The sequence below is a fragment of the Corythoichthys intestinalis genome, chromosome 5 (assembly GCF_030265065.1).
Source record: "Corythoichthys intestinalis isolate RoL2023-P3 chromosome 5, ASM3026506v1, whole genome shotgun sequence".
In the NCBI taxonomy this organism is placed as follows: Eukaryota; Metazoa; Chordata; class Actinopteri; order Syngnathiformes; family Syngnathidae; genus Corythoichthys; species Corythoichthys intestinalis.
Window position 1 is genome coordinate 31898753 of NC_080399.1, and position 72089 is coordinate 31970841.

Genomic DNA, 72089 nt, shown 5'->3' on the forward strand with positions numbered 1-72089 from the left:
AATGGGCTATTCATCAGCTGATCAAAAGTTTAAGACCACATCCTTAAAAACCCCAAATCTGTGCAAAAATTTGGATTCCATGTCATTTTCTGTCAAGTAATCACACTGTCAAGACCTCATGACCGGAAAAGTAAGAAAAAAAAAAAAAAACTCACTACCTTCGAATGTGGCAGGATTGCTGAGCTGCATAGACAAGGCCTCTCACAGCGTGCCATCGCTGCTGAGGTTGGATGCAGTAAGACAGTCATTTTGCATTTCTTAAAAGATCCTGAGGTTAATGGAACTAAAAAATCAAGTGGTAGACCCAAAAAAATCTCACCAGCACTGAGGATCTGAAGGGCTGTCCGTCAAGACACGGGATGATCCTCATCCCAAATTAAGGCCATTACTGGTGCTGCTGCAGCCCAATAACCATTAGACGGCATCTGCAAAGGAACAGCTTCAAAAACAAAAAACGTCTTCAAAGGCCACGTCTCCTTCAACGCCACAAATTGCCCGTTTGGCCTTAGCAAGGGAGCACCAAACATTGGACGTTCAAAGTTGGAAGAAAGTCTTATTATCTGATGAGAAAAAAATTAACCTTGATGGCCCTAATGGCTTCCAACGCTACTGGCATGACAGGGAGATGCCACCTGAGATTTTTTCAATATGGCACAGTGGAGGGGGCGTCATCATGATCTGGGGTGCTTTCTCCTTCAATTGAACAATGGAGCTCCAGGTTGTGCAGGAGCGTCAAACTGCAACTGGCTACGTGGAGGTGTTGCAGCAGGCATCACTCATGACTGAGGGCCCTCGTCTGTGTGGTGATAACTGGGTTTTTTCAGCAGGACAATGCTGCAATTCACAATGCCCGTCTAACAAAGGATTTTTTTCAGGAGAATAACATCGCTCTTTTGGATCATCCTGCATGTTCCCCTGATCTAAATCCAATTGTGAACATTTTGGGATGGATTGCAAGGGAATTTTACAAAAATGGACATCAGTTCCAGACAGTGGATGCCCTTCGTGAAACCATCTTCACCACTTGGAGCAACATTGCTAAAGCCTTTTGGAAACACTCGCATCAAGCATGCCAACACGAATTTTTGAGGTGATCAACAATAATGGTGGAGCTACTCATTACCGAGTCTGTGTTTGAGACTTTCATTTCTGTTTTAGGGGTTTTTTTTAAGCTATGGTCATAAACTTTTGATCAGCTGATGAACAGCCTATTTTAGTTAAATTGTTCTTTTCAATGAATTGCCTACTCAAAACATTTGGTCACTTGTTCCCATTTCTTATTTTTGCATTTTGAAACTCTAGAACCTTCTTAAAATACAACAGTGCAAAATGCAAATTCTTGCATTTTTTTAAACTGGTTTTAAGATTTTGATCAGGAGTGTATTAGAGTCATTATTTTTTGCAAGCTATGCCAAGAGTAGCTCTATCAAGTTCACCAATGAGGTGTCGCAACAATAATCACATGACTCCATTATACCAATCAGACGCAAGCTCAATGATTACGCCACTGATGCCAGCCTGTTCAATCACGTGGTGTCTCTAAAGCACCGAAAACAATGAATCATTTAACATAGAGCGCTGCCTTCAACATGAATTGAAAGCACAGATTTACAACTCTTTTCCAGTTTTTTTTTTTTTTTGTGCCGCTTGACCACCGAAAACCGGACATATGATCCCTTTAATTTCATAATACTAACTATGAAGGAACTATTCACGATTCAAACTAGGAACTATTTTCTCCACTTGAGGGCACTCATGCTCTTTGGAGGAATACAGGGTGTTTCAAAACGTTTGACCCCATTTCGTAGGCCAATCATTTTGACAATTTTCGTTGGAATGACCTCATATTTTCACAGCTTGTGTAGAAAACGTTTCAAGTTTTTGTGTGTAACGTTTGGCATTTCTATCTTTTCAGGTTAAGAAATGCCGTTCACTTCAAAAGAAAAGGCATTTTGCATGTTAGAGTATGCTCGGACGCAGTCACCAAAGACAGAGCAGCGTGCCTTCTTCACCAATTTTGCAAAGAAAGCACCAACTACAAAACAAATTAGGACTTGGCACCAAAAATTTGAAGAAATTTCAGCGAGTTTGGCTCGAGCTTGAATACCGACTCGACGTGTGCAGAGTCACAGGCGGCGCTCATATTGAACATTTATGAAAATCTATCATAGAACCAACAAATATTTGTACTTTTCTTTGTAAATTTAACCAATAAAACTTATGAACTTTATAGTTTCATTAAGATCCATCAAGTAGTTTCCGAGATATGGGCATTTAGAATGGGGTCAACCATTTTGGACACCCTGTACTTCATTTCTGTCATTTATTTTTCTCTCGGCGGAATTCAATGATTTTTTTTTTTTTTTAATTGTATTTCTTTGGCTTACTGTGGTTATGTAATGAGTTATTATACAGGATCATTATAACAACAATTCATATAGATAACTTTGTTCAGAGAAAAAAAAAATACAATTGTTTAAGAAAAAAAAAAATCATACAAAAATGTAAGCAGTTGCACACAATTTTGCTCATTAGTTGAGTATTCTTTTCACCAAATACTTTTTATACTTGTACTTAAGTACATTTTTTTGGATGACTACTTTTACTTGAGTAATATTATTTTGAAGTAACGCTACTTTTACTTGAGTAAAATTTTTGGCTACTCTACCCACCTTTGCCCACGTCCCCAATGAGCACAAGCGGGAGGATGTGGAAAAATAAGAGTTAATTTCACCAGCGACAAAAAAGGCGAATAAGAACCTGAAATCCTTAAACATTATATTTTTATTTTCTTGTTTTTCATTTTGAAAAATATATGAATAAACAACTAATAACTTTGTTCCTGCTTTTCATTTGAAAAAGTAATGGTAAAAGACATTAATGTTCCCTATTGATCACATCATTATATTTTGTGTTACTAACATATTTTAGTTAGTTCCTTTATTTACATTAATCTGTCTGATGACGTAACTGTGTTTATAGCCGTATGCCCAGCCCAGGACCCGTAATGACAAGTCTTGATACTTCCATCAAAACACAAATGTAAACTATGAACACATTGCTTCGTTGACTTTAAAAAAAAGGTGACTCGTTAACTATTAGTCGCGTATGCTTCCTTTCAGCCTGTAATCTCAAGAGCAGCTGCTTGTCACTGCGCGCGTGTATTTGTGAGTGATGCACGTGCATTGTGACTCCGTGGGAAAGTGGCACGTGACGGAGGTCCTGCCACATGCTTTACAAGTGCTGTTTGTTTGGGGGGGGGGGGCATTTTAAGTCTCAGTTTTGGTTTCGTAAAAATCACAATAATATTATGTCTCAAAATATATTTCATTCCACGAAAAACATTTCATCAGAAAATAACATGTTCACGCATTGGCTGCCAATTACGGCGATAGACGTCCAATCCACTTCGACTTGGAGAGTTGTCATGGTCAATTGCAGCAAATTACTTAAATTAAAACAATATCCGTGTTTTTCTTAACACGTGGTGTTATTTTATGTCGGGGTTTTTTTGGCGTTAGTTTAACCCTTTATATATCAGGGACTCATTTAAGTCATGGATACCTTTGACGGCGCCAGACGTCAAATCCATGTTAACTGCATGCTGGAGGCTGATCAGTGCCTTCCCGCCCAGTCAAAATGGGATGGGCATCTAGCAGCGTAAATGGCATGAGGATGAACATTCACAGCCAGTCCTCCAATTTTAATTTAATGGACATGTATGATTGTCAGTGGAAGGCAATGAATTAAATACTGTTTTATATATATGTATATTGATTTTAGAATATAATTGGGGGCCATAACTGAATGTGTTTGTATTTTCATATTGTTATTCCAATAATTGTGTAATTATTATGGTTTTAATTTTTACTCTATTGGTTCAGGGAGAAAAAATAGTTACAATGAATAGATAAATTGGTTGAGATAGTGACTCCACATATTTAATCATCACATTTTGGGTCATGTGCTGTACATAGACCATGGTCTTAACACTGTAAAAAAAAAAAAAAAAAAAAAAAAAACGTAGAATTTACTCAATAAAATTAAGGAAACAATTTACACTCAGTCTGATAGTGTAAATAGTACCTAATTTACTTGCAAAATTGGGAATAATCACTATCAAACTGAGTGTAAATTGTTTCCTCAATTTTATTAAGTAAATTCTATACGTTGTGGTTTTTTTTAGATTGAAGTAACAATTTACACTGTTTGATAGTGTAAATTTTACCCCTTTTTTAAAGTAAATTGGGTAAAATTAACACTATCAAACTGAGTGTAAATTGTTACCTCAAATTAGGACCCATTTTTTAAAGTAAATTGGGTAAAATTGACACTATCAAACAGTGTAAATTTTTACTTCAGTTTTATTGAGTGAATTCTATACGTTGTTTTCTATGGTTATGTTTTGTTTTGTTTTTGTTTTTTAATTGCCAAATATCACTTGCCCTATACAGGCTTAATTGCGTCCAACAAACCAACATCGTGTATTATTTTTCAGTCAGGTGTGTTTGTGTGGGGGGCGTGTGTGTCAGTTTAACACACTTCTGCTGTAACCTAAACCGGCTCACACATGGTGGGAGGGGAGTATAGTAAGCGGAGTGGAGCGAGTGAGAGAGAGGCAGTCCCATCACTAAAGTAAACACCCCAGCAGCATACGACACACTCCTTCTTTTCTCTCTCCTCCACGCGCGTGCGAGAGCTAGGGGCGCCGCACCAGCATTGAAGGTGAGTTTTCATAGGACCTTCTTTAATTGTTGATTGCAAATTTACTTACTGTATTAAGGTGTGTTAATTTATTTCAAGCATTCTTTCTACATGTCACTGTCTAATGTCACCTCAGCTGCCATTCGTCCCCAAAATGGAACCCATTCCAGCGGGCCGCGACTCCAGTTCCTCGCCGGGCTCCAAGCAAGAACTTTCCTACTCCACCTCCAACAACCTGAAGCCCAACCAAGTTGGCGAGACGGTGCTGTACGGAATACCCATCGTCTCCCTGGTGATCGACTGCCAGGAGAGGCTGTGCCTAGCGCAGATCTCCAACACTTTGTTGAAGAATTACAGTTATAACGAGATCCACAACCGACGCGTGGCGCTGGGCATCACCTGCGTGCAGTGCACCCCGGTCCAGCTGGAGATCCTTCGCAGGGCCGGCGCTATGCCCATCTCATCCCGGAGGTGCGGCATGATCACCAAACGCGAGGCCGAGAGACTGTGCAAGTCCTTTCTAGGGGCTCACTCGCCTCCCAAACTTCCAGAAAATTTCGCTTTCGATGTGTGTCACGAGTGCGCGTGGGGCAGCCGAGGCAGCTTCATTCCAGCCAGGTACAACAGCTCCAGGGCCAAGTGCATAAAGTGCTCCTACTGCAACATGTATTTCTCGCCAAATAAATTCATATTCCATTCGCACCGCACGCCGGAGTCCAAATACACGCAGCCGGACGCGGCTAATTTCAACTCGTGGAGGCGACACCTTAAACTAACCGATAAAAGTAGCCAGACGGACATTTTACACGCGTGGGAGGACGTGAAGGCCATGTTCAACGGTGGCAGTCGCAAGAGGACGCTGCCGAGCTGCGGGTCCGAGTCGGGCTCTCCTCTCAAGTCTCACGGTCCACCGAGTCTCCATCGAGAGTCCCCCGAAATCCCCGCTAAGATCCTCAGCTGTGAGGACAACCGCGTGAGCGTGGGCCCACGCAGCTACCCGGTCATCCCGGTTCCGAGTAAAGGCTTCGGGATGCTGCAGAAAATCCCGCCGCCGCTCTTCCCGCACCCGTACGGCTTTCCGGCGTTCGGCCTGTGCCCGAAAAAAGACGAGGGCATCATGGGCGAGCAGAGCAAAGCGGGTCTCCCGGGGGTGCTGTGGCCAGGCAAGGACAGCGCCTACCCGTCCTTCCCGGTGTTCTGGCCCGCGGCGGGTGCCCTCCCCATGCCTCCTTACTCCCAAGCCCCCCACAAAGCTCCACCCGAGCTGCTACCCCTCCACAGACACGCCGACGTGGACGTTTCCGAGTCCACCGACACGTCCAAAGACAGTCTGGCCGACAACGACCGCTGCTCCAGCACCCAGTCCACGCGGAACGAGGACGACAAGTCCGGGGATGAGGGGAGGCCGCTGGAGGGGGCCACTATGGCCCCGCGGAAGGCCAGCTACGTGTCTGCCTTCCGGCCCGTGGTTAAAGACGCAGACTGCATCGCCAAGTTGTACGGCAGCAGAGGAGCCTACACTCGAACCGGCTACTTGTCGCCGGACTTTTTAAGCGAGAGCTCCAGCTACCGTTCCGTGTCTCCGTGCGTGGACAGCGAGGGCGAAGCGGACGTTGACGTGGAAACCAGTAAAACACCAGAAGACGAGGAACCCTGCAGGCCCCTGTCCTTGATGTGTCCCCGAAGCCCTCCGGGGCTCACTCACAGCGCTTCCCCTAGCGACTCGGACTCTAAGGGAGCACCAGCACAGGAAATGGATCCGCTCGAGTCCCAGAAAGACAACCCACGCGTGGGCCCGCAGTCCTGTGACAGAGATATCCAGAACAAACACTTGACAGATGCGCACGTTGTTGCACCGTTTTGCCAAGTGAGTGACTCAGTTTAAAAAAAAAAAAAAAAAAAAAAAAGTATTTATATATTTTGTGTGTGTCATCACTCATATGAACGCTCTTATTTTCAACTCTTTTAATGACAGTATTTGCATTTCTTTAAACTCAGGTTTTCATGCAGGAAAGAAGCGAGTTGCAACAAGGGCGCAGTCCATATCATTTCAGACCTGCAAGCTACCCACCTGCAGGCCTGACAACTCATGGTTGGACATCACTCTCGTCAATATATATTGAACACATTAAATGTATAGGTCCCAACTATTTAATGCGTGCTTTTCCACCAAGATGAAAGTGCAAGCAAAGAGGAGCCGTCTTCCACAGTGGAGGAAGTGGAAAGCAAATCTTTACTAGAACAAAGCAGCGACGAAAACCAGCGAGAGCAGGATGAAGGTATGCGTGAGAGAATTTTGAAATAATTTCATTTTATGCATTCAGATACCCCTTTTCTCTCGCCAATAATTTTAATTATATATTTATTGTTGTTAATTCAGATGACGACTCGGCAACAGCTGTGAACCCACAAAGAGGCATACGGAATATGGCAAAAGGTATAGAGTCATTTTAATTATGTAGTGATAATTGTTTAATATTTTAACAGTTACTATAATTCGTATTGCTTTATTTCTGATGTTGAATATATTTAATTTCGTCTACTCTGCTCTGTTTATGTTAAGTCAAAAGGAAAAGATCTGTTGTGTTTCAAAAAGATAAGCAATTTGCAACTATTAAATGGTTTGTATTCTGATTTATGATTTGACACAAAATTATGTAACTATGTATTTGTTGTTTTTTGTCGCGTTCTATTGTCGCACTGTGTACCTTGTGACGTGAGTATCAACTAATTTAAATCTGGCATTTACGCATGTGTGTTTTAGAGGAACTCCAGAAGCAACTGTTGGAGCAGGTTGAGCTGAGAAAAAAACTGGAGCGTGAATTTCAACATTTAAAAGGTGAGACCCCAAAATATCTGGCCAATGCAGGGCATTATAAGTTTGATTTCTGTTTCATTCTTTTTTCTCCCCCAACTATTAAGAGTTCTTGCTGCCTTATATCTCTGCAATAACGCATGGTAATATTTACTTCTCTAATATTTGGAATGAGAGTCAAACATATATGATTCAGTGCCTTTTGGTTTACATTTTATAACATGATGTTATATAGTAATTCACACAGCTCATTCAATTGCGCCCAAAAATATGGACAGTGTACGTCTTACAACCAGGATATCCGTGCTTATATTTCTATGACTTCTTTTCACCCTCCAAGAGTGGATATTTTGAATGAGGAATGGGTGTAAAAGGCAGTAGCCGTTGGTTCAAAAGGGTGCACAATTGTATCCCTAGACCCTCGCTAACCTGCATTGACTGAAGGAGTCGCTTGGCGTTGTTCAAATGGATATGGATGATATTACCAGTGTGTCTTTGTAGCTTTTAAACGACTCACCTTTGTGCAGCAGCAGGAATTGATACACGAACGCAACATTCAAACATGTATTATACACTTGTCCTGTTTGACCTCCACATTTCTTTACATCCATCACATCACATAAAATGTTCACCCAAAACACTTGTACTTTCCAATTATTTATTTATTTTTACAATCTTGACAAGAGCCAGTCTAATCACCAACGGCTACAGTTTTTTCCCCCACCACTGATCAAAATACATTCTGGTAGGTTTCACTATTTAATTAGAATTGTTTCATTTGAGTGGTTTTATTTATTAACTTAAATTTAAAAAAAAAATAAAAATAAAAAAGCTTTGGTACTACATTGAGTATTTAAACATTCATGTCATTGCCTTCTATTGGTTAATTTCTTAAATGAACTTACATCTCACTCAAGTGGATGTTAACAGTTCAGCCTGTTTGATCTCTTTAGCTAACCAAAACAGCAGTACCAAATGAAATAATAATTTTTTTTTTTTTTCTAAGTGCAGAAATGTGTAAATATCCCTGCCATGTCCAAAAACAACTTTTTTTTTTGTTTTGTTTTGATCATTTATGAAGACTCAGTTGATGGCATCTTGGTGGATCATTCGTATCGTATGGCGGAAAACTTTCAGGTGACTTGAAATCTGAGCTCCGAGATCCCAATTTGGCCAAATTTCAAAATTGTCCGATATGCATGTGTGATACATCATTGGAAATGTTATAATCTCAATTTTCTGGGAGAAGAAAAATTTTGAACAGGAGGGCATTTTTTAAATAAAAAATGTTTTTTTTTTTTTAAACAGCAAAACCCTATCTGGAGGTGAGAGCACGCGAGAGCAGAATTACAGACTCCATAACTTTAACGAGATATTATCGCGTACTTACCTTGTTTCGACCCAAAAACTCCATGTAGCATGTATCACTGAGTGTCAAGACACAGATGTGAATGGCCAGAGCTGGATTTTTGGGGGATTTTATGGGTGAAACATGGTAATATAACAAGGGTCGCGATGCAGAAATCGCAGACATACAGGAGTGGTCAAGAATTTCTTTTTCATATATTTACCCTTTTTACACGTTTTTTTTTTCTTTTCTTTTCTTTGTTTGGATCAATTATTTATCATCTAACATATTGGGGGAAATGCGACAGTAACGAAAAAATACAATTAAACGATAGTTATAAGGTAGATATCCGTGTCTTTTTTACAGACGCCTATTTTTTCATTGTGACATAATTTGTTTAAAAGTTTAAAAAATGCGAGCGAATAATTTTTTAAACTTGTTTTTTTTTTTAAAACTAAATATTAGACATCGATTAATGACTCTAAGCTAAAATTGACAGACATCTCAAATAATAAATACGATTACTTACCTTCTTTTTATGGCTAGGTTGAACCAAAAGCGGTTGCGCGACGTCTGTAAACGGGGGTTTCCGGGGTAAACGGGACAAATTACAAATAGTTCGGAGGCTTAATTCGCCATGAATCTGCTGTTGCAGCATATAGACATATTGTTCTACCAAACACAGCAGTTCTTTTGGCTTGAAATACAGCAGTTTATTTTACATAGGGGAGCAAGAGCAGAAACTGCTTTTTCAGTCTTGTCTGTGTTTTCCGCCATATTTCATTTTGGTGTTGTGTTGCTTCCTCTTCAAACGGCGCCCTCTTTTGGCTCAAAAACAATGTGCATTTTCCGCCCCAATTCTGCGTCTTTAGATAACTTCCAGGATCAAATGAAAAGAGAATTGTCATACAGAGAAGAGATGGTCCAGCAGCTGCATATCGTCAGAGGTGAGAAAAATAAAATAATCCAGTCGAGGGGTGTCCTTACTTGCGTTAAGATAGTTATCGATTTAATTTTATATTTAGACACAGATACACTGCTGTACGGATACGGTTGATTGTTGTCTGTCGTTCCTCTTAGAAGCTCACGACGCCTTGCACCATTTCTCCTGCAAGATGTTAACGCCTCGCCACTGCACGGGGTCGTGCACCTTCAAGTCTCCTCTGCTGCCACCGTGACGAACCACTCAAGGTGGAACCTTCCACTCCACGCAGTGAGGAAAAGACTCATTTGTTGTTGTGGTATTTATTTTATGAAAAGATGTACGTACTGTCCAGCATTTATGTGACACTCTGTTTAAACAGAATCCATCGATGAAATTTATTATTTGTGGCAACGTGCAATGACAATGTATTTATCATGAGTTGTTCTAATAATTGTTATGTCTTTGGCTTATTCTTACTTTCCGTCTGGTGTCTTTTTTTTTTTTTTAAGCGTACAAGGTCGTGTTTTTGATTCTCTGCAGGCCAGTCAGCGACTTGATTTTGGACATCATGCACTTTAAATGAGTGAAACCATGGCAACATAATTATTTGTTGCAGACGACGTGATTTTTCGGAGCATAGCCTATACCGTATAGGCTCATATCACTTTTTCTTGGAAAGCACATATTCTATTAAACTACTGTTTGCTCATGTCGTATTTGTTTACATCCCCGTGAATAAATCATTTTATTAAAAGATCTGTGGCTGGTCAAATTATTGGTATTTTTCCTACATTCACTATCGAATATAGATTACTTAGAATTAAACATGTCACAAAATCTGATGAGGTTTACGAAGTCGACTGTTTAATAACCCGACAAGAGTCGTTCGATATAAATTTCGACAAGAGTCGTTCGATATAAATTTCGAGGCGTTGCATAACGCAGTTTAGCCACCAGGCTGGCCATATCAATTTTTGTGATTCACTGTGTTTTTCCATAGATATGCAGGTGTATAATTCTGATTAATAACAAAACGAAAAATACGCATTAGGAGTTGGATGTTCGAGCCCGGAACGTCTTAGTTTGTGCACTTATGTATAGGCTTTTAATTATTCACTGTTCATGTAGGCCATGCACTGAATCGCAACCGCTCGCATTACAAAGAAGTAATGCATAAAATGCACGGTAAATTACATTTTTTATTATGCAAATTGCATGCAAATTGATCTGTTTTAATGTTATTATAATTGTTATATATTATATATTATTATAATAATAATTATTATTAGTCTTTAAATGACCTAGAAACACTCATTTGTCGCCTGCTTTTTAAAGTTAGATTTTTTTTTTAAACAATGAATTAATATGTTTTATATTTGCATATTTCCGGTTTATTTTCTGCAGACAGAAAGATCATTCCACACGTCACTAGATCCTCGCCTGTCATGCCATCATTCAGATCAGAAGGCCAATAACTATAATTTATGGTTCTGTAAGTGTAATGATATTTCAAATATGACTGGGAGGGGTAAAATCTCAACACTGCCTTAGTGTTAAAACTTTTATAATTTTGTTTGTTTTTTGGTTACATTTTGTTGATCCTCTAAAAATATTATTAGCATAAAACGTGATTTGACTCGAACTACTACTTTTAGTTGTTACGCAAATGAGCTAAATTAGTGTAGTAATAAAAGAATGACATGGAGAAAACAAAGTAATCGACAATTTTTTAAAGACAATTCTTCAAGTACTATGAATGAGTACAATAAAAGTGCGACCCAGATGAACAATCCTCGTATGTGTCGTCACTATTTTTTATACACAATGCAGAGCTGACCCCTACAGACTCGAACATCTGCTTTTACTGTTCAAACTAATAAACTAGCAATCCGAATGGAGTGAATCGCGTACCCCCTCTGTCGTTTGTTGTGTGGAAGCACACATTGAACGTTTGAGCCGCTAGTCCCCCGAGGTCGGCTGCTGCGCATGCGCACATAATGTCACAAGATGGCGGAGAGTACGGAACTAAAGGTAAAGCGAGCCCTTCCATTAGGTTGACAAATAGGCGGTTAGCACTGTCACATTTGAATTTCAAATAACCGAAACACCATCTCTCGACAACCAAGTGCCGAACAGTACTTTTCTCAATCCTCATACGTCCACAAGAAGGACACGGACACCATACAAACTGTTAGCTCTCTGGCTAGCCTGCTAGCATTAGCTTTGTTATTGTTGCTGAAGCTCCGTTCGTCAGTATGAGTTTGTGGTGTTTACTTGCAGATTGCAAGCAGATCCTGACTCGGACTGTAAACCCGAGACGACAGTAGCACCCATGCTTTCAGAACATCCCCGCACTAGCCGGCCCTCACTGACATTTCCGGAAGATAAGCATTCAGACCGTTAGATCTTATAGAAACGGGCTCTGTCTATTCCCTGGAAAGAAATGGCACTTTCGCGCTTTGAAACCTTGTTACTGTAGTTTAGCTGACTTGTGTGTTAATGAGCATCGTCTCCAGACGATTTAGTAGCATAACCCACTGCCCCCCTCAAAAAATCTCGCCCTGTTTGGTGATCGATTTATGTTTAATTTGATGTATCGACACCCGCTACGTTTACAGATGTGTTGTAACAGCACAGTGGACATTAATGTGGCAAATATTATCGTCCTCCCCATTTAACGTGAACTATGGGAAACATTCGTTTTGGCAAGATCATCAAAATGCAGTCCAGATTTCACATTTAATCTATAGTGTGATGTAAAATTGAAAAAGTAATCTGCTGAATTTGCAATAGCAAGGATATCACATTTACCGAAATCAACGGCTTTTCAAATGAAAACTTGTTAATGTCATTTTAAAGTTTTATATAGGACCTTTATTTATTGGCAGCTTCCCATTGATTCCCCCCCAGCCCCTTAGTTACTGTTGCTCATCCGTCAAGCTTCGAGACTAGACATGTGCCGATTACCGGTTTCAAGGTATACCGTGATATGAAAACGTCAAGGTTTCAAAACTGCAAATATTTTCCGTCATACCGTCCCTACTTAGCTATTTTTATGTTACAAAAATGCAGGGAGCAATCCCTCGCTTGCAGTTGCAAGGCTCAACCCTCCCCCACGGGTTGATGCTCTGTGTCAGTGAGTCAGTTGTGCTACACGATGGCTGGCGGAGGTGAAACTCCTGAACGTTTTCGTTCATCGAAGGAAACGAAATCGCTTGTATAGCAATACTTGCGCTACAGAAAAGTTACAGACGGCCGCGGCTTAGAGGAGAAGGGCCAACTGACATGTAAAACATGTTTGCGGAGGGTGGCTGAATATTATATCTCAAAATAACACATTTTAATGTTGTAACTGCGGTACCGTGAAACCGTGATATTTTGGCGTAAGGTTATCATACCGTCAGAATCTCATACCGGCACATGCCTATTCGAGACCCGGACGGCACAAGCCATGGCAGGGAGACGTAGGCTGGAGTGAGTGAGTGATTTTTTTTTTTCAGTGCAATAACCTACATATCAAGGCAAAACGGTTTACAATATGCTGTAGAAAAGGGGAAACTACAACTATCGAGGCAAAAGCATACAGGTTCAACACTTGTACAGCAAGCGCAGGATTGAGATACTATGGTGTAGGGCAGTGCTTCTCAATTATTTTCTGTTACGCCCCCCCAAGGAAGACGTAAATGTTTCGCGCCCCCCCAAACTCTCTGCCACCACTGTAAATAGTAGTATCATTTGTCTATAAAATTACTATTATAAATACGCATCTGCCTAACATTGTGTCCTTTTTTTTCCCTAATAACGAAAAAAAGTAACAGATCAACTTATAATAAAGTAGAACTTTATTAACATTGTTTTGTTTGTAACAGAAGACGCATCAATTTGCCTGAATTAAAAAAAAAAAAAAAAAGTCCCATCCAAACTAAAAAATACACTCAAGTTACATTTTTGACCATTTGATAAAGAAAAATAAAATGTAATAAAATCAGCAAATAATAACAAATTAAAATTGATTAGAAACATTCACTCATGAGGACAATATGCCAAAAAATTTGATCGGAAAAACAAAACTGAATAAAAGAAAAAGAAAAAAAAAAGTGTCCTTGGACAGAAGGACAGTTTTTATTTTTGTACCTCCTTTGCAATGGTGTGGAGTTATCTTGCAATGAGCATGCTAACAATGCTAATTGGTTTACTGATATTACACTGACAAAACAGGACGATTGTTGGAAATATTCGGGCGTTTTCGCTGAAAAACAGTCAAGCTTATCAATGAGATTGGGGTCTAATGTCTTTAAGTGGCGTCTTAATTGTTTTGGCGTCTGGCTGTCCGCTATAATTATTTTTAGACACAGTAAACAGTGGTCTTTCCTCATTACCCACTGTATTAAAAGTCAAAGCTAAAAGTCAAACGGCACGAAAAAAGGGCATTCCCGGCGGCCGAGGTAGAACCGTAGGTGAGGGCGGTCGTCGTGACGATCCCAAGCCAAAAATGGCACTTCTCGGGCGGCGACGTGAGAACCGGCCGGACAAGACAGTGGGTCGCTGCGTGAGTCCGGTCGGAAAACGGCTTTCGAGAACGGCGGCGGCGCACTGCTCTTAGTCTTCATATCTGTTTTCTGTGCGTTCTGAGTGCTCTTCCTTAGTTCAAAAATACTGCGCGCACTCTGAAAATGAGAGCGCCACTGCCACCCACTGAGTGGATGTGCAAGTACACTTTATTCCAGTACCAGTAGTTAAAAAAAAAAAAAAAAAAAAAAACATGTTCCCCGAGGTCACATGCGCCCCCCCCTGGCATCGCTGCGCGCCCCCCCAGAAGTACTGGTGTAGGGTGTCTGTTCACAAAATGCTAGATGAAAAATGAAAAAAAAAAATTAGTTCAAGGCTCTTATTAGAATGCTACATTCATTTCAAAAGAGGAATTATCGCGTAATTTTACTTTAATGTTAAACCACTCACAACTGAGCCCAAAGCAGCTGCTAACAAAGATATGATGTTAAAATAATTAATTCACCAAACTTTGATGTTATTGTGGTGACATCTTAGTCATAAATGTTATTCCATAACAGTAAATACAACTTTTATATCCAGTTTTATGAATGTTCTTGCCTCTATTAATGCAAGTTAGGCAACACAGCTAGCAAGTTAGACCTCTGGCGTTAGCTTAATTTTACCTTAAAGCACATGTTTGTGTATTTTGGAAACATTTAGCTGGGGGTGAGGCCGTCCACACTGTTTGATCCATTCGAGGCACCACTCTAGTTGTGCTTTTGGATTTGTGAAGGGAAATACCGCACTTCCCCAGACAAACTCCTGGGGTACCTCATGTCTGATATATACCCTCCATAGACTTACAGTGGGGCAAATAAGTATTTAGTTTACCACTAATTGTGCAAGTTCTCCCAATTGAAAATATTAGCGAGGCCTGTAATTGTCAACATGGGTAAACCTCAACTATTAGACAGAATGTGGAAATAAAACCCAGAAAATCGCATTTTTTGATTTTTAAAGAATTTATTTGCAAATCATGGTGGAAAATAAGTATTTGGTCAATACCAAAAGTTCATCTCAATACTTTGTTATGTACTCTTTGTTGGCAATAACGGAGGCCAAACGTTTTCTGTAACTCTTCACAAGCTTTTCACACACTGTTGCTGGTATTTTGGCCCATTCCTCCATGCGGAGCTCCTCTAGAGCAGTGATGTTTTGGGGCTGTCGTTGGGCAACACGGACTTTCAACTCCCTCCTCACCCCGTGGCGTCAAAATGATAACAAGAACGGGGAGCAAAAATCCCAGAACCACACGGGGGGACCTAGTGAATGACCTACAGAGAGCTGGGACCACAGTAACAAAGGCTACTATCAGTAACACAATGCGCCGCCAGGGACTCAAATCCTGCACTGCCAGGCGTGTCCCCCTGCTGAAGAAAGTACACGTCCAGGCCCGTCTGCGGTTCGCTACAGAGCATTTGGATGATCCAGAAGAGGACTGGGAGAATGTGTTATGGTCAGAAGAAACCAAAACAGAACTTTTTGGTAGAAACACCGGTTCTCTTGTTTGGAGGAAAAAGAATACTGAATTGCAATATACCCACTGTGAAGCATGGGGGTTGAAACATCATGCTTTGGGGCTGCTTTTCTGCAAAGGGACCAGGACGACTGATCTGTGTAAAGGAAAGAATAAATGGGGCCATGTATCGAGATAGTTTGAGTGAAAATCTCCTTCCATCAGCAAGGGCATTGAAGATGAGACGTGGCTGGGTCTTTCAGCATGACAATGATCCCAAACACACAGCCAGGGCAAGAAAGGAGTGGTTTCGTAAGAAGCATTTCAAGGTCCTGGAGTGGCCTAGCCAGTCTCCAGGTCTCAAAACCATAGAAAATCTGCGGAGGGAGTTGAAAGTCCGTGTTGCCCAACGACAGCCCCAAAACATCACTGCTCTAGAGGAGATCCGCATGGAGGAATGGGCCAAAATACCAGCAACAGTGTGTGAAAAGCTTGTGAAGAGTTACAGAAAACGTTTGGCCTCCGTTATTGCCAACAAAGGGTACATAACAAAGTATTGAGATGAACTTTTGGTATTGACCAAATACTTATTTTCCACCATGATTTGCAAATAAATTATTTAAAAATTGAACAATGTGATTTTCAGTTTTTTTTTTCTTCCACATTCCACATTCTGTCTCTCATGGTTGAGGTTTAACCATGTTGACAATTACAGGCCTCTCTAATATTTTCAAGTGGGAGAACTTGCACAATTGGTGGTTGACTAAATACTTATTTGCCCCACTGTATCCCTTCACCATTTTGGAGGTTTGCAGCTTTTGGTTGTTTTCTGTAAAGCTTTGTGGCAATTTGCAGTCCCATAAGCAGGGGTGCACATAAGTGGTCCGCATGCGGACTGGACATAGACAAACGCGCAGGCCCCCAACGGTTTCCATGCGCTTTTGCGTACCGATGGCTGACCACTGTATTTGCGGCGGACACGAGAAAATCACTTCTCAAAATGTCGAAGAGGCAGGTCCCACTGAGTAATTATTTCCGTGTTCCCTCACCCCCGTCAAAAGAAAGACAGACGACAGAGACGTCACCGGAGCTACCAGAAAAAAAGGACTTTTGCTGAAAAGTGGCTGCAGGAGGTACCATGGCTAGAAGCAAATGATGCTCGCACGGAAATGTGGTGCAAAATTTGCCGTGAGAATCCCAGTTTCGCTGATAAGAGCAGCGCATTTCATGTAGGGTCAAAGAATTTCAGCCATCCAAACTTTGAAAAGCACGAAAAAAAAAACGAGCATGTGGCAATTAAAGTGCCTGTGACACGAAAAAGCATGTTTATTTCATAATACACGCGGTATTTTATGCCCCGGAATGATATGGGCCGCTTGGATGTGTGTGGAAGCGATCGCTATTTTTATTTAGTTTTTTGAATCCCGCGCCATGAAAATGAGTGACTTCCGGCTTCGGTCTTGCATTGAGGAGGAGGGCGCTGTGACGTGTACGGTAGAAGACGTCCTCTTCACGCTGCAGTGTACTGTTGTGTATAAGGACGAAGGATTCAGCTGATTTTGCGGATTAATTCGTTTATTTTTCGCATCACGCCAGCCAAACGGCTGCAGAAAAATCATTCTGTATGAGGGAGAGGCGTATGCGCCTTTTTAGAGTTTCAAAAGGTTCCCATTCACCGTGGATATTTACTGTGAGACCATTGGACTTACGAGGACGTGAGTAAACATCTTGTTTTGTATTATGTCAAATACGAATACAGCGATTACAAAGTAAACACTACAAGCTTTCTTTAAATGAAGGACTACTTACGTTTGATCATTGATAGGCATGTAAAAAGCTCTCCTAATGCTCATTAGCAGCAGCACGTTAGCTGCACAACAACTCCAGCCACCCTCCTCCAGGGAACGAACTGTAAATTGCTCTCCGCCGGGCGGTTTGCTGATCCACGAAGACAATCGACAACCGGGTCGTCATGTCAAATAATCCAGGATAGTTATGTGTGATTTACCGCTTCGAAGACTTTGAAACATCACTCGGTTCGGGTTAGCATGTCGGCTAGCTGTCACGCCTTCTGGTTTGTTTACATTCTCCGAAGCCGGGGAAGGGAAATGACATATGTCAGATTTAGGTGTCATAAAATATCGTTCGGGAGGTGCGACAGTAAAGGTGAAGTCGACAGTTTTGACCATTATGGAGTAATTTTGCCATGTCGTCCTGAATAAATGCATTTTTATTATTTCATATTCCATTCAGCACAAGACTGTTATTTGTCATGACCATGCCATTTATTTAGCAATTGGGGAAAATACGTGGATAAAAAGAATATCCTGTAAAATATTGAAGTAAAGAGACAGAAACAATGACATTTTGCCGCTCTCTTCGTCGCATTTTCCTCGTTGTGAATAGTTCCCCCTCGACGGGCTGACTGGTCCTTCTCAAGCCATTTATATAGCTATTGGGGAAAATACTTGGATAAAAAGAATATCCTGTAAAAATATTGAAGTAAAGAGACAGAAACAATGACATTTTCCCGCTCTCTTCATCACGTTTTCCTCGTTGTGAATAGTTCCCCCTCGACGGGCTGAGTGGTCCTTCTCAAGCCATTTATATAGCTATTGGGGAAAAATACTTGGATAAAAAGAATATCCTGTAAAAATATTGGAGTAGAGAGACTGAAACAATGACATTTTGCGGCTCTCTTCGTCGCGTTTTCCTCATTCTGAATAATTCCCCCTCAATGGGCTGAATAGTAAAACCGATGAGCCCAATCTACCGCTGACGTCATCCACCTGTTGGGGACGCTAAAGCCTTATAATGGTAGGCGTGGCTAACCGGCAGATTAAAAGACTAATTTCTCGTCATCTGTGCTTTGCTAAATTGTTGTATATAGTCGAATCGTCTCAAAATATGATTCTAATTCACATAATAATGCCATTTAAGACTTTTTTTCTCGTGTCAAATGCTCTTTAAGCTAACTATCGATGTCAGACAGGACCCCACGCGCCCTATGGACAATGGAATAAAGTAATGAAGAACAACGCCATGCACTGACAAATGTGTTTTTGCTCGCATTTTACAAAGCTAAACATGCACGTTCAGTGAGCTCTTATGAGGAGGACATACCACTTTTACAAAGGCTTGGAGTTAATGTGGGAGCAGCATAATGCCCTTTATTTTGAATTAGCGCTTTTATGTTTATTTCTTTACATTTCACTTCAAAGTAATGGCAATTTTGTTGTGCCAGTTGATGTTAATCAAGCGTTAATTGTTAATATAATTAATTAAAGGTAATTGGCTCTAAGTAAAGCTTGTCATAATTTTATTGCATCAGGCGGGTCGGCTCTCAAGCTCAATGAGGACCAAGTCACATCTCCAGGTCCTCATCTGAGAACCTGGGCAAAGAAAATATGTGCACCCCTGCCCATAAGGCTTACAGCAACCACCAAATGCATCAATTAGACAATGAAGGCATGCGTACAGCTTGGTGGACCGCATGCTCACTTAATGGTTTGGGGGTGCAGAGTTTGTGGAAGGTCGATTCCTAAATCCACCGGGGGAAAAAGTAGATTCTCTCAGAAAAAAACCTCTGCCTCTAGTTTTGGATCTATTCAATAAGTTGTGTCTGTTCCTGTATGACAAATGGAAAGCCTGAAATGAGATGTTTTGAGTGATTGGGATTGGAGTTTATTTTCTTGCTTTAAATTCAATGTCAGCGTTTCGTGACTGTTCAGTGCCAAATCATAATGTCTCTTAATCGATCATATCATATTTCTTCTTAGCAAGTGTCAAAATATAGATTCCTTAACCAGACTCTTTCTTTTCCTCCAGCAAATGGTAATGAGCCTTCGAGTTTCAGAGCTGCAAGTTTTGTTGGGCTTCGCCGGGCGGAATAAGCATGGGCGCAAACACGAACTATTGACCAAAGCGCTTCACCTAGTAAAGGCTGGTTGCAGCCCTGCCATGCAGATGAAGATTAAAGAGCTCTACAGACGGAGATTTCCAACCAAAATGGTTTCACCGGTGGACCTGGCACTGCCTGGCGTCCATTCTGCCTCCAGCCTTCCCGCGGGCCTCTTCGACAGCCATGGTTCCCCCTCGCCGCTGTTGCCTGTTTCACTGCTCGGGCCCAAGCATGAGCTCGGTCTGCCTCACCTGCCCTCTACCTTGCACCCTGTTCACCCCGACGTCAAACTGCAGAGATTGCCCTTCTACGACGTGCTCGATGAGCTCATTAAGCCCACCAGTCTGAGTGAGTTGAGTTTGATTTGACACAAGGATGCGTGTAGGTTTCCACTGCACTGACTCCTGTCTACTAACGTTTATTGTAGCCTCCGACAACAGTCAGCGGTTCCAGGAAGCTTGTTATGCCTTTGCTTTAACGCCGCTACAAGTTCAACAGATCAGCAGTTCAATGTAAGCAACACAGCTCTTTTGTTGATACAGACTGTGAGCAACAAGATGCAAAGAGGGCAGAACAGGGCAAAACACTCCTTTTTAACGTCAATGTTTTTCGTTTTTTTTTTTTTTTTTTTTTTTTTAAAGGGACATATCGGGGACCAAATGTGACTTTGCTGTTCAAGTCCAATTAAGGTACTAAATGGCTAATGGATATTTTTGGCTTCAAAAACAATTACAGGAAGACTTTCTCTTTCAGAAAGGCCTATTGTTGGTCACTTTTTTGTAAAAAAGAATTACCCTACATCTTTATTTCTCTTATAGGTTTTGCCTATCAGAGACAAGCTGTCCCCAGGAAGATCATTTCCCACCAAATCTCTGTGTGAAGGTGAATGGAAAGCCCTGCAATCTCCCTGTGAGTTCAGACGCCCTATCAACAGACTGTGTTGTTTGTTCAAGTGGTTAAGCAAGCACAAAGGATGTGGAATAATAGAAATGTGATTTTCTCCCCCCCCCCACCCCCACCCCCCGTGCAGGGATATCTTCCTCCAACCAAAAATGGAGTTGAACCAAAAAGACCCAGTCGCCCTATAAACATAACTTCCCTCGTGCGACTGTCCACTACAGTCCCCAACACAATTGTTGTATCATGGACCTCAGAAATTGGGAGGGTAAGAGCATAAGAAATACTTTGTGAAACAGATGTTTTGAGGAGGGCGTAAGTCACCTCAGCATGACCCCTGTTTCCTTCTCTCTTTTGACAGAGTTTTTCCATGGCTGTTTATTTGGTAATGCAGCAGTCGTCCGCGGTGTTATTGCAAAGACTACGAGCCAGAGGAATTAGGAACCCGGACCACTCCAGAGCTTTGAGTAAGTTTATTTACTACAAAAATTAAAAGAAATATAATTCAGATAACATTCTGGATTTTCCTTCTCAACTCATTATAATCATTTTATATAAATTGGCGTACGAAATACAGTATCATAATAACAGTTCATATAGATAACTGTGCTGAGAATAAATGAATGAGGCGAGATGAAAGAATAGCGTAGCTTCAAAACTTTTTTTGTGAAGCAGCAGTTTGCATTAAGTTGGATCACCAAGGTTTGCACCTCATTTCAGTAGCAGATATATTTAACCATTCATAAAGCACTCCTTTAACACATTAGCTACGGATCTAAGGAAAATAACATTAATTCTAATACCGTATTTTCAGGATTTGCCAAAACTAATCTCTAAAGATGTACCGTCCTTGTAAAACCACACCAAGCACCAATTTAGGAAATGTTTTTAAAGTGCGTACGACAGGAGAAAAAAAAACTTAAATAGCATTATTATGTGAATTAGAATCATATTTTGAGACGATTCGACCATATACAACAATTTAGTAAAACGCAGATGACGAGAAATTAGTCTTATAATCTGCCGCTTAGCCACGCTTACCATTATAGGGCTCTAGCGTCCCCAACAGGTGGATGACGTCAGCGGAGTAATGATTTCATCTGATTTAGTATGGAGCCCATTGAGTGGGAATTATTCAGAATGAGGAAAACGCGACGAAGAGAGCCGCAAAATGTCATTTTTTTCAGTCTCTCTACTCCAATATTTTTACAGGACGTTCTTTTTATCCAAGTATTTTTCCAAAATAGTTAAATAAATGGCATGGTCATGACAAATAACAGTCTTGTGCTAAATGGAATATGAAATAATAAAAATGCATTTATTCAGGACGACATGGCAAAATTACTCCATAATGGTCAAAACTGTCGACTTCCCCTTTACTGTTGCACCTCCCGAACGATATTTTATGCCACCTAAATCGGGGTTATGTCATTTCCCTTCCTCGGCTTCGGAGAAGTAAACAAACCAAGAGGCGTGACAGCTAACCGACATGCTAACCCGAACCGAGTGATGTGTCAAAGTCTTCGAAGCGGAAAATCACACATAACTAGCCCAGATCATTTCACATGACGACCGAGTTGCCGATTGTCTTGGCGGCGAACAAGTTAGAGCTCGTCGTTCCCCTGCTGAGGGCACAGGGTTCGTTTGCGGGGAAGCAGCTGGACAATGACCACCGGACAAACCGACCGACGTCGGAGGAGCGTGTAGCTGCCATATGGTTAACACAAATATGGCAAAATAATGCTTTACTACACGATGAAGTCGTAAACAGTGAGAGACTCATATGAGGGCGGCTGCAGTCATTATGCAGCTAACATGACAATATGTGTATGAGGAGAGCTTTTTACATGCCCATCCATGATCAAACGTAAGTAGTCCTTTTTTTAAAGAAAGTTTGTAGTATTTACTTTGTAATCGCTACTGGCGTCAACAATAATCGATGCAGCGATGCATCGCGATTTGGATTGGACTGGATTTTTAGGCCCGAACTAGGCTCTAATATAAGTACGTTCAAAAATCTTTCCTGCGCAATTCCAGTGATGCAACGGATTTGGTTTCCCCATTTGTATTATTATTCTCATGTTAACCTGTAGAGGAAGCTACTTTACATTCAAAGCAATGCAGGGGGGACGAGGAACCCAAATCCGCTTCCTCACCGGAGTAACGTCACAGACATGCGCAGTTGCAATCGAGAGAGCAGAGAGATAGGACATAACAGAACAATGGCTGAAGCGGAGAAAGAGGGAGTGCTACTGTGTTTAAAAAAATGAGAAAGCCCTGGTCTCATTCAAAGCACAAATTAAATGCTGTGATCTTTTTTTTTTTATTTTCTTTTTTTTATATAATATATATATATCTGAAAGTATGCTATTTTCATTTGACTTCAACCAGGAGTGACACAAGAGCCAATAAAAAGTTGTTTAATGTCTGACCGCTTGTGTTGCCTCATGATTCACGAAAAATATGCTTTGCTTTAGAATTTTAATGTATACCAGGCTTAAATGCATCGCGATGTATTGCCGAATCGAACTGAATCGAATCGTGACCCTCTGAATCGAATCGAATCGAATCGTGGCCCTCTGAATCGTAATCGAATCGTGAGGGAAGTGCCGATGCACACCTCTAGTAATTGCTGTTATTTGCGGCTATTTTTAACACAAAGTTGCAATTTCTGATCGATTGGAAAATAGGAACACCGGGCACATGAAGAGGGCAATAAGCCGAGTATAGTGCTCTCCCGGCGGGGGGATGTGCAACAAGCTGCCGGTCGTCGGCCGAGGGGACAAGGAGCATGTCAGCCAAAAAATGCAAGCCACTTACATATCAAAATGATCCCAGTATTTGACATAAAACAAAACACGATGTTGACTCACTTTTTTTTTTGGCTTGTTTTGGCCAATATCCACTGGTGAATGGGAACCTTTTGAAACTCCAAAAAGGCGCACACGTCTCTTCCTCGTAAAGCAAGATTTTTCTGCAGCCGTTTGGCTGGCGTGATGCGAAAAATAAACGAATTAATCCGCAAAATCAGCTGAATCCTTAGTCCTTCTCATACAACAGTACGGCTGTATAGTGAAGAGGACTCCCTTCTCCCGACTAAGTATATGTCACAGCGCCCTCTTCCTCACTGCAAGACCGAAGCCGGAAGTTTGTCATTTTCGTAGCGCGGTATTCAAAAAATTAAATAACTGTATGGATCGCTTCTTCACACATCCAAGTGGTCCATCTCATTATTCAGGAGCATAAAATACCGCGTGTATTATGAAATAAACATGCTTTTTCGTGTCACAGGCACTTTAAGGTGGACGTGTTATTTTACACGCTTAGTATAATTATATATTCTTCAATGCATTGTATTTTCATCTGATATAGATTGTCAGTATGCTTAGAATCAATTCCACTTGGTCAGAAAATGTGTATGTGCTATGCAGAGGTGGGGAGAGTAGTAAAAAAAATTTACTCAAATTGTGTTACTTCAAAATAATATTACTCAAGTACAAGTAAAAACAGTTATTAAAAGATTACTCAAGTAATGGATAACATTATGAGTAACTGCTTACGATGTTTTGATTTTGTTATTTCTCAGCACAAAGTTATTTATACGAACTGGTATTATTACACTATTCAGTAACCTATTACATAATCACAATAAGCCAAAGAAATACAAAAAAAATCATTGATATCGGCAAGAGAAAACAAATCTTGAGAAACAAAGCATTATTCGTCCAAAGGGCATGAGTGTCCTCTAGTGGAGAAAACATATTTCCTATAATGAAACTAAAAGGATAAGGGATGTCCCCAATCCGACCACGTAATCGGAAATCGGGCCGATTCGGCCATTTTTCAGAGGTTCAGAAACGGGTGAAAAGGATCGAGGTTTAATTAAAAAAAAAAAAAAAAAAAAATCTTTAATTTTATAAGGGCTAAAAAGTAACAAAATAATCCTGTAATACAATGGCATTGCCAACAGAAAAAAATGTTTTATACTCCGCAACACTCCCAGATAAAGCTGATGAGGAAGTACTTGTACTGTAAACAGCCCCAATAGGAGAACGTTCTTGAAGCTAATGCACAAACTTAATGGATAGCTTATACAGTGGTAATGTCGGCCGTGTGGGAATATTTTACGATACAACGGAGAGTGCAACAGCGACTTGCAATGTGTGCAAAGTGGGCATTTCGTGTGGTAAAAAAGGATAGAAATTCGTTGAGGGCAGTATATATACATACTGTACATATATGTATATAAATATACAGTGGGACAAATAAGTATTTAGTCTACCACCAATTGTGCAAGTTCTCCTACTTGAAAAGATTGGAGAGGCCTGTAATTGTCAACATGGGTAAACCTCAACCATGAGAGACAGAATGTGTAAAAAAAACTGAAAATCACATTGTTTGATTTTTAAAGAATTTATTTCCAAATTCGATTGGAAAATAAGTATTTGGTCACCTACAAACAAGCAAGATTTTTGGCTGTCAAAGAGGTCTAACTTCTTCTAACGAGGCTCCACTCGTTACCTGTATAAATGGCACCTGTTTTAACTCATTATCAGTATAAAAGACTCCTGTCCACAACTTCAGTCAGTCACGTTCCAAACTCCACTATGGCCAAGACCAAAGAGCTGTCGAAGGACACCAGAGACAAAATTGTAGACCTGCACCAGGCTGGGAAGACTGAATTTGCAATAGGTACAACGCGTGGTGTAAATAAATCAACTGTGGGAGCAATTATTAGAAAATGGAAGACATACAAGACCACTGATAATCTCCCTCGATCTGGGGCTCCATGCAAGATCTCACCCCGAGGCGTCAAAATAATAACAAGAATGGTGAGCAAAAATCCCAGAACCACACGGGGGGACCTAGTGAATGACCTACAGAGAGCTGGGACCACAGTAACAAAGGCTACTATCAGTAACACAATGCGCCGCCAGGGACTCAAATCCTGCACTGCCAGACGTGTCCCCCTGCTGAAGCCAGTACACGTCCAGGCCCGTCTGCGGTTCGCTAGAGAGCATTTGGATGATCCAGAAGAGGACTGGGAGAATGTGTTATGGTCAGATGAAACCAAAATAGTACTTTTTGGTCGAAACACAGGCTCTCGAATACTGAATTGCATCCGAAGAACACCATACCCACTGTGAAGCATGGGGGTGGAAACATCATGCTTTGGGGCTGTTTTTCTGCAAAGGGACCCGGACGACTGATCTGTGTAAAGGAAAGAATGAATGGGGCCATGTATCGAGATATTTTGAGTGAAAATCTCCTTCCATCAACAAGCGCATTGAAGATGAGACGTGGCTGGGTCTTTCGGCATGACAATGATCCCAAACACACAGCCAGGGCAACAAAGGAGTGGCTTCGTAAGAAGCATTTCAAGGTCGTGGAGTGGCCTAGCAAGTCTCCAGATCACAACCCCATAGAAAATCTGTGGAGGGAGTTGAAAGTCCAAGTTGCCCAATGACAGCCCCAAAACATCACTGCTCTAGAGGAGATCTGCATGGAGAAATGGGCCAAAATACCAGCAACAGTGTGTGAAAAGCTTGTGAAGAGTTACAGAAAACGTTTGGCCTCCGTTTTTGCGAACAAAGGGTACATAACAAAGTATTGAAATAAACTTTTGGTATTGATCAAATACTTATTTTCCACCATGATTTGCAAATAAATTCTTTAAAAATCAAACCATGTGAGTTTATGTTTTTTTTTCCCCCACAGTCTCTGTCTCATGGTTGAGGTTTACCCATGTTGACATTTACAGGCGTCTAATATTTTCAAGTGGAAGAACTTGCACAATTAGTGGTTGACTAAATACTTATTTGCCCCACTGTACACAGTCAATCACAATTGAGTTTACACAGCTGGGAACTGCGCTGATGCTTAAAATCATGCCGAAACCGGTTAATGATGTACACACTGAAGCAAATCAACAATTTTACGTTTTCTCATTTTGCTGGAAGGAAAAAAAGATGTTTATAAAGGCTCAAACCCGGCTTGAAACTCGAATATAAATGGCAGCTGGAAAAGACCTAGCAGCTAATTTGTTTGAGAGAAGTGACGCCATAGAGTTTTTGTGCAAATAATTCATTGGGGTGAAGAAAAACGTCTTCATGAAACCTGGCTACTTTGACACAAGTTTATATAGGTTTATGTTCTATGTATCATTGCTCGTTCCTTTTCTGTTGTGAATGAAGAAATGAAATGTTCTGGTGCCCTGCTGCAAACACACTTATTTATCCAAGTTGTCCTGCTTGTTTGACTTTCATATATAAACATTTCTCAACACTTGCATCTGAACTACACAGCTTACTTGATAATGTTTCATCTTCAGGTCAGGATTTTTATACCCAGCTCCTGTTGCTATTGCATGTCTTATTCGTACTTGTTACTTATTTTGAATTACCCACCTTTGTTAGAAAGTATACAAAGTCAAACATATGATAAGAACAAATCAAAATGTAGTCACTGCATCAAAAAATATCTTGTAATCTCTGCTGTAGGCCAATATTTGAGAAAATATGCTTGTCTTCACGCTTTGTTCACTGCTCATTTTTGCAATTTGATGTTTTCTTCATAGTCAAAGAAAAACTGACAGCTGATCCCGAAAGTGAGATTGCCACCACCAGTCTTCGAGTGTCTCTTCTGTGTCCTGTAGGTCTTACCACCTCATCTTAATCCTGACAATACAACACGTACCAGCAAGAATTACTTCATGTCTGTTTTTCTTTTTTTTTTTTTTTTTTCAAGCTTGGAAAGATGAGGCTGACAATTGCGTGCCGAGCGTTGACATGCTCCCACCTCCAGTGCTTTGATGCAACACTTTATATCCAAATGAATGAGAAGAAGCCCACATGGGTTTGTCCGGTGTGTGACAAGAAGGCACCGTATGAGCACCTCATTATTGATGGGTGAGCGCAATTTCCACAGCTGATGAGTGGTACTCTGGAGATAATAGTTCTGTATGTTTCTATTAGTTTTTATTTAGCAAATATAACTCATTGGCTGACTAAGGGCCCATTTACACGGTGACTGACACCAAACCGCAATGATTGTGTTCGGGATAGGCCTCACGTTCTCACGGTGTTGGTGAAAATGGAAAGCAATAACACAAGCTTTTGATTCCTGCCTCCAAAGTGGAACGATTCTGTTCAAAGTGGAACGATTCTGTTGCGGGGCTTGCTCCGCTGCTAAGTAAATGAAAACCACAGCGGACTCCCTTGCTCTTATGACATTACTACATGCCGCACATAATTTTGGGCATGTGCAATTGCTGCCAATGGCGGTTCGCACTTTCCTTCCCTGTGTCCTGCAACATTTGGTCGCATTGTTTTGTATTCTGTTTGTCAAACTCAATGTCGTGAGTGGACAAGTAATAAATATACTGTATGCAAAAATACTTAAAGCTTTAAGGTGGAAACCCACTACAGTATAGTAGTTTTGATTGCGCGACACCCTACTGCCGTCCGGGCACGTCCACTCGGCTTATTAGCTCAGCGTGCTTGGCGGCCAGCACTCAATGCTTGCTCAGCTGTGCTACCTCCGATGTTGCACTCGCTCACACGTATTTGGATGCCAAGTTTTTTTTAATTACCAAAAATAGTCACTTGCATTATAGACGAGTTTCTTGCGCGAAACATGGCCAACGCCATCCTTGACATTTTCTGCTCTGGACTTCAGGTTTAGACAGAACAACATGAAATGCGGTTGAAGTAAGCAGTGTGTAGACAAAGTTAAAACTGCAAAATCAAACCAAAGGAACCAACGGAATCTCCAAAAATGAATTCAGCATGACATAGATGATTTCTGTGCAGCATGTGTTAACATGAGGTGTAGATTGATACGCCGGCCCCTTGAGTGACCAAAATGAGGCAACACTACAAATAATATTACAGTTGCCGAATGCAGAAGAGCTGACACAGATTTTGTTGTTACAAGGAAATACTACAAGGTAATTTTCATCTGGTTAGATCATAGTTATGGTATTATGAGTTCATCACATACGTACATATAAACACAAATAGTATGTCATTCTTTTTTATTGCAGATATTGATCGCAATAAAACTTTTGGACAACATGATTCCATTTGTTGTCAAGTTGTCTCCTCTTGCCTATCAGCGTTTTCCACCTTAAAACAAACGAACAAAAATACGTGTAATGCTTGAATTTATGCGTTTAGGGTAAAAAGCCCTTGTATGACTTGTAGTAGATGAGTGTTTGTTTTCCATTCTTTGTTATTGAAGCTAATGCAAAGCTAATGATGTCTCAGCTGTGACACAAAACAGAATTGTAGTCAAATTGAACATAATTGTGCCATTCTACATGTACTGATTAGCAACAGGCTAGCAGCAGATAGCATGTGTTGCAGCCACATCAGTACAGTGGTTGTAGTAAGTAATACATAATTACAATCATCATTGTAATAACCATATTAAAGACAACAAGTCAATAACATGCGCAAGATTTTAGCTTTAGTATTTTTGGAGCACTGCACACATGAAAATGTAGGGATAAGAAGAACATACCCTCCATAACACAGCAGTAACATGGCTACATAAACACCTGGGTGGCACAGGCTGGTTCTATGTCTGCCTTCATGAACATGTTGTGCTCCCATGGCAGATGGATGTGGTATTTTCAAATTGTCTTTTTTGAGGGATTTTGATGAGTGATGCCACTCTAGCTCCACTGTTGTTTTGGTTAGAGAAAGCGTAAAGTGGAAGTCGCAAGCAGAAATGCGAAAGTACCCCGGAAACTTGTCTATAAAAGGTTACATATAAGAGATTTGTTGTTTGACCAGGTGTCACATGATGAAAAATTTTTTTTTGAGTCATAATGTTTTTGGCACAGGTTGTTTATGGAAATCCTGAACAGCTGTTCTGACTGCGATGAAATCCAGTTCAAAGAGGATGGCAGTTGGGCGCCAATGAAGTCAAAAAAAGAAGTACAGGAGGTTTCTGCCCCCTACTACGGAGTAGACAGCAGTGCGTACTGCATTGTTTTCCAGCCTTACGCAGTTATGTGTGGAATCTTTGTGACTTTGCTATGTCTGTTTATGTGTGTGCAGATGTGCCTAAAATAGAAAGCCAAGAACAGAAACATGGGTCATCCAATGAGAACGCTAAAAAAGTGGATGTGATTGACCTGACACTGGACAGCTCATCAGAAGAGGAGCAAGAAGACGAGTCGCCTCCTAAAAGACCCTGTCCGTCTCTCTCGCCTATCTCTCCACCTCCAACAAAAGGGTCAGTGTGCAATCTCCACTGCGTGCACTAATTAGTTTTTTTTTTTTGTTTTTGCTTGAATGCATGACATGACATTGTTTTTCCTGGCAGAGTATTGAACCTTCACAACCAGACGTCACCTGTGACGAGAGCTCCCAGTATGCCCCCTCTAGAGACCAGCTACATTCCTCCCCCGCCACCACTTATTCAGGACTACCGCCACTTTTATCACTCTGCTAGTGAACTGCCAGGTAGGCACCAATGTTTAAAGCACACGTTTAATGTGGGAATGCTTTGACTTTAGTCCCACACATACAGTGCCTTGCAAAAGTATTCGGCCCCTTTGAACCTTGCAACCTTTCGCCACATTTCAGGCTTCAAACATAAAGATATAAAATTTTAATTTTTTGTCTAGAATCAACAAGTGGGACACAATCGTGAAGTGGAACAAAATTTATTGGATAATTTAAACTTTTTTAACAAATAAAAAACTGAAAAGTGGGGCGTGCAATATTATTCGGCCCCCTTGCGTTAATACTTTGTAGCGCCACTTTTTGCTCCAATTACAGCTGCAAGTCGCTTGGGGTGTTTCTATCAGTTTTGCACATCGAGAGACTGACATTCTTGCCCATTCTTCCTTGCAAAACAGCTCGAGCTCAGTGAGGTTGGATGGAGAGTGTTTGTGAACAGCAGTCTTCAGCTCTTTCCACAGATTCTCGATTGGATTCAGGTCTGGACTTTGACTTGGCCATTCTAACACCTGGACACGTTTATTTTTTAACCATTCCATTGTAGATTTGGCTTTATGTTTTGGATCATTGTCCTGTTGGAAGATAAATCTCCGTCCCAGTCTCAGGTGTTGTGCAGATACCAACAGGTTTTCTTCCAGAATGTTCCTGTATTTGGCTGCATCCATCGTCCCGTCAATTTTAACCATCTTGCCCGTCCCTGCTGAAGAAAAGCAGGCCCAAACCATGATGCTGCCACCACCATGTTTGACAGTGGGGATGGTGTGTTCAGGGTGATGAGCTGTGTTGCTTTTACGCCAAACATATCGTTTTGCATTGTGGCCAAAAAGTTCAATTTTGGATTCATCTGACCAGAGCACCTTCTTCCACATGTTTGGTGTGTCTCCCAGGTGGCTTGTGGCAAACTTTAAACGAGACTTTTTATGGATATCTTTGAGAAATGGCTTTCTTCTTGCCACTCTTCCATAAAGGCCAGATTTGTGCAGTGTACGACTGATTGTTGTCCTATGGACAGACTCTCCCACCTCAGCTGTAGATCTCTGCAGTTCATCCAGAGTGATCATGGGCCTCTTGGCTGCATCTCTGATCAGTTTTCTCCTTGTTTGAGAAGAAAGTTTGGAAGGACGGCCGGGTCTTGGTAGATTTGCAGTGGTCTGATGCTCCTTCCATTTCAATATGATGGCTTGCACAGTGCTCCTTGAGATGTTTAAAGCTTGGGAAATCTTTTTGTATCCAAATCCGGCTTTAAACTTCTCCACAACAGTATCTCGGACCTGCCTGGTGTGTTCCTTGGTTTTCATAATGCTCTCTGCACTTTAAACAGAACCCTGAGACTATCACAGAGCAGGTGCATTTATACGGAGACTTGATTACACTCAGGTGGATTCTATTTATCGTCATCGGTCATTTAGGACAACATTGGATCATTTAGAGATCCTCACTGAACTTCTGGAGTGAGTTTGCTGCACTGAAAGTAAAGGGGCCGAATAATATCGCACGCCCCACTTTTCAGTTTTTTATTTGTTAAAAAAGTTTAAATTATCCAATAAATGTTGTTCCACTTCACGATTGTGTCCCACTTGTTGTTGATTCTTGACAAAAAAATTAAATCCCCCCCCCCCCCCCCCACTGCAAGCAATGGCATTTTTCTCTTGCTCCAAAGGGCACAAACATTCAACATATTTAAAATGAAAATATTATTAAAACAGTAAATTAAAGCCGACGTTCCGCCATTTGCTGTTTTTAATGTTTAGTAGCACCGCTGTGCACGGCCAGTGTGACGTGTGCAAGTACTGACGTTATCGGCGCGGGATCGTTCCATTGATATGGATGCAGAGCAAGCTCTCGCAATCGAATCCTTCCACTTTGGAGGCAGGATTCCAAGTTTTGCGTCTTTCCCTTCCACCTTCGCCACCATATGAACGCGAGGCCACTCCGCAACACAGTCATTGCGTCTTGGTGTCGCAGGGTCGCCATGTAGACTGCCCCTTTGTTTGTCGCCAAAACATCCGATTTGATGACACCAAACTATTCCAAATTTTTTTATTTAAGGTTCAGTTCCCCCCAAAGTTTGTCAAATTTCGATTAAAAAAATTGCATATTCAACCACACACATTGACATTACTGTTTAACACCAACAAGAAATTTTTTATTCACTCCTAATTATATAATAATAAGAATAACATATACATAAAAATCCATTGTTGGACCTCTAAAAAAATATTATTGATAATTATTTTTTATGGAAAAGTAATATGAAAGTGATGCGATATCAGTGGGAAGTGACCTGGAAGTGCTCCAAGATCAACAGGAAGTCAACTAAAATTTTCATTAATTTACCTAGAATTTCCCCCAAATTTACAGGAAAGTGACCCCCAAAAAAGAGAAGTCACCTGAATTCCATGGGAAATTATCAACCATGCATTTTCTAGTCTTAAACACTTTTTAGACCAAGTGACTAATTTTGGTCATTAAAGAAAAAACATAAGATCTTGCATCCACATATCTGGACATTAGTGACGGGATATTTCGTACACTTGAGGAAACGACTCCATTCCGGTTCGTTCAATAAAAAGACTCTTTCAAACAAATCGTTCAACGAATCATCACTTTCTCTACCATGATCTTGATCACATATACAATATTGCTGCTAACAGCCAAATTGGCACGCTTGCTGTCATGCAAATAAAACAAGAAATCAAAAATTAATTTCTAAATATTGAACGACCAACACATCATATTTACCTCATGCTCTGTTGTGTTTTTGTTTTTTATGCTCATCACAATTATTTTTGGTAACTATCGTTAAAACTAAAGTGTAAATATCTGGTTGTCAAATGTGTTGCTCTGAAATGAAAACTACTACATTTTGACATAAAACAGTTCCATTCCAAATCAGTATTAAGATGATTGTATTGAAATATCCTTTTTGCACTGGTATTAATAAATAAATAATCCAGTCAGCTCCCATGTCGTCCCCTCATCTTAGATCGTCAAATGCTGACGAGAAATAATTGTTTGCGCTTTACAATGTCGAGTTTCCAGTAGAGGAGTTCCAAAAAATCAATTATTACATGCATCGCAATTCGACACGTGACAATACGATTACGATTCATAAAGGTTCAAAAACGATGTTTTTCCCTCATAACGTTATGGCAGCCGCTCATAGCAGAACGAAATTCAAGACACGTCTGCCACCGGGCACCGTTAACAGGCACGCGCACGTTATGATGGATGCTGCTGGTTACTGAGAGAGAGACTTACACCTTTTTAAAAGACTGGAAAACAAATTTGTGTATGAGAGAGACACCAACAGAAGCGCAACCCGGTGGTTGTGCAAGTTATTTTTTTAGAGCAAGACGGGAAGAGAGATAGTTCGTTGTTACTTGTCATTTAGATGTCCAGCAGTAGTTTTAAGGCATGTCAATTGAAAAATGTCCTTAGTGTGTTGCTAAGACCAATGTGCATCTAAAAGAGGTGAGTACACAAACCCTCTTGTACTGTTAAGCCTTTATTGTTGTTGTTTTTGAGATGTCAATAGTTAGCGCCGAGCGCTAAGCTAATTAGCTAATTCGCTTCATATGCAGAACGTGTAAAACCACGATTAAGTACAGCGGTAACACTACAAACATGCGAAATAGTACAGAATTCTATGAAAACAAAGTATATTGGTTAAAAGAAGTCTTATTTCTAAAGGCACTTTGCTTCCAGAAAATGTGGAATTCATTCCACCTGTGTAAATGTTATTGTATTGTTGAGAGAAATAAGTACTCCCTTTAAAATGGTTAATGTTTTTGCACTTTCTTGTAAAAAAAATACCATAAATAAAAAAGAAGCTTAAGGGCAGCTTTTTGTTGTATGGGCATGTTTCCATCGTTCCTGTTGAATCATTAGGATATTTTAAATAAATAATGGACATAAATTTGTTTGGCTACTGTATTAAGTAGTATTGTACGATGCATCGATAATCGCGATAACCGCGATCATCGTCAATACAGCGATCATCGTTTAATAATCGGATCGTAGCACCCTGAATCGTAATCGAATCGAATCGTGGGGTGCCTAAGATGGCACACCCCTACTTTCCAGTCTCATTAGTCTGTTAGGGAAAATGTAGACATATTGCTACATCTCCCGTGCCTGCGTGCGTTGTTTTTGGGCGCTTGAGTAGCATAGGATGGATTGATGGACATTAATTTGTCAAACCAACCAACAACCGACACGCTCCAACATGAAAAAAATAAAACATTCGGGAAATAAATTGACATGTATATACTGTATCATTGCAAATCAGTATTATGGTGATTGTATTGAAATAATCATTTTTGCACTGGTATTAATAAATAATCCACTCAGCTCCTCTGTCGTAACTTCATCTCAGATCGTCAAATGCTGATTAGAAATAATCGTTGCTCTTCACAATGTCGCCTTTCCACTCTTATTTGTTTGTTAAGAAAAATTGGGACATATTGCTACCTCACCCGTGCCCGCTTGCATTGTTTTTGGGCGCTTGAGTAGCAAATGATGGACATTCATTTGTCAAACAAACCAACACCCAACACACTCTGACATGAAAAAAAATGAATAAAACACTCGGGGAAAAAATGACATCAGTAAATCAGTATTTCGGTGATCATACTAGTCATTCTCCTATGCACAGATGAGGTAAATATCGCTGCCATGAAGCCTCCATAGATTGACAGTTCTCTCCCGCATGCCCTGTCGTGATGTGTCTGCTGCTCAGCTTTTGCTTGCCTGCTACTGGCGAAAGAGTTTTAAACTATTCTAAATTTGATAGTTTGTCGTCATATGTAGTCCCGACTCTGTTGAGAAAAGTAGTACACTAAACCATGGCCACTAGGTTTGCGTGGTGTTTTTGTGTGTTTGAGCAGCATATGATAGGCTCCACATTAACAAATATGTGACAAAGTCATTTCCTTTCATTTTCTGACTCGTTCACTGCGTGACTGGAAAGTCAAGTTAGCAGCAATCTTGGTCAGGAACCGGAGGACCGAGTAAGTGAACGGGAAGTGACATAACTCAGTCTTGCCCCCTGCCTGCACGCTGGCTGCTTATTGGCCACACGTGGAAGTGAGTGACAGACGCTCTGATTCTGTTTCCGCTCCCTCCCCTGCCCGCGATGAGGCTGGCGTCTGATTGGTCGTGCGCGATGTCAGAAGATGCTGCCGCTTGCTCAACGCCCTCCCATGCAGCAAGCAAGCCCCACCTTCCTAGAACTAATCAGTGCAGAAGGTGTTTAGTTCGGTCTCGTTCACCCAAACTATTCGTCCAAAAAGAACGAATCGTTCACGACAGATACAACACTACTGGAAATCAAATATTGAGTCATGTAGGCCACACTATTAACATTTGGTATACAAGTGTGACCTACATGACCGCCAATGTGATGTCTCCGTATGTGGACGCCAAGTCTGAATAATATATATATATTTTTAAATTAAAAAGTATATTTTTTAAGAATAAAAACAATTATAAGTTATTTTAATGACAATGAACAAAAATAGAAAATACACTCTGATTATGACCCCCAATAACACTCACACAAAGTTGATAACCCTCATATAACGATAGACAATGAATTTAAACTGGGAAGACTGGTGATGAATGCTTTCAGTGCCATCGACAGGATCGATGTCCAATCCAGTTTGGTTGAATGAATGCTGTCAGCCCTCGGTTTTAATGGCAGCCAATTAGTTAAATGAGTGCCCAATAATGGGTTAATTTGCAGTATGAATTCAAAAATAATAAGAGCCTTTTCCTTTATTTTCTTTTAGATTTAAATTTCTTCTCCTTCCTCCAAGGTGACAATCAGGTAAATCCATCATAACACTTTGCTGAATGTGGAGAGAATGACACCTGTTCAACATAACATCTGTTCTTTTTCTCCACGCTTTCAGCATTATAACATGGTGATGGCCGCCGCAGCGGCCGCGTCAGCTTCAGAGGACCCGGACCTGCTTCTCAACCGCTACCTGCCCTACGGCTCATCCCCCATGTTGCGGGAGCCGCCGGGCACGCCAGGCAGCAGCACGCTGGTAGCCACCAACGGAGGCAGCAACAGCGGCAGCACCAGCAGTTTGGTCTCTTCCAGCAGTCTGCGGGACAAAGACCGAGAGCGTGATAGAGACAGCCACACCATCTCGGGACTGTCGAGGTCTTCAGTAGAGGCGGCAGCAGCAGCGGCGGCAATTTATGGCTCCATATCTGACGTCATCTCTCTGGATTAGATTTTCACAAAACTGATGCACAAGGCAGACTTGGAGACGAGGAGATCTTTGTAAATACGGAAGAGAGATGAAAGAATACAGTACTATGTACAGAGAGGAAAATCTATTTTCAATTTACTTATCAAGTGTATATAAACTTAGGACACTTCCTGTCCGGTGAGTTGCTTCAGTTCAATATTTTCTGTGAATACTGAAGACTTTTTCACACCTCTTCATGTGGTCCTTTGATTATATTGTACCTTTTGTACTTGGTTTTTACAGTTTTGTTTTCAATATTCCATGTTGATGGCATTAGTTTATTATGTGCACAGAACTCTCATGAGGTGAGACCTTACGGAACATAATATTCATCATAAAAAATGGGCATTGTCACAGATGTTCACAAAGCAAGTCACAGCAAAGGAGGAAAAAGAGTCACTTTTTCCTAAAGTGCAGTTTCTGTAAAAAAAAAAGTGTGGACAGTAGAAAGTGTTTTGCCATCACTGTAGACATCCATACTGTGGTCGCATTATTTTAAGGACTTATTTATAATATAAATTATGTTGGATGTATGCTGTTGTTTTTAAAAGCATTCCCTTTGCCTCGAATTGTTGCCACTAGAAATGCAAAGACAGTCCTGTTATCTCGCGCCTCACGCTGTTTGTTTTAAATCTGATCGAACAGATTATTTTCCAGCATAAATTGAAGATAAGTACATATAATCAGTATTGTAGGAAAATTATTCCGTATCGTGTAAATGAATGGGTTCGATACAGTAAGTGTGAGCATGGTAATCCGATAGGAAACAAATTTAAAGCTTCCTCCTCACCGGTTTCCGCCTTCAATTTGCATTAGAATCATGCTGACTTTCAACTTCCCTTTCAGGTTGGGTTCAACAAAACGGATGTGACACTTGCTCTTCTTTTTCGCACTTGCTCTCGCCGTTCAAACTCCACACAGAAGTGAAGCATCTAACAGTAGCAACCACTTTGAGAGCATTTACTACTCTGAAAATGAAAATTTTCTCAAAGCTCACCGGTTTTATGGATTGTGCCTCAGCTTTGCGAGGTCTTTTGAGCTTGTAGTCTATAAGCTATTTAGTGTGATCTTTTGTCAATTGACAATATATTAGGGACAACTTTACAACCCCTTAAGCCGAACGAAGTCAACATGGTGGACACCCATTTTTTTGTTTTATGCTTAACATTACTATTATTTATTATCATGTATTTTCAGCAATTGTTTGATTTGTGGCTATGCATTGCAGTCATTGTATGTGATATTTCTTTTATAATGATATAATTAATGCTATTTAAAAGAAAATGTCATTGTTGCTTGACATGCATTGTAACATCTTCTGTTTTCTTGTCCGTTTTACCTATCAGATGATGTCAATAACTCAATAGAGGCTTTGAGCATTTTGAACCGCTAAGAGGTCTACTGTGCTGTTTGATATTTATAAGAATTAAACGGAAAAATGTGTCTCCGTCGTTTATTATTATAAAATTATAATAATATGAATGAATGAATGAATGAAATTTTATTGTCATCATCATCGGTATCATTGACAATCATTGACAATTACAAAATGTGATATGATTTGCCCGAAGGAACCGAAGAAGAAGACAAAGGCGGACGGGAGGAAGCATATGCTTAACAGTTTCCCGTCCCCCATACAACTAAAGACGCACATTCAGACATGGTACATACATCAGATGGCCACAAAACTGTACAATAACAATCAACAATCTGGGTTTAGTAACTCAGCGTCCAGTCAAGCAGCTCAATTAATTTCAGGGCGTACAAGGTTATGGCTTTGTCATGTCCCTGACATTTTTGCATCTGTTTGCTGTGGGAACATTTTGTTGTGGCTATGTGTGTGGCAATATGTAACACTTCTAGACTTTCCAAAAGTGTAAGTCATCTAAACCTATTTGGAGCATTTGGTGATTTATTTGAGTATATATAATCTTGGCGTTAAATTAAACAGATCCACGTTAGAAATTGAGTTGGTCACTGTAATAGTACATTTTGATGGCGTCATATCAGTTTTTATATATTTTAACGTTTTATTGAACATTTTTTGTATTTTTTTTCCAAGAAAAAATATCCTCATCAACTTGTTGTTCTCATGGTAAAACATGATTACTAATTTTCAATAAAAATCATTTATTTAGGACATGGGGCGAAAAAGGAAACGTTTATATAATCTTATTACATTGTCGCGATATGCTTGGTCGCATTTGTTGACGTCACCAGATCGGTGATGACGTCTATAAGTGAGCGGCACCGTTTCAGATTGGAATGGGAGCTGGCGATTTTTCCCCTATTTTGATCGTTTAGTCCGTGAATGGCGCCGAAACAGGACCCGAAACCTAAATTTCAAGAAGGTACCGTGCTTTCTGTGTGTGTCGTGATCGAATGGCGACGATAGTACCCGTCCAATTCGACGGAATGAAGCTCAGACATAAGCCAGCATCTCTACCGCTGCTAGCTTTCATTGTTGTTGCTTACGTGCTCGGGGCATGTTTTCTTGTCTCTGTAAACGGGATTGTCTTTATTTATTTTGTATATTGTAAGTCCTATTTCACCATAACGTCACACTAATGGAATAAAACACATTATCAAACGTTTAAACGTGCTCTATTTACACCCCGTTCGTTGTACTTTCGTGAGATAGCTTTTAGCTCATTTTTGCTACATTCACACTCAATGTTAGTTGACGGTTTACACATTCTGAAACAGCTTTCAGCTTCTAAATTATGAATGTACTTCGTTCTCAAAAAACAATATGTGTACATCAGTACAAGGAAAATCGTGGTACGTGCACAGCTAAGCACGTGTAAGACGAACATTTTAAAAATAGTAAATGCAAATATTCTGTCTCATCTAGGCATTGACTTTTAAAACGGTCCTGCTTGTGAACTGTTTTCCTGACGTAATGAATAAATGTTGTTGCTAGGTGAAAGAGTGCTGTGTTTTCATGGGCCATTGCTCTACGAAGCTAAGGTAAGTTCTTCAGCAGCATGCCGTTTTCAACGTGTTTACTTAACAAACATGTCTCCCTGCAGTGTGTTAAAATAAACGTCAAAGAGAAACAAATTAAGTACTTCATTCATTACAGCGGGTGGAATAAAAAGTAAGTGAGTCGACGGTCATTCACTTTAGTTTTAGTTTTTAGTTGACATACCGTAAATACCTTATTGTCTGTCTTCTCGATTTGTTTTTTTCTAGTTGGGACGAATGGGTTCCTGAGAGTCGAGTGCTAAAGTATGTGGACAGCAATCTGCAGAAACAGAAAGAGCTTCAGAAGGCCAATCAGTATGTACATGTATTATTCGTTTAGTTTCACACATTTTCAAACAGTGCAATGCAGTGCATTGAAAATGTCACGTTTTCTACCCACCGGTGTTCAAATGCCAAACATGAAAAAATATCAAGAGAAGCAATATATGACAAATACATACACGTGTTTTCAGTCAATCATCCTCTACATGTCTTATCCTCACTAGGGTTGCAGGTAGTCATTAGAACACCCTGAATGGAGTACCGCACGCTACACGTCACTTCTGCTCATTAATAATCATGACGTTAGCAACTGTTGCTAAGGGGGGCACACGCTACCGTTTGTCCCCAATAGTAAATGAATGGAAATAGTGTACGAAGGAGATGTTTACAGAGCTAAACCTACCAATTCTGTCCGAACATGATACCCCTGGTGCCAAATTAACTGTTAAAGATGTGGAAGAACATACATGTTCAGTTAACGAGATGGCTTGAGTGTCGAGGACTGAAAAAGACCTGAGCTGATCCACACCTTTTTCCTTACGCCACTGACAATGACGTTCTTCTATTTCAACAAGCTAACCTTTACCCCAATATGCCCTGTCTTTATTATATATTATATCCTCTGGTTGTCTTACGTCTCTGACCGTTCTCGGGGGTAATTTATATTGTTAGTTTTGTGTAGCGATCGCAAATGCTCCTCAGTGACAGCGAACAAACACTTTTAATTTTTTCATCAATAACAAATCTTAATTCTATTAATTTATTTACACTTCCGCCTTACTAAAGTTGTTTCTTTACAACAGAAAAGGTAAAAACCGTGGCAGTCAGATACCACTTTAATTTTTTTTTCCAGGTCATTCATTGTCAAACAGAAGCAGCACGGCAAAACGCCTCGCTAAAAAATAAGTAAAAATATGAAATGGCTTACCTCTTCGGGGGACGCTGTGGCAGGCAATGGGTCGGGATTGTCATTTGTAGGACCATGACCCCCAACAAAATTTTTACTCCATTTGAAGTAGAGCCGGGCGTTATACCGCAAATTTACCATTACCGAAATTCTTCACAATGACCGTCTTCATTTTGACAATGTCGGTAAATACGGTAATTTAATAAAACAACAAAATATGTCTTTTCATCCCGCTTTGACGCTGTATTGTTCGGCTATGTTCGTTCCCCTTTAAGAAAACGGTGTGTTTACGAATGAAGTCACGTGGTTATCAGGAACAAAAACCAAGCCCGGTAGGCTAACGCTAGCGGCTAACGCTACAAGGAAACGTGATGGAGTCGGGCTTAAGGTAGCTTCGCCAAACTTTCACCCGACATTAAGTAGACTTGGTGGCCTCCAGACGGACTTTCACCGGCTTTCCTCCCTGGTTCTCACGATTTCAGGAGCGTGTGCTTTCAGTGCTTTCTTCTGGTAGCCAGGCCACAGGCTAACACTAGCGGCTAACAGCGGCTACAAGTGAACGTGATGGAGTGCTGAACTTAATGAGTGGATTGTGCATGGACTTCATCTAGCAATTAGTATATTGCGTTATTTTGTACCTGTGTGTGATTTCTTTGATATTGTAAGGCAAGGCAAGGCAAATTTATTTATATAGCACAATTCAACACAAGGCAATTCAAAGTGCTTTACATCCCATGATGATCATAAAAATCACATTTAAATCAACACAACGTAGAAACGAAGACAAAAGATCGCATTTAATCACAGAGTAAAAATAAATAAATAAAATAAAAATAAAACAAAAACTACTACTAATAATAATAATTGAAATCAGCAAACGAGATAAAAACAAGAGGAATAGAAAGCAGGTAGATTGAAATATATAGACAGTTATAGATATGCAGTGCTAAACAAAAGCGTTTTTAGCCCTGATTTAAAAGAGCTAACAGTTTGAGCATACTTCAGACGTTCGGGTAACTTGTTCCAGAGGTGAGGAGCATAATAACTAAATGCTGCCTCACCCTGTTTGGTTCTTGTTATTGGAACATGCAGAAGACCGGTTCCAGACGACCTTAGGGGTCTAGATGTCTCATAGGACTCTAACAAGTCAAGCATGTATTTTGGTCCAAGGCCATTAAGTGTTTTGTAGACGAGCAGTAGTATTTTATAGTCTATCCTTTGACTTACTGGAAGCCAGTGTAGCGATTTCAAAACTGGTGTAATGCTTGTAGCGGACCGTGTGGGTTGATGTTGGCACACTCTTCGTGGTAGACAAAAACTTTATAAGACTTGTGCTCTTTTGGGCGAAGCCGTCCCAACTCTTTATTGAACCGCCAACAACTCGACGAAAACAGCACACGTCTACTAGGCCTGAACGATATTGGAAAAAACTATTGTCGCGATTTTTTTTAGGTTTGCAATATATTGCGATATTATATTGCGATATTAAAAAAAAAAAGATCTATCTTTTTTAAAGAAATTTTCACTAAATGACTTGAATAGCTGTTTGGAAATACTTTACATAACACACCGTGACCACAGTGTATTCATATAATACCGTCTAATTTGTTAATGATGAAGATTTCTGTATGAAGGTATCCAGGAAGTCATGTCTGCACAAAATAGATCATTTATTGAATACAATATTTTACACTTCAACAGCAGCAAATACATTAAATGATAAATAAAAGAGCAGGTGCATTAGTCCCCTTAGTTTTTGACAAAATATAACAAATAAAAACTTCTGTAAAATAACAACAAAGTTGTCAACATATTTGAACAAAAATATTAAATATGACAAATAAAAGAGTTGTTCACAAACTATAACAATAAATAAAAACCTCAGTAAAACAACAAAGTTGTCAACATATTTGAACAAAAATATTAAATATGACAAAAGAGTTCACAAACTATAACAATACATAAAAACCTCAGTTAAACAACAAAGTTGTCAACATATTTGAACTTAAATATTAAATCTGACTAATAAAAGTGCAAGTGCATTAGTCCCCTGAGTTGTTTACACAAAATATAACAATATAAAACTGCAAAACGGCAACAAAGTTGTAAAAATATTTCAACAAAAATATTAAGTATCAAAACTTTATGTGCAGCTGTACTATATATAGTTATTTGAAAAATACGGTTTACAATAAATTTAAATATAAAAGAAACAAACTCAATTGAACTTGTAAATAATTGAACTGAATAACTTTAAATAACTGTGATGAATAACAGAACCATTTTAACTCCCAAATTTCCTGCCTTCCTGATAGCTGTCACATTAAAAGAAGAAAAGACATTCCTTCAGCTGTGTTATGTATTTGTCTGCATATCGTCCACCTTCCTTGCTCAGCAATTCTCAACTGGGTCTCATAGGTTTTTGGCCAAGACTATTAGTTTATCCACTATAGCAGGCTTGAGACAATAACGTTGGCACGTAACAATGTTCCCACCTGTGCTAAAAAGCCTCTGATGGGGAGCTCGTAGCAGGAATGCATAGATACCTGCGTTTTAAATGGTCCCACATGTTTGACAGATTACTTCTTGCTGAGGCAACCATGGCGAGGCACTGTCGACAGGGCTGTTTTTTGTCCCTTATAGTCTTGTTCTTGCCAAAATACTTCCAAAACTCCTTTTGGATACAGTCTTCCTTGCTCCTCCAACGTGTTGATTGCTTGCTTTCACTTTGAGAACGGGCCCTCCTCCCTCCGCTCCGCTGTTCGGCCCCTCCTCCCTCCACTCCGCTGTTGCAGGGGGAGGGGGAGGAGCCGATGACTTGCTGGAGAGAAAGAGAAGCTGTGCGCTTTTTTTCCCCTCTCCTTCCTCAAAACAAACGTTTGTGGATTAAAAAAAATGAAATTAAAAAACTATCGCACGTCCTTGCGATGGGACTATTGCACATGCGCACATCGCGATGGCGATGTTTAAACGATATATCGTTCAGGCCTAACGTCTACTGAGTTTTTGTTCTCCACAAAGAGTAAGCCTACATCACCCCACACGGTATGCTACAATATATTTTATGATGGTAAAGCATTCATCATAAATTATAATCCAACAGTGACCGTTTAATGGCCCCAGCTATTTTTCTGCATGTGCTTGCTTTATTCTGTGACATTGCTGCCATCATTAAATCTTAAATGTTTCATTGGCATAAGAGCAATATAGCTATAATGTGTGTGTGTCTGTGTGAGGGCTGCATGTGTGCGTGCATGTATTAAAAATGCTCTGGTAAAAAAAAAAAACTGAAACCTTGAAGTAAAAGCTTGTGTTATTATGTCACAGCATTACACAGCATACAGACAGCATACTGTCAAGCTGTAAGGCATTTGTGTTACAACGACATGTTTGCACACTCGTCCTATTGATTTTTTATACAGTAATGTTTAGAGGTGTGCAAAATTTCCGATTCTTAGATTATTCGCGATTCGCCCGTGGAAGATTCGAGAACGATTCACAAACATCCAAATTCCGATTATTGAAATATGCCAAGTAAAGCAGAAGTACGACACACTCAGCGCGTCGCGCGGTCTTCGTTACGCAATTAGGGACGGAGCGAGAGTAGCTAAACATCATGCTTCTCATTACCCGGCCCCTCGGGTAACGCCAATGCTCAACTCACGGCTCTAGCTCAACTCATGCCACGAGATAAAAAAAACAAAAAAACAACATACCTGACTGCTGCCCGAAAAGCTGCTACAAGCCACATTATGTTACGGTAGATATCATTTATATAGGGCTAGATGATTTATAGCTTCGGTATCGTTACCAGCACATCTACAAAAAACTAGATGCGGGCGTTAGTAACGGCCGCCATCTTAAAGCAGTACACTTCCCTGCAAGGCTGTTGTTGCAAACCTTCCAAGCGAACCTAATTAACTTTTTATCTAAAATACTCCTAAATCGGTAAAATATTGACTATCTTTAAAATGGTTTTAAAACTTTCACATGTTGAAAGTAGACAAAAGAGAAATTATGGAATAACAGGAGCAATTTTAACAACTTTAACGGTTGATTCACAACATTAAATTAATTGAAAGTAGTTTAAAGCTGCTGATATAGAATGGGGACTGGAGTTTTTTATTTACTGTTATTTTTGTATATTTGTTTACTGCTATATGTTAACTTGATACTGAAATAGTAGTTTGGTTTAGCCTGAGAGGATTTTTGAACAATTTTGGAACTAATGTACAAAACAAATTTTAAAAAATTATTTCATTGCATTGATTCAGATTTTCAAATTATATAACAGTCCGCTTTGGTGAATTTATCGTCATTTACCGTTATCAAGGTAAATCTGCTCAATTTACCCTGATACGGACTTAACACCCAGCCCTAATATGAAGGTGAATGACTTCACCTTGCTGGCGTTAAACTGGTCATCCGGACATCCGCTCAAGCTGATTCGTTGTTCACATTTTTTCCTTTGAGTCTTTGGTTTCGGGAAACGTATGAAGAAAACATCTTTCATATGTGGACAGTCGTAATGTCTAGACTCGTTTCTACAAGTCCCATAGTAGCAGTATTTGATCGGCATGTTCGTTTTAGAAAGATTACCGGAGAAAACTAGCAGTACTAGCATTGGTTGTATGCGAGGGCATGTCTATAATGTCCCACTTCCGCTTTGTTCTGTTTATTTATTGACAAGACTAAAACTAAAGGGCAGTTTACATGGTGACAAGACTAAAACTAAAGGGCAGTTTACATGGTGACTCTGCAACACAAAGATGCAATGACTGAGTAGCGGACTCGCCACGCGTGCATATGGTGTCGGCGAAGACGAAAAATTATGAATCCTGCCTCCAAAGTGGAAGAATCCGATTGAGGGGGGCTTCCTCGGCTTGCATATCAAAGGCTCCCGGGGCGCGAGACCGCGCCGTTAACGTCGGCACTCGTACACGTCACATTGGGCGTGCGCAGCGGTGCTACTAAACATTAAAAACAGCAAATATGGCGGAATGTCGGCCTTAATTTACTGTTTTAATAATATTTTTAAATTAAATATGTTGAAGGTTTCAATTTTTGTGCCTTTTTGAACAAAAGAAAAATGCCATTGCTTCTAGTGGGCGGGCATATTTTTTTCTGGGCTGAGGGAGCTTGGTGGGGTCAAAGCATCATTCTCTGTCGCCCTATAAATCTGCACTGCCCCCTAGGGCCTGGCATAAATACTACATCGTTTTCATGCGGAATTGCGACATTATTTTTGAATGGAGACGCAAATGCAAATTTGAAATTTCTCGTATTCTCGGAGAGTCACCATGTAAACGGCCCGTAAGTCTAAACTTATCAGGTTACCATCAATGTGGTAAGTGCAACATAAGTTTATTTTGGTTTTTAAATTGTTTTTTTTTTTAAATCCCCCCGAAAGGTTTCAAACAGGAATCTGTGGACTCTTTATTGCCACTACTCTTTTTACATAGAAATGTACTTATTGAGTACCATATATCTATTGAACGTTTAGACCTACTAAGTCATCTGTAATAGGCGATATTTGTCCATCTGTTCATTGAGAAGGTTGACTTTTTGTGTTACATCTGTTTTTATCCTAGAGACCATTATGTTGAAGGAAGAATGAGGGGTGCTGCACCGAATAAGAAGATACCCGCGACTTCACAGAAAAACGACGTGTGGGTGCAACTTTTACTTTTTATTCTCTCCTGCTTTTTAATCAAATCAATTTTGCACTTGTTAAGCTTTTTTCATTTAATTGTAGGAAAACCAAAAAGAACAAACAAAAAAGTGAGTATGCACTTGTCGTTTTACCTGCACAGAATGTTATATTTCGATGCCATTTCTTCAATTCTTCAATCATTTCTTGTCTTCTTCAATTTGGCTTTGTACAATATTCTTCAATTTGGCTTTTTACAGCTATTTGTCGTATTTAGGCAATACAAATTTTCAAAAAATAAAATACCATTTTGCATTTAATATTAGCGAGGTAGTATTAAGTATGTTTGTCTGGTCTAGCTCCTGGTCCAGGAGAAGGACCGAGTTCAGGAGGGGACCCGGTCCACCCTCCACGGAAGAAGAGGGCTCGTGTTGACCCAACTGTCGAAAGTGTATGTTGGTAACTCCCTTACATAGAACTTTGTTAACATAATACTGTGTTTGAACTCACTGGGAAATAAGTTTTGCTTGCTGTATCAAGTAACGTCATGTAACTTGATCTTGTTTGGACAGGAGGAGACATTCATAAACAGAGTGGAAGTTAAAGTCAAAATCCCTGAAGAGCTAAAACCTTGGCTTGTAGATGACTGGGATCTGATTACACGGCAAAAACAGGTGGGTAGTTTGTTCTTCTGCCGAACTGAATAACTGCAAACCCGTAACATACAGCAACTACTATTGCACATCTATCAACACATCGGTGGAAAAACTGCGACCCCTTGTGTTCTTTTCATGGGGGTTTTCAAGTTCCGCAAATGTATTATGGATTAACTCCTTGATGCCTGCATTTACATTTAGAAATATAGTGATCCCTCCGTACTTCGAGCTTCAAACTTCGCGCCCTCAGTCCGCCACGGATTTTATTTCAATTTTAATAAAAATAATACAAATGAGCTGTCCCGAGCCGATCGCGTAGTCTCACTCTCGCTCCCTCCCTCCCTCCCTCCCTGCTCTTTGTTCCTCAGGCCGTGCATTGGAATTGCTTTTTAAAGTTAACGATGCTGACAGATGTTTGTGTCTGATCTTGCCAGTCACGAACTTAAAACGCGCTGCATGCGTAAATCATCGTTTGACTTGTTAAACAGTTGTAGTGGCAACTCATCGTGTGTAAGTGAGCAGTTGAGAGGAGTGAGTGGAGTCGCTCCGCTCAATGAAGCATTTATTAAAGCCAAGCATTTTTCTACTACTGAATATTAGTTTAAAAATAATTCGGTGGGACAGTAACATGTTTAAAACTTTTCATAATTATTACATTTGAAGTACTTAAAAACCATTTATTAAAATATACATGTTTTTAATATGGGGGAATAAAAAGTCTTGTATGTATCTCTTTGCAATAATAAATCTAAATAGATAGATTGAACAGAACAAATAAAAAAATGTTTTTTGGGGGGGTACGCTACTTTGCAATTTTCACTTATATCGCGGCAGGTTCGGGTCCCTATTAACTGCGAAAAACTAGGGATCACTGTACTTCAAAAAGCGTTGGTGTAATACATAAGTGCATAAAATATTAACCCTTTAACACCGAACGTGTTGGCAGCGACGGGTTTACGCATATAGTCTTTGAAGCTTCGTCACACTGTAATTACGTCACCCACGTGCCGCTGGTTGGTCTCATTTGAAAGTGCGGAAGTTGATGTCCACATCAGTTTTTATTTGAAGTCAGTCGACCAAGTAAAACAGGAGATAATGTCATTTGAGTTTCATAGTTTTATTGCACTCATAAATATGCATTAAAACGCTGCATGGACCATGTATCTATCTCCATATTTCCATAATTTCCTGCCCTTTTTCAAAACCGAAAGCAGCACAAAATACTACATATCCCAAGAGCCGTTGTGATGTCAAGAAAATGAACCAAATGTGAACATTTTTAATAACTTTCCGAGCGAGGTGCCAACTAAGGAAAGGGAGGCATGCTAAGCAAGCAACGGCCGGTTGGATTGAGTGACTGACTTTGAAACGTGCAGAATGAATCTAAAACTAAATTTAGTGCAAGCTAATGCATTATTTAATTAACTCAAGGAACAAGATGAGCCGTATTTGTCGTTTTTTTCTTTGGATGAGTCAGCGTCTCGCCGAGTAGAAGTGACAGCAGCGCGCAAACGGCGAAAGAGTAGGCTGTGTGACATTGTGTGTGAACTGAACTACTTGTCAATATTTTTTGAAAATACTTTTTTTCAATGTTATATTTTTCTTCACTAAAATCTTTTCAATTTTTATATAGATGTGTGTTCGAGAAGCTTGATTGCATGTACGTATATATTTTTGATAAGGTGATGGGTACAATACCTAACTTCACAAAGAGATATCCTCCAAACCCTTTTTGTGTTAGATGATATGTATTTTTTTTTCACTATTTTGCACTATATATAACCTGTTTTGACCATAGTATGTGTAAAGGCCAAAAACGCCAATGACCATACCTTATGTTTGTGTTGAATTGTCAAACATAAAACTATTCAATCTTACTTTTTTTCTACTGAATGTTTATCCTAACAAGTTGAATAAATATTATCTGGCTTCAAAACGGTTGGTCGAGCATGTTTGGTTGTCAATGGGACATCAACATTACAAATTTTGAAAAAAGACTTTGGGATTTTATTTATTTATTTATTTTGCCTTTTTGGGTCCAAAATGTGGATTATAATTGGTCAGTGAAGAAAACAACAGTTCAAGGTCTCCTGAAAAAAGGGACCCAACTTGGCCATTGTGAACATTTTTTTCTTTGAAATATAAAGGCAACATCAAATCCGTGCAAATTTGGCCAAAATAGGCTTAGGTGTTAAAGGGTTAATAAGAAAAAAAATTAAAAATACAACAAAAATTGTTAACTAAAATGAAATTACTGATTACAAATTCTTTTTAAAGATTAAAAGAATTAACAAAAACATATATAGGACATAAAAAAATATGAAATATTTTTATTTTCAAAGGCTTATTTTTAATTTTATAAATTTTCTTTTGAAAAAAAAAAAAAATTCTCCGTGCCAATTGATTTCATGTCTACCACTGTCAATGGCAGTCAATGAGTTAATTCTATATTTATGTACTTATGTATATTTTGTTAACTGCAAATTCATTCTAAGTAAAATATACACAAAAAAACACAATCACTATAAAAAACCTTTTGTCGTTCACTGTCTTCAGCTCTTCCATCTGCCCGCTAAGAAGAACGTTGACTCTGTTTTAGAAGATTATGCAAACTACAAGAAATCGAGAGGAACCTCTGACAGCAAGTAATACTTTTTTTGGAATGTTCCCAGACGTGTGCTTGTTTTCTAAGGTATTGGCAGGGGATTAAAGGTTCTTTTGTGCCATTCACTCCAGGGAGTTTGCCGTGAGCGAGGTGGTTGCCGGTGTGCGGGAATATTTTAACGTCATGCTGGGCACGCAGCTGCTTTACAAATTTGAGAGGCCGCAGTATGCAGACATCTTGGCCAACCACCCAGATACGTCAATGTCGCAGATTTACGGCGCCCCCCACCTGTTAAGGCTCTTTGGTAAGCCCTTTTACACCAGGTTAGCTCTTTAAAGGGCACTCGAATATCTCGTTGGCTTTCATTGACACCGCTAAATGTTCAATCCAGTATAACAGGGAGAAGCTGGCAGTGGCTGATCACTGCCAGCCCTCCAGCCAAAATGGATTGGACGTCTAACCCCGTCAGTGGGTCTGAAAAATTAGCATTCACAGCCAGTCTTCCTGGTTAAAATGAGTTGGACTTTTCTCACCATGAATGGCATGCAATGAGTTAAATACAATGGCAGGTAAAAACCCCAATAAACTTGAGTGTTCCTTGGGTCAATAAGCGGTGCGTATTCCTGTTTCTATTTTAATTTCATTAAATTAGATTTTATTAACATTGTAAGAATTAAGTTATAATTATAAAATACAAGAATGATTATTAATTAAAATTAAATAAATGCTTTTTTTTTTTTTTAATGACCAAAAATAATCACTTCCTTCTAAGGGGGCAAAGATCTTATGTATCAAAAAAAAGCTGCCCTCTAGAGGTGTGAATCTTTAACTCAAAAAACGATTTGGTTCATATCTCAATTCACAGGCTACAATCCAATTTAGGGACAATTAATAAAAAACACTAACCCATTTAAACCAATTCGATTCGATACAAAGTGACAATTTTAATGCCAAATACTTTGTTCCTGAGAGAGAAAAAATAGATTGCAATACTGTTCCGGCCTAATGAACATATGTACATTCAGACAACAGATGCAAAAAATAAATAAGAGCTGTTATAAAACAATTAACAAGCGCCAAAGTTGCATAATTGTGACAAGAACGTTGCCGACTTAAACTAGCCCAGAGCTGCAAATATGATGCCTCATGTAGTCACTGCTTTGCACCAAAAGATAGCAGACATCTGCCATTTTTAATATAAAAGTCACATAATGTATGAGTTGAACATGAAGCGCTCGAATTGGTAGTGATTGCCACGCTCTCTGCTGGGGTAAAGTCTTGTTTAACCTTGTTCTTTAGCTTGTTATATTGTTCAGGCACACACTTTTCAGCAAAAGACTGTCTGATGGGTAATTTGTAACTGTGGTTCATGTCTCGAAAGCCTTTGTTTTCAATTACTGTAGGGCTGAAACGAGGTTAGAAAAACGCATGTATTTTTTTCCTATCCGCGCTTTTCCGTGCTAGTTTTGCAAGCCGCATTAGCCTCCTGTCCCCAGCATCAGTCCCACCATGTTGTCGAGCAAGGTGATTGTTGATGTTTGTCGTGCTTCCCATCTATTTGATGGTTTCTCTGCAAAGCTTGCAAGCAGCTGACATCACAGACCGGTAACTGAATCAAATCGGTTTATTTTTACACCTCTACTGTCACTGTAGTGACCACTGTCCCGTGAGAGTTGCATTTGCGTTTTGTTTAAATAGTCAAGATCTGCTGATGTTCAACCTGATCATTAAGATCAGGGGTCCCCAAACTTTTTCCTGTGAGGGCCACATAACTTTTCCCTTCTCTGATGAGGGACTAGGGTCAGTTTGTAACAGAAAAAGTGTCACGATTGCAGGAGTGCCTAAATGTAATAATGTATTGTTTTTCAGAAAGCCACAATCAAATAACCCTTTCTGGATTCTTCACGGAACAAAAGTAAATAAAATAAAAATAGTAATGTAATATATAATATAATATAAACGCTATTAATTAAATAGATAATAACCAAATAACCCTCTCTGGGTTCTTCACAGAAAAAAGCCAGGAAATAAATAACACTATTGAGGTAAAAAAACAATCAAAATGCTCTCTGGTATTGTTCAGGAGGCCGGACTAAATGTGGAGGCGGGGATACGGCCTGCGGGCCGTAGTTTGGGGACTCCTGATTAAGGTAATCACAAATCAGTGCGTTTGGACTACATGTAGCTTTATTTCCCCGGTATATATTTTCCAAACAAAATTTTCATAAGGCAGGAGGCGCTGTGTTGAAGGCATTTGAACAATGGCTATTTGTAGAACCAAAACCAAAATGATTCTTTTTGTTATTAGGTGTACTATTTTTCAGTGGCCGTCTGCATTTTTACCAAAAAGCTCCCGTAGTACGTGCCTTTTTATGAGCGAACATGTCCTTACAACGTCAGAGGTGAATAGCCAGTCTGTATTCTGTACTGTAGTAAACCATTTTTTACAAGTAAGAGCTATGCATAAAGTGCATTCCAACTTGAACTAGCGTGCAAGAGGACTACAACCGCTACCACATCTGTCTGCTCAGAACAAAGGTCGGAAAAAGTCTGGTCTCAAATTCTGCTGTGACATTTGAACAGCTGAATTTGTATCAACACAGCAGCTACAGTGATGTCACGGTGATGACCATTTGGGATGTTCCAGAACCGGAAATGCATCTCATTAGTTTGGGGTGATCATTTCAATCTCATGTAGCTGCTGCTTTGTTAATGTCTTCCTCTTTGGTCTTGCAAGTGCGAATTGGAGCCATGTTGGCTTACACTCCCTTGGATGAAAAGAGCCTGGCACTGCTGCTCACCTACCTGCAGGACTTCCTCAAGTGAGTGTCAGTTTAGGGAGAGAATAATCATCACCAGTTTACCTGTACAACCAAACAATCTCTTGACTTAATTGCCCCGTTGCAGGTACTTGGTCAAGAACTCTGCGACGCTCTTCAGCGCTAGCGATTACGAGGTGGCCCCGCCGGAGTATCACCGCAAAGCCGTTTGAGGGTTTTTTTTGTTTGTTTTTTTTTCTAAGAAAGGAGAGAATCGTGGATCAGGATGTGCAAATACTCCATGAAGTGTCGGACCAACTTGTCAATTGTCTTTCGTGTGGAAGCTGCAAAGTACGCTCTCCCTCTATTGGTATAATTTTTTAATACCACCCTTTGGTTTGTATATCATTCGGCAATGAACTTCAGCATTTCACCATTTGTTTCTTTATTTTTGTTCACATTGACATCTTTTTCTAATAAAACTACTACATTTCTTCATGTGACTTTGCTTAACTTCATAACACTTATGTAAAAAAAATTGCACTCTTCTTCGAAGTATCTTTTTGGCTGTCACACTTCAATGAGAATGAGATCAGATGAATTATATTTAGCACTTTGGTATTATTTGGGCGGTGTCCCGAGTTGCAAAGTAGTGTAGTGAGAACCAGCCAACCAATCAACTGCACAAAAATCTCAGCAATCTATTGATGCTGTCTCACAATGGAATACCTGGAAAGATACCCCCATTTAATGACCATCAAAGAACTTTGTGCCTAATTGTTAATTGATGGTTTGCATTGCCCATGTTACGTTGTGCAGGTATTGTAGGTGTAATAGGAAAAGTGACATTGGAGAGAGATGTGTCAGGCATTGAGATGTTTGGCTGCCATTCCCTTTCACCTCAGCTGCTGTGACGTAGTTGATTCTAAATGTTGTTTTCAGACTAATTTGTGGTTTAACTACTGACTGGCTTACAGTGTAATGGCAAAAAGATAAAAAGCACAGGAGGGGATTTATTTAATACGATTAGCCTTAGCCTTAACAAATTACATACAGTGCTGGCCAAAAGTATTGGCACCCTGCAATTCTGTCCGATAATGCTCAATTTTCCCAGAAAATGATTGCAATTTCAAATGCTTTGGTCGTAATATCTTCATTTTTTTATTTTTTATTTTTTGCTTTCAATGAAAAAACACAGAATGGAAAAAATTAAATCATTATCATTTCGCACAAAAATCCAAAAATTGGCTGGACACAAGTATTGGCACCCTCAGTCGAATACCAGAGGCCAGAGGTAGCAAAGCAACCCCGAAACATCAGGGAACCTCTGCCATGTTTGACTGTGGGGACCGTGTTCTTTTCTTTGAAGGCCTCATTTTTCCTCCCTGTAAACTCCCATGTTGATGCCTTTTCCCAAAAAGCTTTACTTTTGTCTTATCTGATCAGAGAACATTCTTCCAAAATGTTTCTGGCTTTCTTGGGTAAGTTTTGGAAAACTCCAGCCTGGCTTTTTTATGTCTCTGGGTCAGAAGTGGGGTCTTTCTGGGTATCCTACCATAGTCCCTTGTCATTCAGACGCCGGCGGCTAGTACGGGTTGACACTGTTTTACCCTCAGACTGCAAGACAGCTTGAATTTGTTTGGATGTTGAGGTTCTTCATCCACCATCTGCACACTTTCGTTGAAATCGCTCTTCAATTTTTCTTTTCTGTCCACATCTAGGGGGGTAAGCCACAGTGCCATGGGCTTTGCACTTATTGATGACACTGTGCATGGTAGACACAGGAACATTCAGGTCTTTGGAGTGGGACTTGTAGCCTTGAGATTGCCCATGCTTCCTCACAATTTTTCTTCTCAAGTCCTCCGAGAGTTCTTTGGTCTTCTTTCTTTTCTCAATGCTCAATGTGGTACACACAAAGACTGGACAGAGGTTGAGTCAACTTTAACCCATTTTAACTGGATTCAAGTGTGATTTAGTTACTGCCACGACCTGTTATGTGCCACAGGTAAGTAACAGGTGTTGTTAATTACACAAATTAGAAAAGCATCACATGATTTTTCGAAGGGTGCCAATACTTTTGTCCGGCACATTTTTGGAGTTTTGTGTGAAATGATAATGGTTTATTTTTTTCCCCCATTTTCTCTTTTGTGTTTTTTCATTGCAAGCAAAATAAATGAAGATATTACAACAAAAACATTTGTAATAGCAATCATTTTCTGGGAGAAATTGAGCATTATTTGACAGAATTGCAGGGGTGCCAATACTTTCGATCGAACCTGTGGCCGTAAGGTGGTTGGTGCCTGTCGTGGCGGCAATCCCCGAACCTGCTGGTGGACTCCAGCGGTAAAGGATGCCGTCAAGCTGAAGGAGGCCTACCGGGCCTTTTTGGCTTTTGGGACTCCGGTGGCAACTGACCGGTACCGGCTGACCTAGCGGACTGCAGCTTCAGCGGTCGCCGAGGGAAAAACTCAGACATGGGAGGAGTTTGGGGAGGCCATTGAAAACGATTTCCGGACGACTTTGAGGAAATTCTGGTCTACCATCCGTCGTCTGAGGAGAGGAAAGAAGTGCACCATTAACACTGTGTATAGTGGAGATGGACTACTGCTGACCTCGACTCGGGACGTCGTGAGTCATAGGGGAGAATACTTTGAAGACATCCTCGATTCCACTGACACGCTTTCCTTTTAGGAAGCAGAGTCTGGGGAATCAGAGTTAGGCTCCCCTCTCCTCTCTGGGGTTGAAGTCACTGAGGTGGTTGGAAAGCTCCTCGGTGGCAAGCTCCCGAGGGTTGATGAGATCAGACCGGATTTCCTAAAGGCTTTGGATGTTGTGGGGCTGTCGTGGCCGACACGCCTCTACAATGTTGTGTGGACATCAGGGACCATGCTTCTAGATTGGCAGACTGGGGTGGTCGTCCCCCTTTTTAAGAAGGGGGACCGGAGGGTGTGTTCCAGTTATGGAGGGATCACACTCCTCAGCCTCCCCGGTAAAGTCTATTCAGGGGTGGTGGAGAGGAGGGTCCGTCGGGAAGTCGAATCTTGGGTTCAGGAGGAGCAGTGTCATTCTCGTCCCGGCCAGTGGACCAGCTGTACACCCTCGACAGGGTCCTTTAGGGTGCATGGGAGTTCGCCCAACCAGTCTACATGTGTTTTGTGGATCTGGAGAATGTGTTTGACCGTGTGCCTCGAGGAGTCCTGTTGGGGGTGTTCCAGGAGCATGGGGTACTGAGCCCCTCGGTAAGAGCTGTTCGGTCTTTGTACGACCGGGGTCAGAGTTTGGTCCGCATTGCCTGGAGTAAGTCTAATTCATTCCCAGTGAAGGTTTGACTCAGCCAAGGTTGCCCTTTGTCACTGATTCTGTTCATAATTCTTATGGACAGAATTTCTAGGCGAAGCCGAAGCGTTGAGGGGGTCCGGTTTGGTGGCCTCAGCATTGCATCTCTGCTTTTGCAGATGATGTGGTGCTGTTGCCTTCATCAAGCCGTAACTTTAACCTCTCACTGGAGCAGTTCGCAGTCGAGTGTGAAGCGGTTGGGATGAAGATCAGCACCTCCAAATCCAAGACCATGTTCCTCAGTCTGAAAAGGGTGGTGTGCCCTCTCTGGGTCGGGGATGAAATCCTGACCCAATTGGAGGAGTTCAAGTATCTTGGGGTCCTGTTCATGAGTCTGGGTAGGAGGGAGCCGGAGACTGACAGGTAGTAATTCAGACTCTGCACCGGTCCGTAGTGGTGAAGAAGGAACTGAGCCGAAAGGGGAAGCTCTCGATTTACCAGTCGGTCTACGTTCCTACCCTCACCTATGGTCACGAGCTGTGGGTCGTGACCGAAAGAACAAGATCCCTGATACAAGCAGCTGAAATGAGTATAGTATCCTCTTCAGGGTTTCCGGGCTCTCCTGAAGAGATAGGGTGAAAAGCTCGGTCATCCGGGATGGACTTTGCGTCGAGCCACTACTCCTCCGCGTTGAGAGCAGCCAGCTGAGGTGGCTCGGCATCTGGTTCTAATGCCTCCTGGATGCCTCCCTGGAAAGGTGTTCTGGGCACGTCCCACTGGCGGGAGGTCCCGGGGACGACCCAGGATACACTGGAGAGACTGTCTCTCGGCTGGCCTGGGAATGACTTGGTATCCTGCCGGAGGAGCTGGTTGAAGTGGCCAGGGAGAGGGAAGTGTGGGCTTCCCTGCTAAAGCTGCTGCCCCCGCGACCCGACCCCGGATTAAGCAGTAGATGATGGATGGATGGACTTGAGTGTCCGCTCAGAATTCAATGCTTTATTTTCCTCCCGGCCTGACATTCTCCCACATGACAAAAACCCACATAATAGGATGATTCAAAATCCCCACACCGAAGAGCACCAGAAGTATACTTTCTACGCCCAGCAGCACTCCATGCACCTCATGTGATACCTACATAATCGGTTCATTGAATGCTAAAGTTCTAGTACTGTAGGTGTGAATGGGTGCATGCTGTGGCTGGTGACCGTCAAAACATGACCAAAACTTATCTGTGATGGACTCCTGTTGAATCATGAACCAAATGAGTACACTTAAAATAAATCTAATGTTCTACCCGAGACATTTGCTTTTTTTTTTTTTTTCCTCGAGTAATTTGTCTGTTAGGATGTTTGACTTGTTATTGTGTAAAACAACCACTAGATGTCAGATTTCACACAGCAAACGTCACCAATGATCACTGTTGTTTAAATATTGCTATCATGTTTTAGTGAGGATCCATGTGCACGCACCCAAACCACCAGTCATTGCAGCACATAAAACTGTCATCCAATCCGCGGCTCCCCTCCCAAACGGCATCAAATCAAGGGCGAGGGATCAGTAATAACCGCAGCCCCAGAATGTTGTCACTTTAGCTGACTGATGGAGGCCTCATATGATTCCTCAACAGCAAATCCATCTGCCCACGACTCTTTGAGGTGAAAAACCGCCAGCTTTTAATGTGGTACTGAATGTTTCCCCAGACTGGGAGTTAGTGGTGGACTAATTAGATATTGGGCGGCGAGTCTTACCAGCGTACGGCTGCCAGAGCCTTGTGTGACTGCATGTCATTAGTATTGGAAAAGTACACTCTCCACAAAGAGCTGCGGTCACTCGGAGACACTAAAACATGAAAGAACATATCCAGCTCTTTTGGGGGAAGGAATTTGCACAACATAAACAGCCTGTAAAATGGAAAACTACATCTGTGTCTATTTGTTTTGCTGAACGGCAGCCAGCGTTGGCAGTTCTCGCTCAAAGTCCTTCCAATAACAGTGCTTTTCCAAATAAAAGGAAAGGGCTGTTTCATCCATCTGTTTCCAATGCAGGCGGTGCAGTATTGAAGCACTTTAGTGCACCGGATCTCTCTCGGTGGGAGGCTAATTCATTAAAGGCATCAGAACACATTCATGCCTTTTCTCAATTAGCTTTGACATCGCATGTTTAATGAGCCTGTGTCTGCTGCTTGTCCGTCACTGCACATCACGGAAGAAAACCTAATCGTGCCACGCTGATTTGTTTACTCAGTGATGCCGCTCCAGGTCCAAACCATCTTGAACTGGGAGGGCTGACAGGGAATTATCATGTTTCCGTGCTATTGACGGTAATTGTGCACGATCAGCCTCTCACAGTCAAACTAGATTAGATCCCTATTGAAATCAATGGCAGCAATTGATTTAATGTGCGTTTTTTTTGTTTGTTATTTTAATGGTTTCTGGATATTTGGAAGGACAGACGATTAAGTTAATTGACAGTGATTTAAGTGTATATTAAAATAACCACTAAAATACCAAATGTTTTTTAATTCCTCATGAACTTAGTTTAATAGTTCCTTGGCAACAAGAGGACACTCGATGGTTGCACAACACAGCAAAAGTGCCTCACCTCACTTCAACATAGTCTTTAGTAGCTGGGTATTGTGGCTTGAAATGCAATGCACGTGGCAATATATTGGGCAATGTTTGTCTGTTTTTATGTTTCTAGGTTAGGGATGGGCAAACCAGTCCTTGGGGGCCGCAGTGGTTCCTGGTCTTTGTTCCAACTGATTCAGCACAGACTGTTTAACCAATGAAGTTTTAGTGGAAACAAGAAGCACCTGACTGCCATCAACTGATTGCACTTGTAAGAAAGCAGATTGGTGAATGGCTGTCCACATGATGGGTATGAACAAAAACCCGCATCCACTGAGCCCTTTTTGGAATACTTTGCCCACCCCTTTTCTAGGCGAATGAAAATCTGTGTTTAATACTATTTATTATATGCTACTTAAAACAATTTTCAGGATTTAGAGCTATAAAACTAGGTCTTTATATTTGACATGCATATAACCTGTGAAAATCAATTTTAAAAATTGTGAGATTATAATAATTGTGGTTGCCTCTGGCACACCCAATTCACTGAGTATCTATTGTCTATAGCAGGGGTCTCCCAGTCCGTCCTCAAAGGCTGCTGTGGGTCCTGGTTTTTGTTCCAACTGATCCAGCACAGACAGTTTAACCAATCAGGTTTTTGGTAAAACAAGGAGCACCTGACTGCAATCAAATTATTACACTAAGTTGGAAGACATCATCTTGGTGAAAAGGTGTGGTGCGGCCCTACGTGGAATACAGTAGTTTGGCTACCTCTGGTCCATTGGTTCGGCTCATTTCAAATGAGAATAACTCATGCGCCTGACCCTGAGCTGTGACGTCGCATGGTAAATAGCGTCACGTCTGTGAGAGAAATTGTCAAAATAAATGGATGATTTATAAGGAATTATCAAGAAGACCTTTATGCTATACTGTAAACTGAAAACTGTCTTATCGTGATATGCGTTTTGTGTCCTTTCATGCCACAATTTAATGAAATACCACTAATTTTACACAGCTCTACAGTTTCCTGATCTGATACTCAGTATTGATATCAGCGTCCGATACTGCCATTTTTGGAGATCTGATTTGAGCACAAATTCGGTTCCCATCCAGTATTCACACGTTTTCAGCACCGTTGAACTTTTCAGCTGCTGTAAGTCAAACCACAGGGCAAACATGTCTGCTGTGTGGAACTACGGAGCATTTCTCGAGGGGGCACCAGCAGCGCTCACTTTAATACAAATAATAGGATCCCTCATTGACTGGGTGCATTATTTTTAATTGTGTAAAAATAGAGGCATTGGATCGGTATCTGCAAAACAGTTTTAAAGAGAAAACCCTGAATTCTCTTTGAGAGGTAAAGGAGAAACAGAAAATATGTTGTGGTTCAGCTAATGTTGAATATTTTGTACCACAATCCTAAAATGACACATTTGGCGCAAAAACAACACTGCTAATCACCAACAGAACACCATACTGATACAGTCCCTGACAAAAGTCTTGTCGCTTATCCATTTTGTAGAAACAGTTGCTAATAACCTGACTTTTAATTATTCATTTGGTTTAAAAAAAATGGCTCATATGAAAGCTAAGACCCTCCCAAATGATGTTGAATGCACAAAAATATATTTGTTTCACTGAAAAAAGATTTATCATTTAATGAAGACATAAAGGTCAAATTTTGGCAAGTTTTGTCACCTACAGAATGTAGTGTGAAAATTGGACAACAAATGCACTTCAATTACAAAAATACGTTACATACGCGGAATAAGTAGTGGTACTGTGAGATCCAAATTTAATATTTTATATGAATTCCATGGGCTTGAAGGACTGCATCCATGCGGTTCGGCAAGGATTCATACAATTTATTGATGAAGTCATCAGGAACGTCAAAGAAAGCAGTCTTTCATGCCTCCCAGAGTTCATCAACATTCTTGGATTTCGTCTTCCATGCTTCCTCTTTCATCCTGTTCATGTCTGGTGACTGGGCTGGCCAGTCCTTGAGGATAGTGATCTTCTTCTATACAATTCAAGCTGTTGTCTTTTTATGGTGCTGTAAAACATGTTTATTCCCAAGGACAATTGCACACTGTATTGCTGGTGTGTGAAATGTTCTCTGTTCAGTAAGCTGTTGTTAGTTGTCAGCATACAGTAACTGTAATGGCTGACAACTTTGACAAGTGTCATCTTAGAATAATTAATACGATGACACCCTCTCTGCCCTTCATTAAGTGCAGATAAACAACCTTTTGATGGCTTCTTAGCAGTCAGTGAATGGTCTCTTTTATATGCTTGTCTGTTGTGCGTCCAGGCAGCTTTGATCTGTCACTTGAGTGCACATGTACATTCATTGAGATTTGGTGATTGGCCAGTTTTCTTAAGAAGCCATCTACAAAATAAATGCACATCACACGTGTCATTTAAACCTTTGACACCTTTTGAAAGGGTCCCATTGATACATACGCACATACACACTTTTATCTCGTCAATGCACAGTCTTAGTAGATTGTTCTTGTTATACTTTTATATATGGCGGAAAACACTCAGGTGACTTGAAGTTCTGCTCCGACCCCCAATTTGGCCAAATTTCAAAATTGTCCTTTATGCATGTGTGATACATAATTGGAAAGCTTAAAGTCTCAATTTTCCTGGCGGAAGAACAATTTTGAACAGAAGGGCATTTATTTATTTATTTATTTTAATCCCTAAACCCTAACTCCGTGTGAGCATGAGAAAGCATAAATAAAGACACCATGATTTTAACGAGATATTATCACGTACTGACCTTGTGTCGTTTTAAAAACTCCGTGTTGTATGTCTCACCAAGTGTCAAGACACAGCTGTGAATGGCCACATCGGACTTTTGGGGGATTTAATGGGTGAAACATGATAATACAACAATGCAGAAATCACAGACATCAAGGAGTGGTGGAGATTTTCTTTTTCAAATATTTACCCTTTTAAATGCCCCCCCCCCCCACACACACACACACACACAATTTTTGTTTGTATGAATCGATTATTTATCTAAATAATCGATGATATTTAGATTATACGTAAATATCGGGGAAAATGCGACGGTAACAACAACAACAAAAAAATACAATTAAGCGATAGTTATGAGTTAGATATCCGTGACCTATTTACCGTCGCATTTTTTTTTTCATTGTGTTGTAATTTTTTTAAAAAAGTTTAAAATCTGCGAATGAATAATTTTATAATGTCGATTTTTTTTTTTTTCAAACTAAATATTAAACCTCAGTTAATGATTATTAGCTTAAAATGATACATATTTCAAATAATAAATATAATTCTATTTATGGCTGGGTTGAAACAAAAGCGGTTGCATGGTGTCTGTAAATGGGGGCTCTCCAGGGTAAAACGGACAAATTCAAAATAGTTTGGGGGCTTAAAACACCATGAAACTGCTACGGCAGCATGTCGACATATTGTTCTATCAAACACAACAGCTCTTTTGGCTTAAAATACAGCAGTTTATTTTAAAGAGTGGTGCAAGAGCAGAAACTGCTTTTTCAGCTTTGTCTTTGTTTTCTGCCATATTTATGTGTATATCGTATATTTAAGTAATGTCTGTAACATTTAAGCCTGAAGTTACAATGGAGGTGCAGGAACTGCTGGGAAATTAATTCTCTAATAGTGCCATTGCTGATGATCGGCGTCCAATCATGAGGCTCTTGTAATCTTTCTGCTGTGAATTTAAAATGAGTCTGTCACTAGTGTACATACAATCTATTTGAACTGGGAAGACAAGGAGCGAATGTACGTCCCATTTCATCCCTCCCAGTTCAAATGGATTAGACTTCTATTGCCATCAATGTCCACCAAGGAGTTAACGTAATCGCCATAAAAATACAAATGATTTTCTTTATTTATTAACTGTATTTGATTATATGAGCTAGGCAGAAAAAGAAAATACCATCGGCTTCATCATATAATTGTACTGTACTTTAGTTGAGCCTAATGAGGTGGGTCAATGATAGGGAACTGCTTTCTGTTTTTACCTGCAGAGGGCAGACTTGTCTGAGAAATATTACCGTGACGTTTGATTGTAGTTCATTGGGTCACCTGTTTTAACCTCATTCGAAGCCATGAAACAAGGACATAACTGCTATAAATTTACGTATGTTTAAAATAATAATACATTGAGCCTTTTTTTCTTTATAGTTGCCGTCCTCATGGGGGCCACAGGTGAGCTGGTGGCTATCAACTAACTTTGGGCAAGAAGACCAGGACTGGTCGCCAGACTAATAGAAGGCACACATAGGCAAGCAACTACTCACACTCATACCTATTGAAACGTTTTCAGTGACCCTTTTCAGTCCAAGGTTAATATAGTTAACAAAAACAAATAATAATAAGTCATAATCAGTGTTGTTAATTTTACTTTAAAATAAATAATTAGTTACAAATTACTTCTCTCAAAAAGTAATTGCGTTAGTAACTCAGTTACCTGAATGTAAGAGTAATTAGTTACTTGGTAAAGTAACTAGTGATAATTTTCATGGTTTTTTTCTCTCTCTCAAAAAAAAAAAAAAAAAAAAAAAAAAAAACAGGTCACACAATGTGAAGTTTAAAGGGTTTTGGGGACAATTGGCCCTAGCCCAATTCTTTACCCTTCACTTAACTAGACACAAGGGTATTGCAATAACTAGATAGTAACCTTTGCTATGTGTGGAAGTCATTTAAAGTTGTGAATCAACCGTTAAAGTTGTTAAAATTGCTCCCGTTTATTGCATTAGTTCCCTTCTGTCTACTTTCAACATGTGTAAGTTTTAAAACTGTTTCATCATTTAAAGATAGATTTAAGTCAAGATTTTGCCGATTTGGGAGCATTTTAGATTAAAATAAAAATAAAAATTACTTGGGTTCGCTAGGAAGGAGCTCTACATCAGAGCCTTCCTGAGAGGTCTACTGCTTTAAGATCGCGGCTGTTTACTAACGCATGTAGTCCTTAAAACATGTTGCCAATGCAGCCGTGTCTGTCATTTGCATCAAGTTCTATAATATGTGATATCTACCGTATCATGTGAGCGTAGTTTGTAGGCTATGGCTACAGTCAGGTATTATTGGAGCCACCTAGCATCGCTTTTGCAACGGCGTCTTCCCCACTCCTGTCTGCTCTCTCGTCTCCGTGAGTCCGTAGACTGTTTTTATTTAACCAACTTCGTAACGCATAGTAACGCACGCCTTTCCCGCCTCAGTAATGGCGTTGCCAAGATGAGAAAAGTAATTAATTAGATTACTCATTACTGAAAAAAATAACGCCGTTAGTAACGCCGTTATATTCTAACGCCGTTATTAACAACACTGGTCATAATTCAAACCTGGACCTCAGAACTTTAAGGGAGCTGTGCTAACTGTTACTTGCCCAATAACAAGTTAACAACTCTCCTACTGTGAACGATTTGTTTCTCATAGACCAGAAAATGGGCTTTTCCCTCAGGTTCATGTTACACTGTGGATTCCAAGCTAGAAATGTGAATTCAATGTCCATAAATAGAAGCCAGCGCAGCAATGTGATCTCCTCGCCTGACTGCCAACATGCACACACGGCAGCAAACTGTAGATCGGTGGCTGATTAGGTCATTAGGAGGTCTGAGTCGTGACATGCTGTCCAGCTGCGCTCTCGGTCCGCTCTGGCTTGAGTGATTTGTCGTGACCTCACTGGGCCGCGGCGATGCCCCCGGTGTTCTAACTATTCTCCTCGCTTGTCGACGGCAGCTCTCCTTCGGGACCGGCTGGCCGTCGGCCCGTGCTGACCCTCCTGTCAGTGGGCAGAAGGGTGGGGGAGCAGCGGAGGGGTAACGAGGAAAACTACTCGACAGCTCTTTTCTCCACTGACATACTCACACATATCTTCGTTTGGCAGCTGAGATGTGTGCGTTTGGGGGTTTCCACACTTTTATCACTCCTGTTTCCCCTGTGTGAGTGTTCATTTGATGTTTTACTCTCCCTTCAAGGGTTTTACACACTATAATCACTCCTCAGGTGTGTACTAACATTTTATGTGTTGTTTTTCAAATGCAGACTTATGTAATGGAGGATGGTATGTCTCTCGGAGCGGAGGGGTCTGGATATTATTAGGCCATAATTTAAGAGACAAGTCAGTATTGGAACTGGTGCATTGAGCCACCTTGCTATTACCCCTTCAGGAAGTGGAAACGGAAGAAAATATAGAGTAGAGTATTTATTTTTCTTGCTGCCAACAGCATTTTTCTGACAAGCCCAAACTCTTTGTTGTAGTTTATCCCAAGTTTGGTGTTTTCCCCAATCAAACTCATTCCATCATACCTAAACACATTCATTGCTATTTTTGTCTGAACGTCTGTCACCGTCAGTAGCATGAAACATGATCATTCACTGCCATAGATAATCTTTGTGTATGGGCAACACTGATTTGTTACTGACTACTCTGTCGACTTCTTTAAATTTTCCAGCTGTTTGGATATCCAGACTGCACCTCAGTGGGATATTTTGGTAGTACAACAGAAATCTGGTTTTCGGGGAATATCGCGATTGGTGTTGTAGATACTGTCATGCTCATTTTACACCAAATGAATCAGGTTAACCAAATAGATTTAATCAACCTTCTATCCATTGGCTGGGTCTCTTTCTAATACAGGGTACCCCCCTCCTCCAAATTGACATAAATTTAAAGGCAAATACACCAACTCGGAAAATACTCAAGCTAGCTCAATGAAATTGAACAGTTCAGATGTTTAAAATAAGTTTTATTCATTCAAATATGAAGGAAAAGTGCAAAGATTTCTAAAAATCAGTGGCCGATTTCATAACTTTCCCATCCTGTGACATGGTACATGTTAAGCTGGTCGCCAAGTTCTTACCTTTCTCTTTAAATTTTTGGTACCGTGTTGAAATTTGTTTGCGATTTGTTAAAATCTCCAAATTCTGCATTAAACGCACACTGCACTTTTTTGGGTGAATGAGTTGGACCATATTCCAAGATCCAAAATGACTTCTTTTTTTGAAAGTGAAGAGCATTCATTACTCAGCTGAAAAGAGCAAGATATTAATTATTAAATTTTTATATGTGTCTTTAAATTTAGGGTTAAGTCAACAAAAAATATGCCAAAAATATTTCCCTGCGAATTATGTCAAATTTTATTTCACAATGATCCTTTTGGATACAACTGACCCGGCTGGCAAACCAACCACAAAACTTTAAAGCAGCACTCGGTAACTTTTCAGTTTTGATAAATTTTAGCGACACAGGTGGACAAAAGCAGTAGTCTTTTGCCTTAAGGAAGACCGTTTCCCATGAGGACCAGTGCGCAGTGTCTTAAAATCATGATCTCCCGGTCGCCTGCAGATGGATTAAACAACATTTCTGTTTCCAGCGGCTGTGTGAAGGATGAATAGTAATGAGGTAATGAATCCAGTTGTGGCTAAACAATAGCATATGACGATGTTGATAATTAGAAATGTTTTATTTTGTATTGTATTCCTCCCACCCGATTGTGTGTGTGGAGGGCAGGGGTTTCACGTCAGCGAGTGAAAGCTGGGTCAATGTTTATTCTTGAGTGTCCTTTTATCCTGATAGCCTCCCTTTTTCGTTTTTTTTCTCCCCTCGGACAAAACCTGTTGTCTCTTTTGTTGCTCTGCCATCTTTGCGGAATTCGTGCAAAACAGTTCGCATCAACCTCTGTCTCTATAACGAAAGGGGGAAGTGATGTATGCTGTAAAGCACATCTGTAGTTTTTTTTTTTTTTCGGGTGGCACGGATCATGCCACCCTCCTTAAAGTTAACTAGTGCCGGTGAAAGCGATGCAGACCTCCTACAAGAGTTGTCATTCTACTAGTTGTCAGTTGACCAATCATCCCAAATGTTATGTAAATATTTTATAAAGGTTGAAAAGTTACGTAGTGCCTTAAACATAAAGTTTGTTACTATAATGAGAAACATTGGGCAAAACATGTAAGTGTTTTGACCTCCGAGCATCATCACAGAACAAACTGGCCTCAAGGCACTAGGGATGCATGAAGAAAATTTTCCCAATACTGTAGTCCACATAGTGTCAGCTAGCTGTTGTTGTCAAGTTAAATCCCACATTTGTGTGCCAGTCTAGATGAAAGAGACATGGGACAGCGTCAATTAAAGATTAATACGCCATCTGCTGGTGGCTGCGTTTCAGTCTCCCCTCGGATGTTTAATCACCTGATAGCGTTGTGTTGGAACACAACAACAGCGCTGTTAGACTTGCTGTAACGTCATTGAGCTCAAATGTTTTGATCCTCCTCCAAGCGTGCTCATTGGATATTCACCGCTCTACGGCATTGGCACATACGTGCTGTCGTGTGGATCCCACCCACGGCAACGCTCTACCGGGCCACACGGCTGAGGGGAGGTTGCAGATATGCAGCCTCGACAGCACGCTTAACCCAGTAGCCGAGCGAGGACGGAAACAGTTGACTGTTCCTCCGCTCAAGTGCCGCTTGGGAATTTTCTTCTCGCCGTCCAGCGTGGCCTACGGTCTGGATGGAGGCGAATGAGGCTCACCGTCGGTACAGAAGTTGTAGAAAACTTATCAGAGGGGATTCACTGGCCCTTAGCGGCGAGAACAGCATCAATTATTTGCGCTGGCAGATGTTCACAGAAGCAAATATGCATGAATGTAGCGCTGGCAGGCGTCCCTCAGCCTTCACCATGCACGCAGGAGCAGTTGTTATGCTGGCTCTGGTACAGACGGCATTCATCTGAGCTGTCAGCACCGCCAACCACTTTGCTGGAAATTATTTCACCCCTTAATAAGAGAACCGTGGTGCTCTATTACATTTGGCGGTGGGGTCAACATTCTTGGTGGGTCTGTCATCACGTGGACTCTCTCCAACAGTGTGCCTTATGTGCTTGGCCGCTCACACACCCTGTAACCCACGCATGAAAATAATACTCACAACCAGACCTTAACTGAATCTGCCTGCCTGCCTCGCGTCCAATAGTGGGCCTGAAATTGTGTCAAATAACACGTTGATGATTATGGACTTGCTGATATGTGTGGATGGCTTCTGTATAAAGAGCTAAAGGTCACATTCAAGCTCATGTAACACCACAATTAAAAGTCAAGAGGGAGTAGATCACATTGTTTTACAAGTTAACACATGGCAAGCCTGGGCTGGAAGTGATGTGCATGATTATTGATTGGCATGTTGCAATGCTGCATTCCTATGAATAGACCGGAAGTTGATAGATTTTGTCCTTTTAGTCAAAGTAATTAGTAAAACAAACATTTACATTTTTGTGGACCCTGTCAAATATCTTTCTGTGTAATCCAGCCAAGACAGGGTGCTATTGTGTCAAATACTGTCCTTAGATTCCAAGCTGCCAATAACAATAACAAAGCTAGCGTGAGACGAGCGCTGACTGGTAAACGGCATGCAACCACAACTTCTGGAGCATTGCTACAAGGAAGGTCTTTTTGGCAGACTGCCACTCGCGCCTCTCCCCCTAAGGGCTCTTACTCATGAATCAGAGAAAATGGGAATTTCACATATTAAAAGAGGGTCAACGTCTCTAATCACAGCGCTGGGATGTGGAGGGAGGGCGACTGGAGCCTGCTTGAGCTCTCATCAGACACGCGGCTGCTGTTTTAAAAGCACTTGTTTTAAGGGGCAACTGCAAATGGATCTGGTACAGAAAAACAACCCCTGACAGAATTGGCCACCTGTGTCGAGAGGAAAGTGTTCCTACCAATGTGTTGACATCATTTCATGTAAAGATGATAGTGTTGTCAAAACAATAGACGGAGACAGTGATCTGCGAACAACAACGAGGATTAAAAAAAAAAAAAGAAAAGAAAAAAACAATTCGCATTCCAAACCTGTAGGTGGTGGTACCACTTTTTAACCTTTTAACATTCTGTGTTGATTTGGGTGTTTGTAAATTGACTAGGTGTACGAAGGTGGCGCTCGCTGACGGAAGTGGGCGCTTGGACTTCCGGTGCTTTGACAGCAGAGGGCAGGAGATATTTGAGAGCGAAACACGACAGCAACTAGCGTGAAGTAGGATGAGTCTTTTAAACTTTACGAAGGGACAAGTTTCCTTTCAAAGAGGGTCCATACTTGGTTGTTGTGCACTACAGCTAAGAAATCGGCTTCCAGGCATTCGCTGTTGACGCTGGAGTCTGGTCAGAGGGGATGCAGAAAATCTGGAGGAAAAACTTTAAACCTACCAAAAATACCCAGGTCTTTAAGAAAACAGATTTTTTTAACGTGGCATTTAGCCGCTGACCTTATGGTCATTTTCCCTGTAGGGCTGGGGTCTCCAAATCGGTCCTCAAAGGAGCTCCTTCACAAAAACAAATGATATCAATATGCTTTTTGAAATTTTTCAAAAATTCTCTATGGCCCTTTGAATAATCTTGAAAGTCAGTTATTTTATTGGTCACCATATACTTGGCAGGTGAATTCCAAATCTTTTTCCATTAAAGATTAGCAATGAAATTATTCCGGTAAAACACCATTCATTGACATGACACAACATCTGTCTGGTATAATTTACGCAGCAAATGCGGCTGTTGTTGCTCCGTCTCAACGAGAAGATACAATTTTTTAACAATTTCCATCTTTTGTCATGGTAATAGATTGATGGTAAGATTCGGATTCATCAGAATTTTTAAATTAACATGATTGTTCTTCGGGAATAGAATGTTACTACAGCTTCCAGTTAGCTAGCACAATGTGAATTTAATATTGAATCTTCCCTTCATAATTGATGGTTGCTTTGCATGTTATTCCATTTTTTCCCCCTCTTTCAATGGCGTTTCTTCGGCGCGCCGCAGAGCCCAAACCGTTTGGCCCATTGACACTGTTCAAATACCGAAATGACTGGAATTCTCGTGCGATGCAAGGAATCTTTCGAATTACCCCTCAAAAATTACGGTTTGTGCCAAAATGTGGGTATGTATCCTCATTTTATCAAATTTACATCAATTTACGTTCTATTGATTTCTAATGGCCAACATTTCCCATTCATTTTCAATGGCAGAAAAATGTGTGGTTGTGATTTTTGACCAAAAACGTACCATTATAGCCCATTGACAGTCAACTGGCGCCCGAGTAAGTCGAATACCAAGCCATGCATGTCCAAATTGTCCATGCATATACGTTGATGCCATTGACAGCCATGTATGTCGATTCTATTGATGTCAATGAACTTGGATTCCATTGACAGCCATGTACGTCCATGCCATTGACATCCATGTATGTCCTTGCTATTGACGACTATGTACGTCCATGCCATTGACGGCCATATATGTCGATTCTATTGATGCCAATGTACTTGGATTCCTTTGACGCATATTTCAGTGATTTCATTGACAGCCATGTACGTCAAAATATCAACGGGAAATTCAATTTATTCACACACATTCATATTTACAAAGTGTACATCATATCATAGTGCTGAGCCAAGATTATGTGTGAGTGTGAGTCAGGTCTCCTTAAGAAGCTACTAAAAGCTTATAATCAGGAGGCTTCGTACATCAAGACGATCATAAGAAAAATCATCAGATGAGCAGAAGGGTGAGTTGTATATTACAGTGTTCTCATACAAAACATACTAGTGAAAAATAACAAACTCTGTACACCCCCCCCCCCACACACACACACAAAGAAAACTAAATAAAAACTAAATAAATAAATACTTCCCTAGAAGAGAATTAACAGTTGGGCAAATAAGTATTTAGTCAACCACCAATTATGCAAGTTCTCCTACTTGAAACGATTAGAGAGGCCTGTAATTGTCAACATGGATAAACCTCAACCACGAGAGACAGAATGTGGAAAAACAAAAACAAAAAACAGAAAATCACATTGATTTTCAAAGAATTTTTTTCCCAAACACTCCAAACTCCACTATGGCCAAGACCAAAGAGCTGTCGAAGGACACCAGAGAAAAAATTGTAGCCCTGCACCAGGCTGGGAAGACTGAATCTGCCATAAGTAAAACGCTTGGTGTAAAGAAATCAACTGTGGGAGCAATTATTAGAAAATGGAAGACATACAAGACCACTGATAATCTCCCTCGATCTGGGGCTCCATGCAAAGTATCACCTCGTGGCATCAAAATGATAAGAATGTTGAGCAAAAATCCCAGAACCACACAGGGGGACCTAGTGAATGACCTACAGAGTGCTGGGACCACAGTAACAAAGGCTACTATCAGTAACACAATGCGCCACCAGGGACTCAAATCCTGCACTGCCAGACGAGTCCCCCTGCTGAAGAAAGTACACGTCCAGGCCCGTCTGCGGTTTGCTAGAGAGCATATTGGTGATCAAGAAGAGGACTGGGAGAATGTGTTATGGTCAGATGAAACCACAATAGAACTTTTTGGTAGAAACACAGGTTCTCATGTTTGGAGGAGAAAGAATACTGAATTGCATCTGAAGCACACTTTACCCACTGTGAACCATGGGGTTGGAAACATCATGCTTTGAGGCCGTTTTTCTGCAAAGGGACCAGGACGACTGATCTGTGTAAAGGAAAGAATGAATGGGGCCATGTATCGAGAGATTTTGAGTGAAAATCTCCTTCCATCAGCAAGGGCATTGAAGATGAGACGTGGCTGGGTCATTCAGCATGACAATGATCCCAAACACACAGCCAGGGCAACAAAGGAGTTGCTTCGTAAGAAGCATTTCAAGGTCCTGGCGTGGCCTAGCCAGTCTCCAGATCTCACCCCCATAGAAAATCTTTGGAGGGAGTTGAAAGCCCGTGTTGCCCAACGACAGCCCCAAAACATCACTGCTCTAGAGGTGATCTGCATGGAGGAATGGGCCAAAATACCAGCAACAGCGTCTGAAAAGCTTGTGAAGAGTTACAGAAAATGTTTGGCCTCCGTTATTGCCAACAAAGGGTACATAACAAAGTATTGAGATTAACTTTTTAAACTTATTTTCCACCATGATTTGCAAATAAATTCTTTAAAAATCAAACAATGTGATTTTCTGTTTTTTTCCCCCACATTCTGTCTCTCATGGTTAAGGTTTACCCATGTTGACAATTACAGGCCTCTCTAATACTTTCAAGTGGGAGAACTTGCACAATTAGTGGTTGACTAAATACTCGTTTGCCCCACTGTATAACCTAAGTATGTTGGAGTTGTTATGTTTACTGATCAGAATGCTTTTTATCTGATGCCAACACGAAGTGATCCTGAAATGCACCAAAATCAATAGGAAATGACGTGACATCAAAAGGAAGTGACCCTAAATGTCCCCAAATCAACATGAAGTGACCTGATATTAACAGGATGTGACCCTGAAATGTCCCCAGACCAACAGGAAGTGACCTGAAATCAGCAGGACGTTACTCCAACTGCTTTACCTGTGAAAGCAAAGCTACCATTGCAATTTCTGGAAGTTATCAATAAAATTCGATAGGTACAGCTTGTGCCCCGGGGAGCAACGCATTCCTTTGTAATCAATCGGTGGACGTCTGGAATGGTTGTCTTTCGGAGATCTGGCAGGCATCTTGAGAAACATAATGACATTTTCAGTGAGCCAGAAGTCTGGATGTCCACACTTGTAATACCGGAAGTACAACCGAAGTAGGGTCATGCACCAAATCAATACAGTGGTGCCTGGAGATTAAGTTCATTTTGTCCCGTGACTATGCTCGTAACTCACATAATTGAAGAAGAGTACTTCTACAACTACAATTGTTACTTAGACAGAGCCTGTAAGTCATTTTTTGTTTGGACAAAGAATACTGTACATGCCATTATATGGTATAGACATACACTATTGCTCTATGTCCACGTATTGCACTATTCTTTGTGTTCAGCAGTTGCTTCTAAAACCACGACTATCGATGCTAAATGTTAGCACGTCAATTGTATTTCCATTTTATGCAAGCACTAAGTTAATGGACTGAGAAGCAGGGGTTTGTTTAATGTTTACTTTGCCGGTAGAAGTTTTTTTCTTTTTTTGTACGATTAGTTGAATTGAGTTTGCTGTTCACCATTTAGCGCACTTATCTTTAGTTTGCGCTTAAAAATATCAGAATATTTATGGCTCATATCTGAAAAAACTCATGTCAGGTCAGTA

General features: G+C 40.5%; 3 protein-coding genes across 4 annotated transcripts; all 3 read left to right on the forward strand.

Annotated features, from left to right (window-relative positions):
• The first annotated feature begins 4589 nt into the window (after window positions 1-4589).
• Window positions 4590-10407, forward strand: skor1b (SKI family transcriptional corepressor 1b). Of its 2 annotated transcripts, none has more exons than XM_057837209.1 (8): window positions 4590-4725; window positions 4841-6571; window positions 6703-6796; window positions 6879-6983; window positions 7085-7141; window positions 7469-7543; window positions 9740-9814; window positions 9948-10407. In XM_057837209.1, the coding sequence occupies exons 2-8, from the start codon at window positions 4859-4861 to the stop codon at window positions 10043-10045; spliced, it is 2217 nt and encodes a 738-aa protein (XP_057693192.1). In that variant the 5' UTR covers window positions 4590-4725; window positions 4841-4858; the 3' UTR covers window positions 10046-10407. The 2 variants fall into 2 exon arrangements, with proteins under 2 accessions (XP_057693192.1, XP_057693193.1); XM_057837210.1 differs by having other exon boundaries at window positions 9951-10407.
• Window positions 10408-11753: 1346 nt separating this feature from the next.
• pias1b (protein inhibitor of activated STAT, 1b) lies at window positions 11754-37752 on the forward strand. Its single transcript, XM_057837576.1, has 14 exons — window positions 11754-11823; window positions 19628-20048; window positions 20128-20212; window positions 20342-20389; window positions 20519-20609; window positions 20731-20865; window positions 20959-21064; window positions 27175-27248; window positions 27345-27505; window positions 29446-29579; window positions 29663-29840; window positions 29931-30070; window positions 35863-35900; window positions 35986-37752. Exons 1-14 carry the CDS (start codon window positions 11800-11802, stop codon window positions 36313-36315), a joined length of 1965 nt encoding a protein of 654 aa, XP_057693559.1. The 5' UTR covers window positions 11754-11799; the 3' UTR covers window positions 36316-37752.
• A 789-nt stretch (window positions 37753-38541) lies between these two features.
• Window positions 38542-52657, forward strand: morf4l1 (mortality factor 4 like 1). Its single transcript, XM_057837721.1, has 12 exons — window positions 38542-38684; window positions 39257-39303; window positions 39366-39433; window positions 39529-39615; window positions 46081-46158; window positions 46245-46270; window positions 46499-46590; window positions 46712-46813; window positions 49352-49440; window positions 49532-49704; window positions 52138-52222; window positions 52308-52657. Exons 1-12 carry the CDS (start codon window positions 38645-38647, stop codon window positions 52390-52392), a joined length of 972 nt encoding a protein of 323 aa, XP_057693704.1. The 5' UTR covers window positions 38542-38644; the 3' UTR covers window positions 52393-52657.
• Window positions 52658-72089: the final 19432 nt, after the last annotated feature.

Coding starts and splice junctions, on each gene's coding strand:
- skor1b (XM_057837209.1), top strand. CDS start 4,859: ATGGAACCCATTCCAGCGGGCCGCGACTCCAGTTCCTCGCCGGGCTCC. Junction 6,572..6,702: donor TTGTTGCACCGTTTTGCCAA/GTGAGTGACTCA, acceptor CTTTAAACTCAG/GTTTTCATGCAGGAAAGAAG. Junction 7,142..7,468: donor CATACGGAATATGGCAAAAG/GTATAGAGTCAT, acceptor TGTGTGTTTTAG/AGGAACTCCAGAAGCAACTG.
- pias1b (XM_057837576.1), top strand. CDS start 11,800: ATGGCGGAGAGTACGGAACTAAAG. Junction 27,249..27,344: donor GAGTGTCTCTTCTGTGTCCT/GTAGGTCTTACC, acceptor TTTTTTTTCAAG/CTTGGAAAGATGAGGCTGAC. Junction 30,071..35,862: donor CTCTGCTAGTGAACTGCCAG/GTAGGCACCAAT, acceptor ATTTTCTTTTAG/ATTTAAATTTCTTCTCCTTC.
- morf4l1 (XM_057837721.1), top strand. CDS start 38,645: ATGGCGCCGAAACAGGACCCGAAACCTAAATTTCAAGAAG. Junction 39,434..39,528: donor TACAGCGGGTGGAATAAAAA/GTAAGTGAGTCG, acceptor GTTTTTTTCTAG/TTGGGACGAATGGGTTCCTG. Junction 46,591..46,711: donor TTGACCCAACTGTCGAAAGT/GTATGTTGGTAA, acceptor TTGTTTGGACAG/GAGGAGACATTCATAAACAG.